The sequence below is a fragment of the Xenopus laevis genome, chromosome 3L (genome assembly GCF_017654675.1).
Source record: "Xenopus laevis strain J_2021 chromosome 3L, Xenopus_laevis_v10.1, whole genome shotgun sequence".
NCBI classification, from domain to species: Eukaryota; Metazoa; Chordata; class Amphibia; order Anura; family Pipidae; genus Xenopus; species Xenopus laevis.
This window is the reverse complement of record NC_054375.1, coordinates 55259267-55320214: the sequence shown is the minus strand read 5'-3', so window position 1 is coordinate 55320214 and position 60948 is coordinate 55259267. Positions and strand designations below refer to the sequence as shown.

General features: G+C 37.8%; 3 protein-coding genes across 5 annotated transcripts in view; 2 read left to right on the top strand and 1 right to left on the bottom strand.

Annotated features, from left to right (window-relative positions):
* Positions 1 to 3490: 3490 nt before the first annotated feature.
* LOC108710998 (oocyte-specific histone RNA stem-loop-binding protein 2-like) lies at positions 3491 to 15797 on the bottom strand. Its single transcript, XM_041586245.1, has 7 exons — positions 15695 to 15797; positions 11612 to 11746; positions 9959 to 10072; positions 8464 to 8592; positions 6556 to 6693; positions 5808 to 5907; positions 3491 to 4970 (listed from the first exon to the last, which is right to left on the bottom strand). Exons 1-7 carry the CDS (start codon positions 15700 to 15702, stop codon positions 4854 to 4856), a joined length of 741 nt encoding a protein of 246 aa, XP_041442179.1. The 5' UTR covers positions 15703 to 15797; the 3' UTR covers positions 3491 to 4853.
* A 136-nt stretch (positions 15798 to 15933) lies between these two features.
* cdc25c.L (cell division cycle 25C L homeolog) lies at positions 15934 to 34776 on the top strand. 3 transcript variants are annotated; one of them, NM_001088449.1, is given in 17 exon segments: positions 16038 to 16234; positions 18921 to 19147; positions 20792 to 20880; positions 21702 to 21747; positions 22565 to 22594; positions 24143 to 24176; positions 24648 to 24722; positions 24907 to 25005; positions 25869 to 26024; positions 26655 to 26753; positions 28465 to 28644; positions 28943 to 29044; positions 30282 to 30344; positions 31028 to 31126; positions 31349 to 31482; positions 33099 to 33210; positions 34207 to 34768. In NM_001088449.1, coding segments are annotated over 16 exon segments (1653 nt in total). In that variant the 5' UTR covers positions 16038 to 16234; positions 18921 to 18953; the 3' UTR covers positions 34348 to 34768.
* Positions 34777 to 54528: 19752 nt separating this feature from the next.
* The window catches only part of gfra3.L (GDNF family receptor alpha 3 L homeolog), a 19293-nt gene continuing 12873 nt past the window's right edge, over positions 54529 to 60948 (top strand). Inside the window, exon 1 of the mRNA XM_018252278.2 lies at positions 54529 to 55047. Within this exon, the coding sequence (XP_018107767.1) occupies positions 55008 to 55047 (40 nt within the window). The 5' untranslated portion in view covers positions 54529 to 55007. The remainder of the gene's footprint in view (positions 55048 to 60948) is intronic.

Below are 60948 nucleotides of genomic sequence, written 5' to 3'. Positions count from 1 at the left end.
TTTTATGAATTTTAGGGAGAAAATAAATATAAGGAACCTTAGGAAATTGTAGAAAAAGAAGTTGGTAAATTTCATCAGTTATGATTCCTTCCATTACTGAAGCATTCAAAAAAATGTTTAACTCATTTTTAAATTTTTGAGTAGGGTTACAGTCCAGTTCCTTATAGTGATTTTCATTCTCTAACTGTCTTAAAGCCTCCTTGTCATAATCCGATTTGTTAAGAACCACTGTTCCTCCTCCTTTATCTGCTTTAGTGATTGTCAAACCCTCGTTATTCTGTAACGATTTTAAGGCCGTTCGTTCTGCCTGTGTAAAATTAGTGTTTCGTTTTCTAGATGCCTTACTCCGTTTGTTAAACAATTTGTTTGTTTCAAACATAACAACGGCCTCAAATGAGTCTATGGCTGTATATGTACCAGGAGGCACAAAACTGCTTTTTTTGTCCAATTTATACTTTAACCGTTTGGTAAACTCATCCCCTTTATTACCGGTTTCCTTCTCACAGAAATACGCTTTTAACTTGAGTGATCTAATAAACCTGTACATATCGATTGTAAAGGAAAAAGGAGGTGCAGTACAGGTGGGCACAAAGTTTAAACCCTTATTTAGGACCGACAGCTCATTAGTATTTAGTTCGTAAGAAGAGAGGTTGAAAACTGTATTTACCTGCGGATGCGACGGCTCCCCTTGTATCTGGTTTGTGGGGTTGTTGGAAGTTTTGCCGTGCCCCCTCCTTGTTTTCTTTCTTTGTCCGTGTGGCCTGCCCCTAAAAAAGGCACCCTGGATTGCTCTGTAGTATGCTGGGATAACTGCGATGAAGCGAGCTCCGTATCCGATGACTGTGTTGACGATCTGTCTGATGAAACCGTTGATGTCGCTCGTTGCTTGCGCTGGAATCGTCTCTTCTCCCTCCAGGTATATACCTCTCCTGCCTCGTAGTCGCGGGTATCCCGCCTGAATTTCCGCAGCTTGATCTGCAGAATCTCGTGCTGTAGCTGCTCGATTCTCCTTTCTAGTTGCGGGAGTGCAGAGTCGTCTGTCGCTACTGTTTTCTCCTTGTACTCCTCCTCGAGCGCATGAATCTGTTGTTTCAACTCCTTGGTGCTGGTTTGCAGCTGTTGCACAGTTAGCGCTATTAGATCCAAACTGCAGCGGTTTAATATACCTTGCCATTTTGCGATGAACTCGCAATCGGTTCTGAATAATGCTGGCTGTAGTGTAATTCGTAGTCCCCGTGGTATCCTCAGGGCCTTTGCGTATTCCGCCAATGCAGACGAATGCAGCGCCCATGCTGTATCTCGGCGTTTTAATGTCTCCAGCTTCTGCAGGATATCCGTTTCAGTGGGGGGTAGAGAACTCGGTAAGGTTTGCGCTGAATGTAGAATTCTCTTTCTTTCTGCCTCTGTAAACCCAAAAGTTTCAGCTCTACGGTCTGTAGTGGAGGCGATGTCCGCAAATGACATGATCAGGAGGCTCTAGGTACGGGGTGCTAAGCGGGTATAGCCGGAAAAACTGACGATCAGTACAGGATTACCACGCTTGCACACCCTGGCTCTCCTCGATAAGATGACCCGGTGCACTGTGAAGGAGGCCTCGGCAACCTCAATGGTACAAACGAAGGAAGAATTCACTGGCACACGAAGGTTCTTTCAAGCAGGTACAAGCCCTTGCTAAGTTTATTTTGCAGAGGTGCAACGTTATCGGGGTGAACCCCTTTATCAAGCATACAAAACACACTGTGAGGCAACTATTTAACACCACCGTGTGACAAGTTAATTAGCATAATTAATTGAGTACAATTTAACCCTTTTAGTCCCAGGAAAAAATATAATTCCGATTGGTGTATTTTATAAGTGTCCATATAAATTGAAGACTTTTCCATTATATATTTTCAAAAAACCAATTTATCCAAAAGACAGTGAAAAAATTCTAAAGGACAGTGAAATAGAAAAAAATTTTCTCTTTGACTGTAGAAAAAAGTTCAAGAACATAATTGTCCATAACGCAAATTAGAAATGTCCAGGAAAATTGGAAGCGTCCAGAAAAAATTCAGTGCAGCAACCAAAAACAGAAAAAAAAAGAAACAAAATTCATTTTGTTACAAAGTTGTTACGTAATAGCTTAAGGCTAGATAAATAGCATAATTGATATAATGTAACAATATACAAATTCAAGTCTAGATACCCTAAGGGGTTAAACGAAGAATTCAATATGTCCTGCTTTCTACATCTTTTACAGATAACCAGCAATGAGAATATGCCACAGGGACAGATACTGTTCTCCTCTCCCCATTTGTGTAGGGTAAGATAGTACTTGAATTTGTATATTGTTACATTATATCAATTATGCTATTTATCTAGCCTTAAGCTATTACGTAACAACTTTGTAACAAAATTAATTTTGTTTCTTTTTTTTTTCTGTTTTTGGTTGCTGCACTGAATTTTTTCTGGACGCTTCCAATTTTCCTGGACATTTCTAATTTGCGTTATGGACAATTATGTTCTTGAACTTTTTTCTACAGTCAAAGAAAAATTTTTTTTCTATTTCACTGTCCTTTAGAATTTTTTCACTGTCTTTTGGATAAATTGGTTTTTTGAAAATATATAATGGAAAAGTCTTCAATTTATATCAGTGATCCCCAACCAGTAGCTCGCAAGCAACATGTTGCTCTCCAACCCCTTGGATGTTGCTCTCAGTGTCCTCAAAGCAGGTGCTTATTTTTAAATTCTAGGCTTGAAGGCAAGTTTTAATTGCATAAAAACAAAGTATAGTGCCAAGTAGAGCATCTTGTAGACTTTTCAGTCCACATAAGGGCTACCCAATAGCCAATCACAGCCCTTATTTGGCACCCCAAGGGACTTTCCCATGCTTGTGTTGCTCCCCAGCTCTTTTCATATTTGAATGTGGCTCACGGGTAAAAAAGGTTGGGGACCCCTGATTTATATGGACACTTATAAAATACACCAATCGGAATTATATTTTTTCCTGGGACTAAAAGGGTTAAATTGTACTCAATTAATTATGCTAATTAACTTGTCACACGGTGGTGTTAAATAGTTGCCTCACAGTGTGTTTTGTATGCTTGATAAAGGGGGTTCACCCCGAAACGTTGCACCTCTGCAAAATAAACTTAGCAAGGGCTTGTACCTGCTTGAAAGAACCTTCGTGTGCCAGTGAATTCTTCCTTCGTTTGTACCATTGAGGTTGCCGAGGCCTCCTTCACAGTGCACCGGGTCATCTTATCGAGGAGAGCCAGGGTGTGCAAGCGTGGTAATCCTGTACTTACCTGGGAGCAGCCCGGAAATACCATATGATCCCAGTATGTTTTGCAGTAGAATTACATCACTCACCTACAAATTAAATAAGACCATGGCATGTTTACAGCTTTAAAAGCTCCACATATCAGGCAAGAAAGATTTGCCATTTCCACTTTACATTTAACTGAATGAGAAAAACTGGTCGCTTAGCAAGGTTAGGAGAGGCATTGCCACTTGCCAGGGAAGGAGTTAAATAACTAAAAACAGTTATGTAATATTTAGTGAGGGAGACTAAGTTTAGAAAATTACACTTTTTTTTTTCTTTAACAGGAGGAGTAAATTACTCAGAGTCTCCTTCCTTTCTCCAAACTAGAGTGATATCACACAGGGGTATTTGCAGTTGTTGGTAAGGTAAGAAAACTTTATAAATATCCTCTATTCAAAGTGATTGGGAACTCTGTCCAGTCTCTGACAGGTGTGCATCGGTTGAAAAGACGAGGCCACACTCTGATAAAAGCCAAGGAACGATCTGTGGGAGCCAACTGTATCCCGCCAGTGGTATATGGCTGTGGAAGGATCTACGCCTCCAATAACCCCTCGGCCACCAGTCTTGCAGCAACTAAGGAGAAGGTTTTCATTCATGCCATCATGATATAGTATTTGGTATACTTCAGAAATTTGCAGAGTACTACTGTGTAGAAGTTTAAACTGTTCCTGGCACACAGCTATTCTGACTTTTTGCCTGCCCCACTCCTGTAACCTTTATTGCACTATAAACCTGCCCCCACCATTTCTAGTAGCACCCAGTAAAACCCAGATTGCAGCACTCGTTATAATGCAGAGCAGCATCATGCGTACTAAATGAGGCTGGCCTCTACATAAATATTAATGTAAAAATTGAATACAAAGAGCATTACAATAAAATTATTTATTTAAAAATTCATATACAAATTAAATTGCCAACACATTAAACACTAAAAACTTGATTGTGGAATTTGTGCACCTATACTAGCGATTTCTTAGTGCACACTAGTTTCCAACCAAACGACACAATTGAGTGATGGTGTAGCTCTATTAAAGCTCAGTTTTCCCCATATACTTGAAGGACAAATGTAGGATAAGCAAATTAAGACTGGTACATAGTTAGCAATCCTCAAGCCATTTGAGATATAGTGCAAATAAAGCACATTATAGTGCTAAACTCCGTTATTAGAGAGATGGGAAAAATCTCACTGTGTAAAGGAAATAATTTTAACCTAAACAAAAAAAATACAGAGACAGACATTTAGAATACCAGTTTAAAAAAAAAAAAAAAAATGCATCTGTGCCAAGGAAATCATTTCAACCCAAATGAGAGTACTGAGAGACATTTAGAAATAAAAAGTTAAGAAAATGCACCAAGCCATTTATTTTTTGGAAGGAGACAAACTACAGTAGTGAAAGGTATGCAGCCAAACTAGAAGATGACCCTGTCTTCCAGGGAGCTCCTTAAGAGCCTGTGGCTTTAATTATGAAACTAATTTTTGAATATGTTAAAGTATTGAGCACAGCAATTGAGATTCAGAAAAGATGCGTCATCTCTATAGTTGTATCATTTACAAGCCTAACCAGTGTGGATAGGTGTAGTCATTTGTGTGATCACGAAACTGCAGCCAATCAAAAGAATTTTGCATCTGGCCTTCACAGTAGTCCAAGTTGTGCAGGGTAGAGAGCTGTGGAATAAGAAAAAAAAAAAAAAACAAACTATACAAGTATACAAAAGCCATGAATATCTTGTAAATTATAATCCTTATAAACGGCGAGTTTATATAGTGAATAAAGTACCCCCTCTTGTAAAATATAAGGATATTATAAGTTACCGAGGAGTTTCATGACCATATAAAAACACGAGGCCAAAGGCCGAGTGTTTTTATACAGGTCATGGAACTCCGAGGTAACTTCTAATATCCTCATATTTTACAACTGGGGGTACTTTATTAATTATAATACACAAATTTTAGTGAGTCATGTGACAGAAATTACATCACTACTCACCGTTTATAACAGATGACATCACTACTCACCGTTTATAAGGATATAATTTACAAGATATTCACGGCTTTTGTGTATTATAAGGATATAACTCTAGACTGGTGGTGGTTAGCAGAAAATGTCACCGTCCGCAGGGTATTTCTGAAGGAACTCATCCGCCAGACTTCAGTGTTTTTACCAGGCCCTATGAATGTGCCAGCCCTGACTGGAATAGACAGAAAAAAGCCTCTTCTACAGAAATACTCGAGCCAGTGCAGTTTTTAGGCAACAGGGCATCAGGCCATTATCATCGGGGGTTGCCAAAATGCCACCCCCACCAATTATAATTTTGGTTCATCTTTAAAAAGTGTGTTTTCCCATTTTAATAGTCTGGGAAAACAGAGAGCACAAATACAGCTACTTAAAACACACAGGAACATTAGGTAATAGCAAGCTCAACTTAATGCTTATCATATGCAGAAGAATGGGTATGTAGCTACTGGTATTTAGAAGTGTGCAAACTAAAAGTTTTAATATACCTGTAAACCAAGCCAGTCGATGTCTTGCTTTTGCAATGATTTGCTATCCTGTAGCCAAGACTCCAGTAGTCTTTGCGTTGGATTAAACGAATGCTCCTCCCTGTATTGTAAAAGGGTCATTAGATTAGACTTTATGACAAGTCTGTAATACTCATGTCAAAGAAATGGGGCATAAACGGCAGACCTACCCATCAAATATTCCCCTTAAAGAGATACAGACACCAGAAATTAAACCTTTTTTGCATCCATCATAATATTGGCTTTGCATGCTACATATTTTGCTATGAAGTATTGGCCTGACTTTTCCCCATTACCTGTCTTGACTCCATGTTCATTTATGAGGGGGCTGCCATATTTGTGCAGCAGGAGTCCATTAGCATTAGAAACAGACAGGCTGAGATGGGACAAGTCAGGTTGACAAAACAGTCAGGTTTAGAAACTTCAACCAACAATTACTTACAAAAACAAACCTCTCAGCAAAAAACAAACATGACCTATAGATACCTTTTATATTTTAAAAAGTAGTTTTTTTAGTGTATCACTTTAAAGCATGGGGAACGAGTAGAGTTCTTAAACACGTTGCGTTAAGCTAAAACTAACCCAAATTTTAAAAAACTATATGCAACTTGTCTCAAAACAAAAAAGGTTGAGAGAAAACTACAATACCACATAAAACAAGACTGATTTTATATGCAAAGACATTTTAAATAAAGGTGTTGCATATAAAATTTAAAGACAAAATACTTACTGAAATGATTTTTGTGAAGGAGGATCCCAAGCATGTAAAGCACGTCTCCAAAGTTTTATTTGCGTGTCCCAGGAGCGGCGACTGTATTTCCTACATTTGTTAGGGGTTCGAGGGCGAACCCCTGGCTTTCTTTCAGTCCTGTTTAAAAAAAAAAATAAAATAAAAGGTTTACTTTAAAAAAAAAAATATCAATTAAATGAAAATCCCACTTTTTGGGCACACCATTTTCTCCCTAAATTCCTGCATTAATTGCTGGCATCTGCCAAATAGAACCCACTGCAAATTAGTGTCAACATTACGTTGCATTTGAGAAAATTAATGTGGGTGTGAATTGGGACAATTTGGTGCGTGATGCTTTTAGCAGAAGACTGCATTGGCACAAAGTTAGTTTGGACCAAGTTAGCTGCTTGTGTAGACAACTCTAGCATTAATCATCCATGCACACTAGTGATGTGCGGGCAGACCCTATACCCGTGGGTTGGGCAGGTTCGGGTCAACCTCACCACCTTCAGGGGCGGAACTACCGGGGGAGAGAGCGGCCCCTCCGGCAGTCCGCGCGCCACATTCCCGGCCAGTTCCGGGTGTACGGAGGGGGGCGGGGGGCCCGGCTGCATGTCCTGCGCCAGGGCCCGCCCTCCTCTAGTTTCGTTTCTGGCCACCTTCAAATGCAGGCATCCGACTTCGGGTTTTATAGTGTCACGTCTGCTCGCCCTGCCCCTTTTGTGAGGTCATCGGTGGGGCGGGTCTATAAAAGGACCCCCAGAAGCGGGTGCGGGAAACCCTGACCCACGCATCACTAATGCACACTATTTTGCACCTAGAATCCTATGAAGAAAAATGAGCAGTAACAAAGTTAGTGTATCATTTATTTTTAGAGTGCCAACATATTTTTTAGAGCACTGTATCAGAATTTGTGGAATGTTGTATCAAATAATGTATTATAACAGCAGACTTAGAACTATACCCCTCAAACAAGGTAGGTCTCTATAATGTAAAACCCTGCTTCGTGTAAATAAACCATTTTCATAATAATATACTTTTTAGTAGTATGTGCCATTGGGTAATCAAATAGAAAATTTCCATTTTAAAAAATAAGGGCAGCCCCATGGGATCATATGATTTACGGTGCACACACACACCAAGCAAACTATACTTGTTTGGTCGTATGAGATAATTAACAGACAGTTTTTTGCTTCCACGCTTCTGTTAGTTAAAGCTGTAGTATTTCTGGTCAGGTGATCTGAGGCAGCACACAGACCACTGCAAAATGGTGGCTCAAGGCCAAGCACAGGTACCCTAACTGGTTATCTATTCTTTCATCTGAAACTAAATCTACAGCTACAGAAAGAGCATTAAATGAACAGTAACACCAAAAAATTAGTTTTAAAGCAATGGAAATATGATGTACTGTTGCCCTGCACTGGTAAAACTGATCTGTTTGCTTCAAACACTACTATAGTTCATATAAACAAGCTGCTGTGTAGCAATGGTGCAAATAAAAAAAAAAAAAAAAAGCAGCTATATGTCGCAGGTTATTGTGGATAAACCCATTATATTCTACAGAGCTTATCTGCTGTGTAACCGGAGACTTTTCTACTTTGAATGGCTGCCCCATTGCTACACAGCAGCTTGTTTAGAACTATAGTAGTGTTTCTGAAGCAAACACAACATTTTAAAAAATTTGGTTGCATTTCTTGGAAGAACCTGGGGATATCAATGCCTGAGATTGTTATCAATGTTGTACAATTTAGTTATAGTTTATACATTACTGTAAAGTACATAAACACATGCCATGGTTACCAACTTATTTCCCATTTGTACTTTGTTTTGAACCAAAAGCCAGAAATCTATAGTTAAGCCTCCTTAACCTTCATTTTATTCACAGATCAAACACATATAAATTCTCACTTGGGCACCTGTTGTAGGTAGCATTGATAACCAACAGTGTTCTTCCCATAGTAGATTTGTTTCTGTCGTCTCTGCAGTGTGGCTTGATCCATCTCATATCTGGCTGCAGCATCATGAGATGTAGTCATTCTAGAGAAAATTTGATTTAAAAAAAAAAAAAAAAACAAAAAAAAAAAAAAAACACCCCACCAAGAACCACAAGTTAGAACCCAAAACAAGCACTTATTCCTAAACCAATGCATGTGAAAATACTCCACAAAATTACTACAACTACTTGAAATGAAGATCTTCATATTCATACTACAAGTACTGTTAAGTTACTGCTCTTGAGCAGATTTGCACAATGCTAATCAATGTTTTACTGCATTAAAGGGGTATTTCACCTTTAAGTTAACTTTTAGCATATTTATAGTTATTTTTCTTCTGACTCTTTCCAGCTTTCAAATGGGGGTCTCTGACCCCAATCAAAAGCTCCGTAAGGCTACAAATGTGCTGTTATTGATCCTTTTTATTACTCACCTTTCTATTGAGACTCTACTATTCATAGTCCAGTGTATTATTAAAATACATGCATGTTGCTAGGGGAATTTGGACACTAGCAACCAGATTGCAGAAATTGCAAACTGGAGAGCTGCTGAATAAAAAGCTGAATAACTCAAAAACCACTAATAGAGAATGAAAACCAGTTGTGAATTGTCTCAGAATATTGCTCTCTACATCTGACTAAAAGTGAACAACTCCTTTAATACTAACAGAAGTTAGGTCAACTAATTATACAACATTTTTCAGCACAGATTATTGGAACTTGAAGGTAATTCCACTGATAAATAAGGGCCGCATTCCGACTTTATCAGAAAAATACCATCTTAATGTGATCTGTCTGCAGAAAGACTTTACAGCCTGAGAAGCAGAGTAGCTCTAAAGGTGCTTTGTTCCTGTATCTGTAGGAATATGATCTGAGCCAATTAGCCAATTTCTCTATAGGTCTCAAGAAAGTCACCCAGTGTTGTAACAAAAGAACACATTTATCTATTTAAAAAGTAGGCAAAATAAGCCACTCTTTGAAAGCCTGGATATATCTCTGCTGAATTTGAACTTCATTGTTATTCCTGGGGTCTGACTGAAACCCTAGCCATATCCAGGATTTGGTATTGCCCTTTCAGTCACCATGTCTAGCAATGGTTTTTCTTCCTACAGAGGCTTAGTTCTGTTCCATTATCAATTTTATTTCTTTTTTGTAGCTCCAAATACAGATTTGTAGCCTTAAAGTAGTTGTTTTTAGATGGGTCAGTGACTACCCATTTGAAAGCTGGAAAGATTTAGAAGGCAAACAATTCCAGGTGAACAACCATTTTAACTTTTAGGCACCCCCCACCCTGGTAAAGTAACACCACAACAGTCACATTCCCTTGATTGCTCAAGCTTATGTACCATGGATTGTGCAGCTTCTGTAGGAAGGTACAAGTTTCTGTATTAGGAAAAAAAAAAAGTGAACCTGAAATCTGAGCGGTCAAATTCCTGAAGGTCGAGTTCTGTATCAACACCGACACTGACTGTATTTGCACCATACATTCTCTCAGTGCAGGATATAGATTCAGGAAGCTCAGATCTGCAGAAGAATGAATATGTCAGGATAATGCCAATATATTGAATGATATACTGCAAGTGTGCTGACCCAAAGTGCAAACACACTCAGTTCAGCACAACAAGCCAGGGTGGCTAGCATAGATCGTTCTAAAGGCGACTGCATATGTAATGTACCTCGATTCATTCCTGGACAAGTTCAGATGGCATTCTTCCTTTGAAAATAGGCCAGGAGCACTAAGAAAACGGGATCTGAATGGAACACTACTGTATACAATCTGCAAGTGATATATAAACCTAACAATTTAAGAAATATCCACCTGTTCAAGCTAAAAAAAAAAAAATCCGGTTCTAGAATGTGAATCAAATCAATATACAAAGCAATCAGTAAGGAGATTCTTACAAAATTAAAAATGTCAAACTTTTAGAATTTATTTTGTTTGTTCTATATTGACCTTTCCTAAGCAGCTTTACAATTTCAGTGTTTTTCATATTGTTTATTATTAGCTTTTTTCAGTGTACAGTTGAAGCCAAATGCGGTTTTCCAAGAATTGACTCAATTTTTCTTTGCAGTCCCACAACTTCAAGTGCAGTGTTAAAATTAAACCCAACCCATGCATACACATAGCAGCATAAGAAAAAAAAAATATCCCAAAGCTGCAGCATTCATATAATTACCCAGTATATTTTAAAGGGAAAGTTCGCCCGGAGCTCCCCCCCCCAAAGTAAAGTTTTAATATATATTTAAGAAGAAAAGAATCTGTATAGCGGAGTATTACTTAAACAGGGGGCACCACTACTGGGAATATATTGGGTAAAACATTATTTGTTCAAAATTTAAAAACACACATATTAAAAAAAAAACTGGACAATTAGGCTTGGCTTTGTATGCACCCAATCATCAGCTCCAAATCAAAGCGAGGCTTGAACTGCACACATACATGTAAAATCGCTAAACACTGCCAAACTCTCACCAAAGGCCCCCCCCCCTCCCACATAGCAGTGCAGATCTGGGGGTTGAATTTAATCTAGTTTTTCTGGATCTTCACTGGGTTACCCTCTATTGGAATGTGGTCTGTTACGTTGGTGCAGGGACAGCCATTTTCATGTTCTACCTTTGCAGCTTTAATATTTTATTAGATCAGCACCTATGCATTTGAGTTACAATATCTTTTTTATGAAACATGCAATAGATAAGGGAAAATGTTTATCCAACTGCTTGTCCACCCCTGCCTGCAGTTTCTTGGTGAGGTGGTAGTAACCCACAGCTGCCTACTGAATTTGGAGTAAATATTCGGTGGCAGGTGGAGGGATTTTTTAAAGAAATAAAATATAGGAGTTGGTCATTTTTTGTAATATGGGCCACCTATCAAAGCTGGCACCTTAAGCAAAAGGACATATACAGCAAAAAGGACCCTGTGTGCCTGCTGTACTATTTTACACAGCACAATATATAAAATAAACCTGAACTAAAGTGGTCCCAAGCTCTGCAGTTTAGTTGGTTGTCCGCAATGTGGATGTATCAGGGACACTACTCCAATCATGCAGATATTACTCCAATTACCCAAATATTTCTTCCATTGCAGTGTTGCTATTAATCAGCATCCAGGGTTCTGGGAGCAGGGTCTGTGGCATGCCATAGAGGGATACTTGGGGATGGATCACAGGAGGCACACATACTTCCAATTGGGGCACAAGCCTACAATAAAAAAAAAAAAAAAAAAAAAAAAAAAAAAAAAAAACAAGTTTACACCAAGTTAAAAGGAATTACAGAAGGCCATCTTCCATCAAGACAATTTTATACAAATAATTCTAATTTTTATAAATGTAATTTTTCTCTTCTCCCACACAAGTGAAGCCAATACACTCCAACATGCTCTTGGGTGTATCTTCACGGATAGGCACATCAGTACAGAGACATGAGAGAGCACATTGGAATTCAAAAGCTTCTCTGCCTGTGAAGAGAGAAATTCCAGACAAAACAGAGGCACAGCCCAGTGTGCCATTAGCCTCAGGAACTACACAAGCTTCTTCAACGCGATTCCGAGTGGTGTGCCAAAATGCAGGCGTCAAGTCGGATGCAATGGAAAATACGATAAGCAATAGCAATGTCAGATGGTTTTTCAGCATTCATCCGACACGACTGTCAGTTGCAGAGGCTGCGTCTGCATCAGACAGTCGTGTCAGATGAACGCTGCGACATCCAAAATTTGTATTTCTTGTTTATTAACTTGTTTTTCGTCGCATACGACTTGATGCCAAAGTTTTGGTGCACTGCGTTGGATCCTCTGGAATTGCGTTGAAGACACTTAAAAAGGTTTTTTTAGACCCTTAGTCTAAAAAAAATAAATAAATAAAACTGCATCTCCTTAACAGATACCACATCTGGCCATACATAAATTGCTAAAAAAAAAACCTGTAGGATTTTATTTATACATATATGCTAAAGAGATCAGACAACCAATATCTTTGTAGAATTGATTTCTCAGTTTTGTCAGTCTGACATGTTGGGGAAATCCCCTCTGCCCACAGTTCACTGGTCACTCGAGCTGCTGACCCAAAACCAGAAAAAAATGGCTATAGCATGTACAGCTGGTAAGCTCAGTTGAACACTAAACAGTACAGCCAGATGACACCATAGAAAGTTGAGAATTCAGTAATGTGGTTTATGTTTTGATGAGTGCATCAAAAGCAACATACTTTGCAAAAATATTTACCATGCCCTTTAAAACACATGGTACTTGAGAGATTAGTTCAGATGTAAAGTGGTAGAACTTTGCAAAAGAAGCATTTTCCACAAATACATTATGTAACAAAAGTCAGAAGGTACAAGTCTTCAGTAAGGACAGTGCAGCTTTAAACACTACAGTGCATTCCCAAACCCTACATGACTGCCTGGTAGAAGGCAATGCTGTGCAAATGGATTTGTGTAGTCTGTGCAGGAGCACTAACGGATAGATGTGCACAGTCCTCACTAGAGAGCTTCAAGAAACAGCAACATTGAAAAAAGTTAAATTGTTCTAAAGGAATATATAATGCAGTGTTGCCCTGCACTGGTAAAACTGCTGTGTTTGCTTCAGAAACACTACTATTTATATAAATAAGCTGCTGTGTAGCAAAGGCGGGGGGGGGGGAAGTACATTCAAAAGGAGAAAAGGTTTAATGTACACCAGAGATAAGCTCTGTAGCAAATAATGGTGTTATCCACTATTCAAACTGTGCCATATATCCTTTTTTTCAATTTCTGCCATTGCTACACAGCAGCTTGTTTATGAACTATAGTAGTGTTTCTGAAGCAGTATCACCAGTGCAGGGCAACAGTACATTTTATTTTAAAACACTTCATTATTTGGTGTTACTGTTCCTTTAACCTCTGTAGAAAGGTTAAATTTGCATAAAAATAGGTCTTTCAAACAAGACACGTCTGCTCGGCTTTTGACCACATTAACATTTCCAACTGCTATCATTAGGCATCTCACAGTAAGTTTGAGGTTTAAAAAAAAAGTGGTTGCAAATACAGCTATGACAATGGTGCCTGGACTGGAAGACAACTGGCAGTAGGGGGGGGGGGAAAATCACATTTATATGTGAAAGTCATTTTACCCGATAGATTTTTGGTGAGGGTATTGTTTGCTGCAATACTCCATTTAAATGCTTACCATTTTTAATTAGAAACATGCAATTAGCAGCATGCGACCAATTATCCATGCAATGCATGGGGTAAGGATGCAACCTGCACAACATATATATATATAGAGCGATAACAAGTGATAATTTACGTTTTAATTTTACTGGGCCACATTCAATGTTCCCTATAATTCCTTCTCTGGTATGTGTGCAATAAAAAATAAAAAGTGTGCAGGCCAGAAAAAAATGCAAAATTTTGCATTTTCACAAAGATCTTTCTGCACACCAAAATTGTGTGCACTGGCCTTAAGCCAGATTTGTGTTCACATGCAGAGTTTAGAGGGAACATTGCACCCAGGGGCGTAACTACAGAGGAAGCAGACCCTGCGGCTGCAGGGGGGCCCAGGAGGTATAGGGGCCCCATGAGGCCCTAATTAATGAGCAATTTCAATATATATTGGTAAAAAAGGGCAACATGTGGTTATGCTGGGGGCCATAAAATGAATTTGCTGTGGGGCCCAGTAACATCTAGTTACGCCACTGATTGCACCTATGCCTAAATGTTATCCAACCAGTTTTTCTTTTTTTTAAATGCAGGACACATTGATGCACACTATATTAATGCCTTATATCTAAATGCTGAATTACTGAGCAGGAAATTAACGAGTTTATATGGGATCTATATTAAAGCAACACCAAAAAAAAGAAATGTTTAAGTAATAATAATGTACTGCTGCTCTGCACTGGTAAAACTGTTGTGTTTGAATCAGAAACTCTACAATAGTTTATATAAACAAGGTGTAACTACGGGTGCTGTGCCAATGAGGCGAGTTGGGAAACTTGCCTCAGGCTGCAGCACCCCACTAGGTATAAGGGGCAGCAAAAATGCTGCTCCTGGAACTTTCAGCTGAATTTTATCTAGCGCAGATAGCACAATTTTGCGCTCTGCACTAGCATCCTGTATACCTCCCAACTGTCCATTTTTTGGAGGGACAGTCCCTCTTTTGACAGCTCAACCCGCAGTCCCTCATTTGTACTGGAAAGTCCCTATTTTCTCTGCACTGAACAGCCAGAAAAAGAAAGTTTCTCACTTAATTGGCTTTCAGCAGAGAGCACAGAACAGCTAACAGGTGCAAATACTTTGTTACAATTTTGAGACACAAATAAACAGTTTAGATAAGGAGAAATATTTTCAAGATTTCATAACATGCCAAATTTTGTAAAAGGAACATTGTAATTAGGGGGTGTGGCCACATAAAGGGCATGTTAAAAAAAATCACTGCACTACATACAGAAAAAGTTTTTGTCCCTCTTTTTACTTCCAAAATGTTGGGAGTCATGGCGTCCTGGACCTCTCCACAGCAAAAAGGTGAGCACATGGGGGAGGAGGGCTGCAACTGCCTCAGGCGGCTGAGCTAGGTTCTCCCCTGAACAGGGCAGCAAATCAAAGCTGAAATAGGAGAAAATGCACATGATACACAGCAGAACTTCTGTAGTATACAGTGGGATTCATCAGAACGTATCAGTTACCAACCCAGTGTCCTGCGCTTGAATGGCTGCCCCCATGTCTGGACAGCTTGTGTATATGCACTATATTGGCCATTTCTGTAGCAAACAGCAGTTTTACCAGTGCAGAGCAACAGTAGACTTTGTCATTCTTTTGAAACTAATTTTTTGGTGTTACTGATCCATTAGGAGGATTTAGACACATTGACTTACAGAACCAAGCTGAATTAAGAGATACATAACTGTTCCTAAACAATTTAGTAACTGGCCAACATTTTAAAATGAACACGCCCAACCACCAAACTCCGTATTTTCGGAGGCTCCCAGCTGCTACCAAAGTCGAACGTTATTTCATATCAAACCTATATATCTCTAAACCAAGGCAAAGTCAAGTATAAAAGGTACAGAAATTCCTTTTAACAAAAACATCGAGTATGGGCGTCAGCAAAACAAGATCTGAGATCAAGCTGACTGTATAAGGCCGCCTCCAAACAGTACATTTGCCCCCTACTACCGCTGCATGGCTCACAAAACAGCTGACTAAAGCGCTTTAAATGCCCCCTCCAGAGCAAAGTGGGCGCGTCCCGCATGTATAATTAAAAAGATTTAACAAGCCACTAAGCATAATTGGAACCCGGAAGAGCCTGGAAAGTAAACCAATCTGAAGCAGCGCGTTCCGTGACGCGCTCTTATCATCCAATTACTACAGAGTTCTGTTTCAAACAGTCTGATCTGTAGCCTATCCCAACGGAGCTCCTTCACTGCCTTTCTGGGCGCTCTTGTGAGTTGTGACCCGGATGCTCTCTTGTGATTGGTTACTAGTTTAAAGCGGAAGATTCTAATTTTTGTGTGTTCGATTTTTTTTTACGTATTTGTAACTGGTATAGTAGCAGGGTTCCGAGTGGTGAAACAAAAGAGGGTACAGCTACTGTAGGGGTAAAAGGGAAGGGTTCTGCACACTCACACATCACAACTTGTTTCACACGCACAGAGAGAGTGCTGCATGGCGATGGAAAGTCGACTTGAATAATTAAGGAACCTGCAACCCCCGAATGTGAGCAGATCTTGTTACATTTGTACTCTCTGTTTGTGTACTCTTTGTTAGTCTGTGTAGTGACTAGGCGGCGAGGCACTTAGAGGGACTTCAATAGAATTTAAGATTCATAAATAATCTGTAAATGTGCTCTTCAACATGTGTAAGTCAGTAGTGGGTTGTTTAATATTGCACGCAATATATCTGATGGGGGCAGTAGAAGTTCCAGCACATCATGTGTGTGTGTGTGTGTGTCTCAATAATTAAAGGGGTTGTTCACCTTTAAAATAACTTTTAGTAGGATGTAGAGAATTATATACTGAGAATTTTTTATTATTTGTGGTTTTTGAGTTATTTAGCTTTATATTCAGCAGCTCTCCAGTTTGCTGTTTCAGCAGTCTGCTTGCTAGGGTCCAAATTACACTAGCAACCATGCATTGATTTGAATAAGAGACTGGAATATGATCAGGAGAGGGCCTGACTACAGAGATGAGCAATGAAAATAACAATAGATATGTATCCTTACAGAGCAGTTGTTTTTAGATGGGTTCAGTGACCACCATTTGAAGGTTGGAAAGAGTCAGAAGAAGAAGAAGGCAAATATTTCAAAAAACTATCAAAAAGAAAAAATGAAGGCCAATAGATGTTGAAGTGGCTTAGAATTAGCCATTCAATAACACAAAAAGTTAATTTAAAGGAGAACTAAACCCTTAATATGAATATGGCTACAAATGACATATTTTATATATTGAACTTATTCCATCAGCCTAATGTTTAAGCTTCTCAATAGCAGCAATGATCCAGAACTTCAAACTTGTCACAGGGGGTCACCATCTTGGAAAGTGTCTGCGACACTCACATGCTCCGTGGGCTCTGAGCAGCTGTTGAGAAGCTAAGCTTAGGGGTTGTCGCAAATTATCAAGCAGAAAATGAGGTTTGTCTGTAATATAAGCTGATGCTACAGGGCTGACTATTAAATTCTGATGCTAATTGCATTGGTTTTTGTGCTGGCATGTAGTAATTATCTGTATTAATTACTAATCAGCCTTATATTGTGACATTTATATTCTTTGTTTACTGTATATTTTGAGTCAGTTGCTAGCTCTATAATATGGGGGTCAGTGAAAATTAGGGATGCATCACATCTAGGATTTAGATTTTGTTTATCTGAATGCTTCAAAATCCACTGGTTTCTGCTAAATCCCTAACCAAGCAGTCCAATGTTGCTAGACAACATAATGTGGCAATTATTTGTTCACCAGGGACCGCCATCCTCTTGTCTCCTTGACACTAAACTCCTAATCTTTATTGTAACTGTACTTTGTATTTATTTGTGTTGTATGTTGTACTTCTTTGTATTTGTTATTGCAATTCTGTTTCTTCTATTTATTGTTTTGATGTACAGTGCTTTAGTAGTGCTATACAAATAAAAATATACGTGCCTACCTTCACACATACCATTGATTTTGGTAGATTAGGTATTCGACTGAATATGGTAGAGGATTCCATATTCGTTCAAACCCAAAAATTATGGATTTGATGCATTTTAGTAGAGAACAAAGCACAAATATGGCTGAAAGGGCATATTTTTATGGGTAAAAATATCTATAACAAACACGAATTGAAAGTAGTGTTTTCAAATTAAATGGAAGCTGTCACTCTTGATATATATTTAAAGTAACTTTTTAAAGGGAAAGAAAAGCCTTGTTAGACACAAATGGTCCTCTGCAGGCTGTGTTTGTACATGCTAAAATTCTCAACACTGGTTTTTAAAATTGTTTGCAATAGCTAGCCTAAAATGTAAGCCTTCTCTTAAATCACGCCTCCTCTCAAACTTGACCGGGCATGTGCAGCAAGCCATACATTCTCACTTCTCGCATTATCAGTTTGGGTCTGCTGCAGCCTAGTGCATATTGCTGAAGTTTCCAGTCAGTGGCAGGCAACATGGTGGTCAGAAAGAGGGCTCCTCACCCTTGGTATGTGAATGCTGGGTATATTATTTAAAAATTATTATTTATAATACATTATAAATATTATTTAAAAAATGGCTGTTCTTGTGTTATTGCTTTCTAATGATTGACATTGGTCTGTTAGGCCATCCTTGCTCTTTAAAGGACCAGTAACATGAAAAAATTAAATTCTTTCAAAGTAATAAGAATATTATGCAGTGTTGCTCTGCACTAGTAAACTGCTGTGTTTGCTTCAGAAACACTACTATAGTTTATATAAATAAGCTGCTGTGTAGCCATGGGGGCAGCCCTTCAAAGGAGAAAAGGCTTGGGTTACACAGCAGATAAGCTCTGTAGAACATAATGCTATCGGTTATCCACTATCCTGTGCCATATAGTCTTTTTTTCAATTTCTGCCATTGCTACACAGCAGCTTGTTTGTATGAACTATAGTAGTGTTTCTGAAGCAAACAGATCAGTTTTACCAGTGCAGGGCAACAGTACATTATATTTTCATTACTTTAAAACACTTTCATTTTTTGGTGTTACTGTTCCTTTAAATACCCCAGTTCTGATTCCTTGCTATCACTCTAAAGGACAGTACTCAATTAGTAAAACTTTTAAGGCCATGACTGCACATGGTGTGCTCTTAAACTTTCTTTCATTGTTTCATAGAGTATATAAAAGTTAAATATGTTTATGAGCTTTGTATAAAATACATGTTTCTTTTGTACTGTAACTATTTATTCCATTTGCAGCAAATTTCCAGGTTCCAGGCAAATAGTGAAGTCATGGCAGAGAGTCACATAATGTCATCAGAAGCACCCCCAAAAACCAACACAGGCCTGAATTTCCGTACAAATTGCCGAATGGTATTAAACCTGCTTCGTGAAAAAGATTGTTCTGTTACATTTTCTCCGGAACAGCCTTTGACACCTGTGACTGACCTTGCTGTTGGATTTAGTAACCTAAGTACCTTCAGTGGGTAAATATCACTTTGGAATTCTAATGCTGCCCATGCACCTAAATTCCTTAAAATTGACATAATGAAAATGTCAGGGAAAAAATGTTGATTGGCTTAAGTCTGTATAAAGTGATTTACATTTTCACAGCATTATAACCACAGTTTTAACCATTCATGCGACACTTTTTTTTACAATTTGGAGGCATTACGACAAATCCATAAAACTATAAGATGCCTTCTGTGAATTTGTTGTGCTTACGACATACATGGGCCAATAAGCTAGAGGCTGACAAAAAGGCACACTGGCACACAAGTTGTGAATGCAGGTGAAAACCTTGCTAAGTTTTTTTTTTTTTTTTTTTTTTTTTATTACCGGAAGTGCAAGCATGCTTGACGAAGGGGCTTGTCCCGAAACGTTGCACTTCCGGTAATAAAACTTAGCAAGGTTTTCACCTGCATTCACAACTTGTGTGCCTTTTTCTCAGTATCTGTTTTGAGGTTGCCGGTTACCTCTATCACTGAGCACCAAATGGACTTGGATTTATCTGTTAAGACAGGTGTGCGGGAGCAATCACCAATTTCCATTAAGCTAGAGAGCCAGAGAAGCTTTTACCAGCTCATGTATAGCTAAAGGAACAGTAACACCACAAAATGAAAATATCATGTACTGTTGCCCTTCACTGGTAAAACAGATATGTTTGCTTCAGAAACTCTGCTATAGTTGATATAAAAAAGCTGCTGTGCAGCAGTGGTGGAAATTGAAAAAAGGCTATGGCACAGGTTAAATAGTGGATAACAGATAACACCATTATGTTCTACAGAGCTTATCAGCCATCTGCTGAGTAACTGGAGCCCTTTTCTCGTTTGAATGGCTGCACCATTGGCTACACAGTAGCTTATTTATTTTTGTGTAGGACAGTACATTATATTTTTATTACTTTAAAACACATTCATTTTTTGATGTTACTGTTCCTTTAAATGGGAACTATCGTTAAAATTAAAATTTCATATAAGCTTCGTCAAACTGAAATATGAAAATTTCTAAATATTATCAGTTAAAAATTCTGTACCGTTTCTGAAATCAAGTTTATGTTCACGTTCACATCTTCACTTGCAGCATCAGTTTCTCTTCATTCTGTCTTCTTGCAGGAGTTGGGTGTCAGATTTTCATTGATGGTTAGATCCAGTATAATTTTTAGGGTGGACTCCCTTTTCTGGTAGATTTGTCAGAGCTCACTTAAATAACCGACTCCAGCAAAATAACTGATTTTTTTCACAAATGCTGCATGTAGAGAGAAAGTATTTCCAGTGATTTTAAAAGAATGAGCGCTAATACATCTTCAAGGCAAAAAGAGCCCCCCCCCCCAAAGGCTGCATTGGACCCAACTGTCCTTCAGTATCCGACTCCCAACTCCTGCATAAAGAAAGAATGAAGAGAGATGGATGCTGAAATGGGGAGAGAGAAGTTTAACTTGATTATTTCAAAAACAGGCCAGAATTTGTAATTTCATGGCTTCCATGCACTGTTGTTTATAGCATAGTTTTGATTGTACTGGATTATGCTAGGCTGCAAAGTTCTAATTTTATAAAATTGTTCCTCTTCTCTAAATTTTTCATTCAAGCATGGTCAGTTATTTTCCTTCTCCCCCCCCCCTCACCTATTAGTGAAACTCCCAAACGCTGCCTGGACTTGTCCAACCTTGGTGATGAGACTGCACCACTGCCAACAGAGTCTCCTGATAGAATATCATCAGGTATGCATTTTTTCAGTTTCTGATGGAATCAATAGGAAAAAGTTTGCTATGTATATTAGTTTTATGGTTAAGGGCTGCTGTGACACTTTCCGTGGTTTGTAACCTTATGACTGATTTCACTGTTTTTCGGGGAGGGATGCGGGTTGTTAAGACCGTTATATTGCATTTTCAGCTTTAGAATGGAATTCTTAGTAATTCAAAAATTAGATATCCAGAATTCACAGGTATCAAAAATGTATCACAAATCGTAATTGCATCCAAAATAGCAATAAGCATAGCTTAATATTAGGAATAACTAAAAATAAAAAGAGAAGCAACTGGTAGACATTGTAGCGGGTCAGGTACCTGGGAATATCCACAAAGTGGTTAGGGTCTCTGGTAGAAATTCCCCAGACAGTCTGCTGGTACCCTTCCTGGGTTTCTGGTTCAGGCATGGGTCTTAAGCCCACCCTAGCCAGTGTAGCAATTTTTTTTTTCTTTACCTGGTAAATCGACCTCTAAATTTATTTCACTTCCAGCCCATGGTGACATCACTTCCGGTCTTGTGGGTCCCAGGTTGGGTGATGAGTAAACCCTTGCAGGTTTGGGTCTGGTAGTGGGTCTAGGAAGGTGATATAGCAGGGTGGCTGGTTTGGGTCAGGCAGTAGGTAGCAGGTCCAGGTTGGGCATAGGTCTGCCCAATCAGATCCGTGCCGGAATCTAGCAACTGATACAGGTGCACTGTTTCTAAGTACTCCAGTCATTGTTGCTGATCTTTGCAGTGAGTATTCCACTGTAACCATTCCACTGTGTTTCTTATGCAAGTAATTTTCAATTTCCAGGTAAGGTGGAGTCACCAAAGGCACAATTTGTCCAGTTTGATGGCCTGTAAGTACTCCAACACAGATGTTTTTGATGTTTTTAAATTGTGGTTAACAATAAAGGTCACATTTAAACACACAACTGTGTGATTACACAATTCATTATTCATGATAGCACCTAAATTAATTAACACTTCATAAATAATCAACTCAGATTCATTATGTGGGTAAATATGTGCTGTATCCTGTAACTACCTGGTGTAAAATAAATCCATACAGAAGTATTTTATGAGCCCTAAGCAAGTTGTTAATTTTGTGTGTGTTTATATACATACAATAGAGTGTGTGTGTGTGTGTGTGTGTAATCTGTCACAAGACTCACTAAAACTTGTGTATTATAATAAATAAAGTACCCCCTGTTGCAAAATATGAGGATATTCGAAGTTACCTCGGAGTTCCGTGACCTGTATAAAAATTATATGGTCATGAAACTCCTCGGTAACTTATAATATCCTTATAATTTACAAGAGGGGGTACTTTATTCACTATATATTGCACAATTTTATCCCAGCAGCCACAGTTGCATTGCCACATACAATCGTTCCAGTAATTATTGGCATTTATGCATCAATCTTCTGCCATTGCAATGTGCTAAATGCACCGCAGAATGTCCACCTTAGTAATATAATCACTCATATCTCCAATATGAACTGATTTGGCTGGGGGCTTTCATTGGTTAGAGACTGTTGTACAGTACTAGTAAAATCGTTCCTTCTGTTCAAAGCCAAGCTACCAATTCAGCCAACATAGAGAATTGTCTCTTTAGGGAGGCATCTAGCTACAATCCAACTACAATTTTTTTTCTTCTGTTTGACTTTTTACAGATTTACTCCTGATCTCGGGTGGAAAGCAAAGTAAGTATAAAAATGAATTCTTGCCATTGTTTTAGATTAGCAGCCTTTTTATTCCTGTTTGGCTTAAAATAATAAACTTTTTTTCATAATTGGAGGAATTGGGGCTGGTGGTGGTGAAAATAAATTTCATCAATGTGCTAAAGCAAACATTCAGGTTTTTTAAATGTCTGCTTTGTTATCCTCTCTTGATGTTGAGGACATTGAGGGGCAGATTTACCAAGGGTTGAAGTGAATTTGAGGGAATTTTCGAACTAAAAAAAATTTGAAATTCGAATTTACTTTGATTCAAAGTAAAAATTGTTGAATATTCGACCATTCGATAATCGAAGTACTGGTTCTTTAAAAAAAAAATTTCGACTTCAATACTTCGCCAAATTAAACCTGCCGAAGTGACATGTTAGCCTATGGGGACCTTCTACAACATTTTTCTAAGTCTTTACACATCGAATAAAAATCCTTCGATCGATCGCTAAAATCGTTCGACTTGAAAAATTCAATCGTTGATTGAACGATTTATTTGACCGCAGGATTGCCAAATTTGTTGAATTCGATGGTCGAATTTCGAAGTTTTTGTAACTTCGAAATTCGACCATTGATAAATCTGCCCCTGAGTGTCTAATCTTCCTTTCTGGTTGAAGTCTAGTACCAGAGATTTGCTTGAATTAATGGGTTAGTGTTGATAGTTAGACATATTTACACAAGGCTTAGTTGGGACTTTAACTTTGATATCGCAAGGAGCCACCTTTAGATGCACCATAATGGGAGGTTGTAAACTTATCACAATATATTATACCTTTAACATCCCTCTCTCACTTTTTCAAAGAGGGCATTTTAATTAAATGATATGTTGAATTACTGCATTTCATCTTCAGCCCAAATACTTATGTCATTGCTTTATCCCAAGAAACTTATTGGGTCAAATTAATTAAAAGGGTTTTTCACCTTCAAACAAGACTTTTTACAATGACTTTCTATTTTCTATGTGTCACCGTTTCTTATCTGTGTCCCTGCTGAGCAGAATCTCTGGGTTTCATTAAAGGCAGCTGTCAGAATTGATACAATAGTTGCTAATTCTCCAGAGATTCTGCTGAGAAATGTATCAACTAAGTGTATCAACTAAAGTTGCAAAATTGTAACACCTTAGAATTTGCTCCTGAGCTGCCAGACTCAAATACCAGAGACAGGGACACTCAACTTTGAAATTAGATTTTGGAGAAAAAGTAAAAAATAATGGAAAGTAATTGAAAAAAGTCTTTATTTCTGGGGAACAATCTGAAAACCACTGAACTGAAAAAAATCTTTGGAAGGTGAACAAACCCTTAAAATTATCTGCAGTGTTTCTCCACGTATTCCCACCCCAACCTACACACTCATACATAAGCTTTTGCAAAGCTCATCTTTGTCTGGAAGTAGATTATGCAGAGGAGCAATAAATCACATACCGGCTCATCCTGCTTTTTATCTGCTATGGCAACTTACTTCATCTGGAGGCTTTGTTATCAATATGAATAAGTAGATTGATACCCAACACTTCTTTCCTTTTGACAGAAAGTGTCCGAGAGGAAACATGAATTCTGTTCTGGTGAGTGGCTTGTATAGTGTAACACCTTAAACGTTAAGGAGAGAAACTTTTGTCTATGCTGTTTGTATCTCCATTTGTATCTGTTGTAATACAGACTGATGTGGAGAGTGATGTTCGTATAGTTTTTAGTTTGTTAAATTAAATAAGGCAATCTACATGCTGTTGCGTTTGACTTTGCTTTGTAAAGGTTCTGTCACTTGTCTTTTAATCATTCAAGTTTCTTCCACTTTTCATTTGCTCTTTCTGGCACAAACTGTAAATCATGCCCCCCCCACACAATTTTTTTAATGCAGTTTAGATTGCAATATATGGAACTGCATGCTTTCCTCTGAAGTAATAGTTCTAGCTTATGAATTAAATCTAAAGTCAGACGACCAGAGAGATAAATTGTACTAGTCCATTTTTCAAAAAACGCACGCATGTATTTGAAGACCCTCTTCTTAATCACCACTTTTTTTCTGTCTTACCCAGCCACGCCTTCTTTGCAGCACTCCAAGTTTTAAAAAGACCTCAGGAGGACAGAGAAGTGTGTCTAATAAAGAAAATGTGAGTTTGAAAATTTTTGGTGTGAAAGTGGTTGGAAGACGGCCTGTGGAGATCTCAATATACTGCAAATATTTAGCACGATTGCTGGAGTGTGTGCCGTCTAATTTTCAACTTTCTATGGAAGAAGTCCGGTATACTGTTAGTTTAGTGTATTTTATTTATTTTTAATGGTTGCTATTTTCAGGAGGGTGAGCTGTTTAAGAGTCCAAACTGTAAACCTGTTGCTTTGCTGCTACCACAAGAAGTAGTTGATTCACAATTTTCTCCAACACCTGAGAACAAGGTAAGTGCCATGATTCATCTTTACAGAATTTTCCATCTCAATATGTATATGAATTCAAATCCTGTAGAATAAAGCAGTAAGTTGGCACATACATTTTCTGTTAAGTTACAGCAAAATGAAAAAATGCAGCATTTTTTATTTGATAGTTGTCAATAGCCACAATATCTACTTATTAATTAATGTACATACATCACAAAGTCTTAAAGGGCAAGTCAACCCCAAAATAAAAAGTTGTCTTATACAATAAGACATATTGATACATTCATTAAAAAAATGTTTTATGATTTTTACATTCTATGTATGTGTAATGCCATTTGAAAGCAGTGTTTGTATTGTCTCTATTCTCTGCCCTGGTGGCTCAGACTGTTGATACAATGTAAGACAATGCAGCTGATTAACAGACCTGACTTTGCTGGTGAACCAAGACTTTTGCAGCATTTTTTAAAAAGTAACAACCATGAGTTGAGCAAATGCTGCTTTTAACAGAAATTGTTTTTACAAATAAATTTAAAAGCACCGGACATGTTTAATAAATGTATAATGGAAAGTTGCTTTGAATTATGTTCTTTTTATTTATGTTCTATTTATTATTTGGGGTTCTCTTGCACTTTAAGACTGACTTTGCAGCCTATGATTTTGAGTGAATTCCTGCTTGAGATGAGTTAAGTAAATATGTTGCTTTTTTATCATCTAACTTTTTGCAACGTTATTTCAACCCTCCATTTTAACAAAGCCAAGTTTATTTTTGAAGGTATTCTGTTCCTGAGCTATCCTGTTACTGCATCAAATAAATAAATCTAGCCTTTCTATGTCAGCACAAACATGTGGAAAAGGACAAAGTGCTTATAGTTGTGTCCTGGCAGGTGGATATCTCCCTAGATGAGGATTGTGAGATGAATATCTTGGGATCCCCCATAAGTGCTGATCCCCCTTGTTTGGATGGCGCACATGATGACATCAAAATGCAAAATCTTGATGGATTTGCAGATTTTTTTTCTGTTGATGAAGAGGAAATGGAGGTACATAGTGGAATTTTACTTCCAAAAATTGCAAATCTGTTTATGTTTAAAATATGGTATAAGAGCAATTATTTCCTCGGCTAAACAGGGCACACATGAAAACTGAAGCCATGTTTGGTCCATGTGAGGTAGATAATTAGATTACCAATATGCAATTCTCTTGCACAATTGTTTTTTTTTTGTTTTTTTAGCAAGAATCCATTATGAAAGATAATTATTTGTGCACTGAAAATCTAATGGTCTACCTTGCAAGGACCATGCATGGAGCAGCTTCAGTTTCCTTGTTTGTCTTATTGAGCTCAAGAAATCTCTATCTATCTTGAGAGAGGCTCTAGAGCCGATACTTTGATATAATCAATCAATATATATAATCAGTTTTTGCTTTATGGAGAGCTGTATTATATACATGTACATATCCGTGTCTTGTTCTGAAGGCTTAGTGGCTGGGAGCCTCCTTTTCACAGGAAATCTAAAGCGGCCTCACTCATGATCAAGAATTACTCTTATTTGATTACTTATTTTTTTGATTAATTACTAGAGCTACCTATTAGTGAAGTGAATGCCTTTTATTACTAAACCACTCCTGCTTTTTACTAGTAAATTCCATTTCCTTTTCCATTTTGCTTGTAGAATCCTCCTGGAGCTGTTGGTAACTTGTCCTCTAGCATGGCAATTCTTCTGTCGGGACCCCTTCTAAATCAAGACATAGAAGTCAGCAATGTAAACAATGTAAGTAATTTAAAGGTGATCTAAATTAAATTGGTATTAATATATATATATATATATATATATATATATATATATATATATATATATATATATATATATATATATATATATATATATATATATATATATATATATATATATATATATATATATCTATATATTATCCAAAATTAAAAATTAAAACTTCTTATTTATTAAATACATTAAAATGGAACCGGCCAACGTTTCGGGATGTCTCTAAGACCTTTATCAAGACCCTGTTCACAGTAATACAATCAGTGTTTAAATACCTAAAAACATGACACTCACCCCATTGTGCACGCTTACTTAATCACGTGACTAGAGAGACACCTGCACCAAAAGAGCAGAAAAAATATATAAACATTGTAACAAATATGCAGATAAAAGATAAAATGGATACAAGCTAAGGATTATTGCATAAAGTTACAAATATGGTTTGCAACATTGTATACAGACCGTTCGCGTTGATTAAGAAAACACAGATCAGAGCAGTGCTCATTTAAACCTAAGGGGGCCAAAGTATTCAATTTGCATATCCAAAATGATTCTCGTTGAAGTAATTTTTTAGACCTATCACTTCAGGGGCGGAATGTGGTCAATGGCTATATATTTAAACGTGGGAAGTCTGTGGGTTATTTCAAGAAAATGTTTTGCAACAGGTTTATTAGTTACCCCATCTCTAAATGCTGTGCTGATGGCGGAACAATGTCCATCCATACGCAGTCTCAGCATCTGGTCAGTTTTCCCCAGGTATGAGAGACCACAGGGACTATATATATATATATATATATATATATATATATATATATATATATATATTCCGTAACTCAACTGCTAGTCAAAGAGAGCTGTTGAGACAAGTTTGTCTCAACAGCTATATATATAATCCGTAACTCAACTGCTAGTCAAAGAGAGCTGTTGAGACAAGTTTGTCTAGCAGTATAAAACTGTCTGATGAGATGACCACTCTGGAAAAGTTTACTTTTTTTTTTTTTTAGTTCTAGTTTAAGAAAGAATCCTCCCGGAATATTCAGTAATGTTGCCCTGTCTGTCATTTTTTAAACATCCTGTCCTTTTTTTATTAGCTGAACACCCTATGTTGATCTGTTTTGTTTCACATTGTACATTATGTCAATACTTAAATTAAGGAGTGGTGTACTCATACCTGCTTTCTTGCGTTCAAATTAGATGGCAGCCCTTGAGAGTTTCCACTAAACTCTCAAGGGCAGCAGTTATACAAACCTGATAAACACATGGCCCACTGGCAACACCTTTTGATGCCTCTTGCAGTAATCCTTTCTAGTGTGATCTTTCCCACAGTTTTTGTTCACTCTGGGGCCTCATTATTATTATTATTTTCCTGTCTGCGTGGGCAGTTAGATCTAGAAGTTTTTATTCTGGGACAACGTGTATGTGTAAGACCGTTTGAGAAGTGTTTTTATTGCAACCCTATTGCAACACACCTAGTTACCCAATTTCCCCTAAAATCTAGAGGGACTGTTGTTTTTAGTTTTGCCTGAGTTTGGGTATTGGGTTTGAATTATGCTTTTTAAATTTCCCCTTTAGACAGATGTCACACACAGATATTCCCCAGCCCCCTCCGCCCATAGGATAATGAGCGATCAAAGTGAAAAGGAAGTTTAGCTACAGAACACGGATTGAATGCCGCTTAATTTTTTTTCTTGAGCAGATATCTTTAAACAGAAGCCGCCTTTACCGCTCACCTTCTATGCCAGAGAAACTTGACAGGCCAATGCTTAAACGGCCAGTGAGGCCACTAGACAGTGAAACGCCGGTCAGAGTGAAAAGGAGACGTAGTACCAGCAGCTCCCTTCAACCACAGGAAGAGAACTTCCAACCACAGAGGAGGGTAAGTCGTTTGTTATGGCTTGTGTTTGAACATATTTAATCTGTTAGAAATGGCAACGTGTGTGGGGAACACCATTATCTAGTTGGAAGCTATATATAAAGTTGCAAATTTGTACTTGCAAAGCTCAAACAGAGATGCAATTGTAAAATTTCTAGCATATCCTCAGTGATTGCTCTGGCAGCAATTTTTTTTATGATCGTTTCACTGCTATAAAATAGTTGAACGAAATGCTTGTCTTACATGTGGAAAGTATCTGCAGGTTATTTATTTATTATCCTATGTTATTGTGCTGTTTTAGGGTACTTCTCTTAAAAAGACGCTTTCTCTTTGTGATGTGGATATCAGTACAGTTTTGGATGAAGATTGTGGTCACAGACAGCTAATTGGAGATTTTACAAAGGTTGGTTTGTCTTGTCTTTAGTAGACTTAACTCACGCCTACAAAGTACTGTTTTAACCACCTTTACCTATTGCAGTTCCCCCACTTCTAAAACTGTTTTCCCTGCAGATCAAAAATGATAAGGCAGTATATTTCACCAGATGGTGCCATATAATAATGTGTATAACCACTCAAATATGTTCTTATAACCACAATGTATTGGGTATTCTAAGTCTGCAAAAAGACATTGCAGCCAAAAGTACACCTCAGATCTACACAACTAACCATTCTTTGTTTCCATTAAAAACATTTTCTTTTTTCATCATAACCATTGCATCGCCATCAGTGAAGTTAATTACTGTATAAAAACAAATAAAAGTGCGTAATTATCAACTTTTAGGTGATTGAGACTACTGTATATGGCCAGCTGCCACCAGAATGTTTAGATTAATTTCATCTAGCAATCTCTGGCACTAACCTATTGCTCTAAATAATTTATTCAAATTGGAGTGCCCTCTGTATGGCTCCATATTGGCAGATGCGTTCATGGGCATAAGCAAGGTCTTCCACCCATTGGCATACCCAGAATAATGTTCAAAATGCATATATCACATCACTCTGTGCAGCAATGTGTCTCTAGTGATATAGTTTGCATGAGTGGGCAAAGTGCAGCACACATCTTTGCCACAATTGATATTTAGCTCTCTGTCCCCCTAAATTTCAGCTGTAATAGTCTCTGTGTAACATGATGCTCCCTGCACTAAGTAAACAGGCTTCCATTTGCCTTCACTTAGCGATCTCACAAGTTGCATAGTTAAATCAGTTTGAAAAAGACAAAGTCCATCAAGTTCAACTCCTTCAAATGAAAATCCAGCATCCATACACACACCCCTCCCTACTTTCACATAAATTATATATACCCATATCTAAACTAAATATAGAGTTTATTATAACAATAGCCTTTGATATTATGTCAAAGGCTATTGTGATACTAAACTCTATAGTTCACCAGAGTGCTACAGGAGCTCTGGCTCTAACCATTGTACACACATTGATTTCTAGCAGACCTTCAGCAGGAAAATGTTTTTCAAAACTACCAATGTGAATTTTGCCTCCTTCATTTTTACCAGAGGATTCCTCTGGATGTGTGGCTGTAGCTCGTATTTATTAGTAAATCAGATCATCATGCTTTTCCCCTTTTTCTTAACATGTGCAGTGCCAAATCCCTAGTATACACATGTATTTATTTTGTGGTACAGGTTTATGCTTTACCCACTGTTACTGGCCGACATCAGGACCTCCGATACATCACTGGAGAGACTGTGAGTACTGCCTTCTGTCTACAACTCTCAAAAAATGAAAATAATGTTTAAATATTAGGGTCAAACTTTTAGCAAGACATTTGGTTGAGATTTCTTAAAATAAACAAAATTCAATGGGTCATTGACTATGCTCTAGTTCTGACTGATGACATTTGTAATAGCTGTAATAGGGAGTAATGTAGCCCCTGTTTTAAAATAGGGAGTAATGTACCCCCTGTTTTAAAATATAAGGATATTAGAAGCACACAGGTCATGGAACTCCAACAGAACTACTAATATGCTCCTGTTTTACAGCTGCGGGGTGCGTTAGACAAGTCTCAATGAGTCGTGACAAAGCACAGAGTATATAGATATCTTTTACATGGTATTTTAAAGATGTGAAATATAAGAAATAGAATATATAGGTAAATTAAGCAATACATTGGGTAGGGATGGTTATGACTCCCAGCGTACATGATGGCTTTGATTATTTCCCATATACAGTGAGTTATATTCCTGGTGGAGGTGAATTTCTATGTACTTGCACTAAGATTTATAAATGCACTTACATATATACTAAATAGTTACATAAACATTTCTTTTTCTAGTAAGGATTTTGGACATTGAGCATAAATGTCATGGGTTTTTTTCCCTTCTATTTGACTTTTTCTAATCCCACTGAGCACTAATGTTTCACTCTGCAGTTGGCAGCATTAATTCATGGAGACTTCAGCAGTTTAGTGGAGAAAATCTTTATAATCGATTGTCGTTATCCTTATGAATATGATGGAGGACACATAAAGGTGAGCCTGTGTACTTTTATTAAAACTGTGTTGGTGGCTGAGCATTTTAGAAAAGTTAATTCTCTGTTTTTTTTTCCTCTTCTTATTGACTCAATATTTTCTTCAAGAACCCCTGTGTGTGTGCATTTCCCTTGTAATTATTTCTTGCATCATTGTTGGCCTATGTGAGCACTCCTTTCTCTCTGCAACTGTTTATTTTTTTTTTTGTTTTGCCTTCACAAGGGTGCATTAAACCTCCACCGGCAAGAGGAGGTAACTGACTACTTCCTGAAACAACCACTGACCCCAACGATGGCACAGAAGCGGTTAATTATCATTTTTCATTGCGAGTTCTCATCTGAAAGAGGTCCAAAAATGTATGTATTCATAAAGTTTGGCTAAAAAGGGGAATTCTGCATGTTTTTAACAAATAAGCAAATAAATAGGGATATTTTATTTTAGAAATCCATTAAAGGGACATCTATTTATGTAGTAATGTCTGTCTTTTTACTGTTACTTAAACTCTATAGTTTATTAATATAATTACTTTGCCACTAGGTGACACCGAAAAAAGTTTTGGCTAAAATCCCTGAAAGGGGACATGGCTCTCAATATGTTTTAGCTTTTCTCCTGGTCTTGATAAAGTAGATTTCTATAAAGATGTTATTATTACAGGCCGGATTTAAGAAGCTTTCCAGGACACGTATGTCTAAGGCTAAGCAATGATCAGCACAAATATCTTTTATAGGGCTGATTTGGCTTTTTATTAAAAATTTCAGTCAGTTTGACTCAACCAGACAATATTATTCCATGTATAGTCCGACAATAAGAATAGAACACTAGTGGCACAGGATCATGTTCCTAAGTGGTTTCCAAATCAGCATCTTTACATGCGGGTGGTGAGAATTCTCTCATCTCCAAAATACTGCACTTTATGTTCTATGAAGAATCATGGGGAAAGCATCATTAAAATGACAATATCTGTATGGCCAATTTAAAGGGGTGGTTCACCTTTACATTAACTTTTAATAAGGTTATAGAATGGAACTTTATGAACAACTTTTCAATTGGTCTTCATTATTTATTTATTTTTATATAGTTTTTGAATTTTTGCCTTCTTCTTTTGATTCTTTCCAGCTTTGAAATTGTGGTCACCGACCCCATGTAAAAAAACAAATGCTCTGTAAGGCTACAAAGTTATTGATATTGCTACTTTTTATTCCTCATCTTTGTATTCAGGCCCTCTCCTATTCTTATCCCGGTCTCTTATTCAAATCATTGCACGGTTTTTGGGACCCTAGCAAACAGATTGCTGAAATTACAAACTGGGAAGCTGCTAAATATCTCAAAAACCACAAATAATTAAAAACAATTGCACGTTGTCTCAGAATATCTGTGCGCCATACTGAATGTTACTTTAAAAAGTAACCCCTTTAAGAGTACATTGCATCCATAAACTTGTGTATATATATATGTTTTTATTTAGAGATTGGACTCGCAGGGCATATTTTCCCACAGGTGTTTTTTCAGCAGGTGGAGAAGCACTAGAATATGGTCATCCGCTTTAGTGGGTGGGAATGGTTACAGGCAGAATTCAGCCAGGAGATGCACATCATTTTGGGCCAAATTCTAGCTGTCCCTCCTGGTGATAGATTTTTATATTCCATTGTAGCTTATGACCAGTTCCTTATGTGCCAGATTCTGGCCCTTCTCCACCTTCCAATTCAGTTCTAGTTCTTTCCTATGAATGTTACAGTCCAAAACTTCTACTAAACTCTAATACCCTACTGATTCATAAAGATAATGGGTTGTGTTTTTTTTTTTTTTTTTTTGTAAAAGAACAAGGGGTGATAAATATCAGTATTGCCTTATCAACACAATGACTGGCTTATATCATTTAACCTAAATATAATTTTTCCACTAAGTAACTGTAGTATCAAAGTAAGCCACAGCTCTCTTGTTTTCTGTTAACTCTCAATTTATTTAATTTTAGGTGTCGGTTCCTCAGGGAGGAAGACCGAGCCAGGAATGAGTACCCAAGCCTCTATTACCCAGAGCTTTATCTCCTGAAAGGTGGTTACAAGGATTTTTTTCCTGAATACAAGGTATGGGTTTTTTTGTTTGTTAGCTAGCATACCACCCAATAGCTGCTATTTAGAGAGGAAAGTCTCTGTTTGTTGATCTAAAAGTGGGTGCCAGAAGGGAGCATTGTTGAGGTGTGTCACAGAATAAACTGGTTTTGTTGGTTAAAATAGTCAGTTTTAAGGCTGAAATGGTGAGTGGTATACATTTTGTACCTTTTCCTGGCTTAAATACATGAAAATAATATTTATAGTGATACTTTCCAGTAAGCAGCTGTCAGCATTATAGCTGGCCACTTATACCAGCTGATTACCTCCCACTCAATGAGCCGTTGTGCACTTTTTTTTCCGTTTGGAGCAACTAACTGCAAGTGGGATCAGACAATGTGGCTCATTTATCAGCACTGGGCAAATTTGCCCATGGGCAGTTACCCATAGCGGTAAGGCAGCTGCAAATTGAACAATGGATGCAGCAGTTTGATTGGTTGCCATGGGTTACCCAAGGCAAATTTGCCCAGTGTTGATAAATGACCCCTAATAAATGGTATAGTAAACGTCCTGTATTTATAAAGGTGGTTGTCCAACTTTTTCAGTTCAAGCACCCCTTGAAGGTATTTGCTTCAAGGCCCCATGAAATGAGTACAGATGTAAGAAAATACTGGTGTCATAGTTTCAAGAAAATCTATACAAATACATAGTCATTTTAATTGGCCTTCAAGCTGGGGTTTCATGTGTGTCTAAGAGAGCCAATAGACAATTTCCCCAGTTCCCTCTTTACCTTCACGCGGAGCCCTCCTGGCACTGCTTCCAGCACCCTGGGAAGGAAAGGGATGGGGTGGGGGAGGGGCAGCCCCACAGCGTTGAAACCACTGGCTGGTAGAGCAATAGCATTTAGTTTGCTGTGAACTAACTGAACTGGAAAAATACCATAAAAAGAAATAAAGAATAGTTCTTCCATTTGCAGTGTTTTTCTTCCTTTCTCTTCTAATTAAAAGTGATATTTGTGTTTTCCTCGAAAAGGAACTCTGTGAACCGCAGAGCTACTGCCCAATGCACCACCAAGACTTCCGGGAGGAGCTGCTGAAATTCCGGACAAAATGTAAAACTTCGGTTGGTGATCGAAAGAGGAGGGAACAGATTGCCCGCATAATGAAGCTTTAATCTTGGGGCTCATGCCGTTGATCCATTTTCTTTTTTTTTTTTTTTTTTCAAACAAAGGATGTAAACATCTGCCAGAATTTTAATTTTCTTCTAATACTACAACCATGAAAACTGCTACTGATTGGCAAATAATTTACCTTGTTTACATCTTTGTCACTGTGAATTTTATTATTTTTACTGTGATCGCTCTAAACATAGTGTGTAAGAAAGCGAGGGATGAAAGGGTACCTGTACTGCTAAATGCTGGGAGTCCTTGTATGCATTAATCCACTAGGTGGTGCTGTTTATTTATAGATGCATTGTACATTTTATTATTGTGACTTACACTCTTATCATAGAAACATTTAATGCTAATTAAAATGGGAAGTGAGACAGTGCAATCAAACTTCAAGGAGGAACATAGTAAACCAATGGATTATTTGAAAAATATTTGGTCTCTTGTATCATTATTGAATCAACATCTAATGCAAGAAAAAAGCAGCACAGCTCCTAAACGTAAAATGTGCCACAATGGTTCCATGGGGCAATCCAGTATTTAAACCGACACCTGCTGCTGTTCAACTCTAAATGGATTGAATGGTGTAATTTTAGGCATGCTCCATCTTGTACATAAAGTATTGTGATTTATTATCGGTGATTCCAAGGATAAGGGATCTTTCCATAATTTGGATTAATACCTTAAGGCTGGTAAAACAAAAGTGCAAAAACAAAAGGATTCTTTATTAAAGCTTGGTTGCCATCAAATGCATCTGTTTTACTACAGAGAAAAAGGGATCCGTTAAATAGAAATATAATGTTTAAAAGTGGTTATCCTGTGCCAATTACGAATATATTTGATTTATGGCTTTCATCTTTATAGTACTATTTTTAAGGCTGCATTTCAAACCAATTTTGAAAAAAAATCGCACCTTTTTCAAGTTTTTTTTTTTTTTATTCTTCAGCACAAAAGGACATTCAACATGCATACTAAATGTTAACATCATAACCTTTAAGGGTAACGGCACACGGCCAGATTCGAGGAGATTAGACGCTCCAGGCGACATTGCCTCATATTCAGGGCGACAATCTCCCCGAACTACCTTTCCACCGGCTATAATGAAAAATTGCTAGCGGGATGAAACTCGCTGAGCTTTGTTTTCCAAAGTTGCCTCACAAGGAAACTTTGAGGAACTTCGGAAAACGAAGCACCCCGAGTGCCATCCAGCTGGAAATTTTTCATTATAGCTGACGGGAAGGTAGGGGAAGGCAGTTTGGTGAGATTGTCGCCCCGAAGAAGAGGAGATTTGTTGCCAGGGCGACTAATCTCCCCGAATCTGTCCCCGTGCCGTTACCCTTAGACAAATATACACAAAAAACATTGCTAGCACCAGCCACTGCTGTTGCTTTCCTAGGCTGTGCAGGGGAGCCTGTGGCTTTCCGTACTTTCCACTGTACAATGCCAGCCAATCAGTAGCTAGACATACCAGAAGGAAAATCTCCCTCTTCTCCTATGCTGGAGAAGCTCTGTAAAGCTACAAATTTTAAAGCTATTGCTACTTTTATTACTCGTCTTCAGGCTCTCTCCTATTCTTATTCCAGTCTCTTCTTCAAATCAATGCATGGTTGCTAGGGTAATTTGGACCCTAGCAAACAGATTGCTGAAATTGCTGCTGAATAAAAACTTAAATAACCAATGGTTTTTGCAACAAACAGAATATATATTTGAAAATTCCTAACGTGACTTTTTAATCTGAGAAATAGACTAGAACAGGGATCAGCTGTGCTCTAATGTACACAATGGCCTTGGATGTTCTGTACTCGTCTTTACATTCAGGCCCTCTCCTATTCATATTCCAGTCTCTTATTCAATACAATGCATGGTTCTATGGTAATTTGGACCCTAGCAACCAGATTGCTGAAATTGCAGCTGGAGACCTGCTGAATAAAAACCTAAATCTTGAGTTTTTAATCTGAGAAATAGACTAGAACTGGAATCAGCTGTGCTCTAATGTACACAATGGCCATGCATGTTCTGTGATTAACAGGTCTCAGGAGAATAACAAGCGCGCAAAGCACCGTGGGAACTGGCGGAGAGAGATAGTTTCTGCTACATTATAAGGCTCATGTATGCATGCAAGTGAAGTGCGCAATTAAGCACTAGTATGGTGCAAGCTTCTGTAAGCACCCTTACAGTCCTTAACGTCTCTTGCACACAATTCACAGCTGAACTATACAGAGTTGCAAATACCTTTTATTGTATGGCAACTATTTGCACTGCTGCCTCCATTTTTGCATGACTGCAACTGCGGTTTTGGCCATAAATGATTTCTTCTGTAAAATCTGTAGTCCGGCAAAGGACAACAACTTTAAAATCTTTTAAACATTTTGTTCTATATTGGGAAGTTGGAGCAGGCACTCAATGAAGGCAAACTTCCACCAGGCAATTAATTCAAAGTGAAGAGAGTTTATTGTGTCCACAGCCTTATGTGTTTCGCGTAAGGCGGTGGACACAATAAACTCTCTTCACTTTGAATTAATCGCCTGGTGGAGGTTTGCCTTCATTGAGTGCCTGCTCCAAAAGGTTTTTCAGTTTGTCCGCTCCCTGTGCTGAGGGCTCAGGGCGGTGCACCTGGGCCTCTTCTTTTTTTTTGGTGAGTTATCACTATATTTGGAGACCCTAATATTTCAGATTTATCATCTATATTGGGATGACTTTTGGTTTGATTAGTTGGGTAGGCTTTAGGCATAGCCTATAATAAAATATATTGCCTTTTTAAAGGAATAGTAACACCAAAAAATTTAAGCATTTTAACATATAATATACTGTTGGCATTGGTAAAAATATGTGTGTTTGCGTCAGAAAGACTACTATGGTTTATATAAATAAGCTGCTGCATAGCCATGAGGTCAGCCATTCAAGCTGGAAAGAAGGAGAACAGGCACAGGTTATATAGCACATAACAGATAAGCTCTGTCCAATACAGTAATGTGTTATCTGTTATGTAACCTGTTTCTTTTTTTCCAGCTTGAATGACTGCCCCCATGACTACACAGCAGCTTGTTTATATCCACTATCGTAGATATAGATTTACAAAGATATGTGTTAAATTGCACCAGAGCAGTTGCCAATAGTTAGTGATCAGTTTATCTTTGAGGAAATGGAAAAAAAAAACTCGGGTTACTCCACTTATGCAATTCAGCGTCTATGGTAAAATTACTTATGTTAACCCCCCCCCCTCCCCAGTTGCTTTTGCCTTTTTTCACTTCAAATAGTGTAACTTTTAGATCCCTACATAACAGGAATATTGAATTATTTTGTTCGAACACTAGGTGGCACTGAAGTACTCTGGTTTGTGCTTTTTCTTTCTCTTTAACATTTACATATGTAACTTGAGATACAAAAAAAAAGTGCTCATCTATTAAGCAGATGGTTTATTCTCCACCATGGGGCCCTTTCTCATGAGGACTGTAATGTTGAATTAATGAAGCACTTTTTTCATTTTGTACCTCAAGCCCTTCTGGAGTGCACCAGCACAGAGTTTACTGGTTGAATTGCACATAGAAAACCACCACACAGGATTGCAGCTGTAAAAGCCTATGTGTAAGATGCCCGGTTGGAAATGTTTGACCTTGCTAGGATTGTAATGTGACATTTACAGAGCATTTCACCTTAAAATGAACTTGTAGTGATAACCTAACATTTTATGGTCCACTATCTAGTTTTTTCTTAGGACCCATAGAACAAATAATATTTTTCTCCATTCTCCATTCTGTAATGGGTAAAATGCAGTTAGAACAAGGCAGGAGCCATGTATAGGAACAACAGCAGGTGGACTATGAATAGGCTGGAAATGTGCCTGTGTATACATTCAGCCCTTTATAGATAGAGCTGATATAAATGGGCTGATAAGGGAAATGAAATATGAGTCTGTGTATGCAGAGCAAAGCACTCGCTATTGCCATACATGTTTGCTTCTGTTTATCTTTTATTTACCTAATTTGATTGTGAAGAAATTGATAGGCTGCCCTTGTAATTAAGTTAGCTGTAATCCTTGGGGCACTATATTACTGCAGGTGCTTGTACCAGAAACTCCAAATCCTAGGGACTATCAGATGACTCAATACTGCAGGTACAAAGCAGTAATACTTGACATGAGAAAAATAGATCCCTCTGGCTTTTTCTCTATGGCTTCATCAGAGCACAAAAAACAACTGGGTATAATAGAGTACATTTTACCATAGGTTTTGTGCATCACTCTGGGCTTATATTATTAGGCTTTGTACAATGTAACAAGTGGCAACCTTTAATGAAAGCCAAAAGAGATTCAGGAACAAACAAGGTGGCAGTTTAAGAGAGATACTTTGTAAACAGTTCACCTAACAGTTCTCAGATTTAGCACAGATGTCTCAATCTGTCATAAATCTGCCTGCATTTATACAATTGCAATCTGGAAGTTCATTCCAGCAACAGAAAACTGGAGAGAAATGAACAATAGAGCTAATGTTTTATCATTCTAAATCCTTCATATAACGAAACCCTAGTAGAAATGCCATATTTTATATACTGAACTTATTTAACTAGCCTAAAGGTTCAGCATCTCTATATTAGTAATGATTCAGGGCAGAGACACACGTGGGGATTTAGTTGCCCCTGGCGACAAATCACCTCTTCTTCGGGCGACTAATCTCCCCGAACTGCCTTTCCGCCGGCTGGAATCTAAGGGTAGGACAACACGGCTGATTTTGATGTGATCCAAGTTGGATGTGACAGAAACAAGTTAAGTAATATAAAGTTGGATAGTGTCACAATAGTAATTTGACGCGACTGGACTGACGGATGCAAATGCAGCGTTTGCATCCGACATTACCGTCGGATTACCGTTGTGACACTATCCGTCTTTATATTACTTACCTTGTTCCTGTCACATCCGACTTGACGCAAGCATTTTGTCACCCAGCGTCGGATCGCATCAAAGTCGGCCCTGTAGTCCTACCCTTATTTGCCAGCGGGATGGCACTCCGATCGATTTGCTTTCCGAAGTCAACCGAAGAGGCAACTTTGGGTGACTTCGGAAAATGAAGCGATCCAAGTATAATCCCGCCAGCTATTTACATTATAACCAGTTATGGTTGGGTGCGGGTCAGACTGGGAAAGTACACTCCTCTATTCCTGAAGATTCCCTGTCTTTTAACCAGAGGCGAGCACAGAAGTAACATACAGAGCAAGAAGATGAGGGTCCAGGTTGGGCACAGGTCCTGCAATGGCAACATTTTGCAGGTTTGGGCACATGCTTTGCAGTTTAGGTTTAGGTGTGGGTTACATTTTTGCTGACCTGCAAATCACTAGTTTGTGGGTTTTATGCAAAGGCTTATGTTGTCTGCTAATGCGTTGTACAGAAAAATCAAAGAAGCCTGCCATGCAAATGATTGAAGGAACTGCAACTTCAGATGAGAGTAAACAAAATAGCTTTCAAATACAGTAAATAAGGTGAATTTGAATTATTTATATGCAATATATAGGATGATGAAGGTATAGAGGAGTCCTGTATCTGGTTTTGCTATAGTCAGTAAACAGTGCGTAGCTGAATACAAAACAAAATTTGTGAATCTGATGTACATACAACCACAAAGCATTTAAATATATAACAACTAAAATCTATGCAATTCAGACAGAGCCTACATTTGTCAACTGTGCAATGTTTCTTGGGACACAGGACACAACCAGGCAGATAAAATGGAATTAATTAGCTCAAGTGCTTTTGTGTGCTCAAACACGTGTCACATGCACAAAAAAACACCCATGTGTAAGAGCCCTTATGCACAGACAGTTAAAATGAAGGTAAGGACAGTTCAATGAATGTGATTAGTGTTACAGCTACTTAATTAATTACTGCTTGTACATGCAGGTATTATCATCCTAGTATGTCACGAGAAAGGGGTGGTTCACTTTCAAATGAACTTTTAATATGTTATACTTTCTATTGGCCTTCAATTTTTCTTTTTTATAGTTTTTTAATTATTTGCCTTTTTCTTCTTTCCAGCTTTCAAACGAGGGCCACTGACTCCATCTAAAAACAAATCCTCTGTAAGGCTACACATTTATAGTTATTTCTACTTTTTATTATTCATCTTTCTAATCAGACCCTCTCCTATTCATATTCCAGTCTCTTATTAAATTTAATGCAGGGGTTCTAGGGTAATTTGGACCTGGCAACTAGATTGCTCAAACTGTAAACTGTAGAGATATTGAATACAAAGCAAAATCGTTCAAAAAAACACGAAGAATAAAACATGAAAACCATTTCCAAATTGTCCCAGAATATCACTCTCTACATCATACTAAAATGTAATTTAAAGGTGAACAACCCCTTTAAAGTATGGAACAGTTATACATCCTTGACATAGTTGGTTGACATAAGGTATATTGACAATCTGGCTTGATCTTGCCAAGACTCCTATTGTAGTATCATAAAGAATAGAAAAGCATCAGGATAATTACATGAATTTAAATTTCAAATTTTTTCTTTGTTAACTGGGGATAATTTGAGATGCACGTTGCTGTGGACATTTTCATGTTTGACCCAAACCATTGTATTCTCTTTGTGTCTCAGTCAAGGCCATTCATCAGAGCGCTACTGCTGAGATTTAAAGGTCACCATTTAACATGGGATGCTAACAAATGCTATACTGTATTTCTTCCAACAAAAAACACCACTGTAGTAACACTGGCCATTGATATATGAATTGGATAGCATTGCTCTTCCGCTTCAATCGTTTTGCACTAACTCTTTGATGCTCTTTTCCCCTTGGGCATCTTGAATGACAGATTTCATCAAGAGAGTCACAAATAAAAGGCTTTTATGTTAGAGATCATTTTCAAAAGATGTTCATTGTGCCCTGCTGCAAGGTGCCAAGACCTCCTGAATATTTCTGACCTACACAAGATACAGGAACAAATTTGTGGCAGCTTCATTACGTATCTTTAGGCAAATTGCATATCCATTTGTAGCAAATGAGTTTGCCTACGGCTATGCCCTTCTCCCTTGTGTTTATTAGAGTGTCATATTGGCAAGCTAAAACAAAACAGAGCTTTCCCTATCTCCTTGAATTTGTAATTAAATCGTAATTCAATTAAGGCCATCTACTTTGGAGATCTAAAAAGTGCAATGAGTAGTGTTTTAAGAAAGGATTATACCTCCCTAAAAGGGACAACATACACTTCAGTACAACACCAGCCAATAAATAGAGTGTATGTAAAAAAAAAAAAAAGGCCAGTAATCCGCACAAAAAAGGATTTTCTGTATATTTAAATAAATTACACAAAAGCCATAATTTAAGCTTTAAAATATATGTCACCATCGATAAATTGTGATGATGTAATGTAATTTGTCATATGACTCCTGAAAACTTGTTTATTATAAGAAAAAATATACTGTACCCCTTGATGCAGGACTTGGGTGTCAGAATGACCGTTAGATCCAATTTATATTTTAAGGGGGGCACCCTTTTCTAGAAGATATATAAGAACTCGCTCAAGTAACCAAACCCCTATCAAACAAAATGTAACAAAATAACTGACTTTGGCACAAATCATGCATGTAGGTAAACAAGATTTCTGGTGATTTTAAAAGAGTGATCTCTAATACATCTTCTAGGCAAAAGGAGCCCCCCTAAAAGATATATTGGCTGTAACTGTCATTTAATATCAGACTCCCAACTCCTGTATGAAGAGATGAAGAGAGAATAAAGAAAGACAAACACTGGGAGGGAGATACTGAGAGTAACCTGATTATTCAGAATGATTTATAAAATCTCTTATTTCTGTATAATGGAGCTTATGTTAAATTTTCATTTTCGCAATAGTTCCCCTTTAAATCATGCTGCCAATATATATAATTTATATGCTGGGCCAAAATGTTATAACTTCCTGGTGTTTACGTAGGGTTGCCATCTGTCCGGTTTTGACCCAGACAGCCCGGTTATTTGAAGGGCTGCCAAATTAGGAAAACTGGCAGGATTCCCTATTATTGACACGGCGATCAGCCAATTGCCGATCGTCACGTCATAGCCCCACCCCCCTGTGTGGCCCCGCCCCACCCCCTCCACATAGCAGTCCCCCTCCGTGTCATAGGCCGCCCCCTGGTGTCCATCGCACTTAAAGGTGGCAACCCTTTGTTTATTCATTGCGCTAAACATGGCAGAACACGGAAAAACGCTTTTATTTTACATGTGGACCCATCTGCTTGGTTGCTGACAGCAATTATGGGAGGAGAGGGCATTTAATTACATTATTATTCCTGTGTACTAAATACCTTATCTGTAAATTGAACTACATTCAGCAATTAAGGGAAGAGAGTGGGTGAGACAGTGAGTTAAAAGGAAAATATACCCCGTCAAGCCTTGTGGCATGAGCTCATTCAGTTGGACTTATGTTAGAAAAGGTGTATACACACCATCTAATCTTAAAAAATAATTATAAGTGTTTTTATACACACACGTCCGATTGTGTTTTCTTCTCTGGTGGAAAAAATTGATTTGGTCCATTTCTGTTGAGTCATCAGTGTGAATTGACAGGACTGAAATCTGCTTGTCGGTATGCACACAAGCATTTTATGGCTGAAAATTGTTCCTTGTGCACACTGAAAGGCAAATTTTGTCAATGTGCACAAATGCAGGGCACAGATAGGCCAAATCAGGAAAAAATCCCACATATGCCATAGCATAGGCTTAAGACCCATAACCTTTATTTCTAAGTACAGACTTTTCTTTTAGCAGGGGTGAAAACCAGATCCAACTGATAAAAGTAACTTCCATCTGCAGAGAGTTGCTCTTCCTCATTTGTTTTGAAGTAAAAACATAGTGGAAATCAATATTTTAATTTGTAGAAAAGGTGAGGAATTCTTGTGGTTCTTCAGTTACGACTCCAATCGTATTACTAAGTGCAATGTACCAAATCGGAGCTTTCATCTGCTGCTCCTTCAGGCTACAGAGCGACTGTGTATCTCTGTGCACACGCAAGCTATTTGTCTTCTGCCCATCAGCAAGTCAAGCACATAGGAAACACACAAAAAATTCTTCACAAGAAATGCCCTTTCAATTTGGAAAGGAAACTGCTGCAAATTAAAAAGGAAATCATTAGCACCATTAAGCAATCCCCAAAAGCATCCAGCTTTTATCTTTTTATATGGTTTAGTGATTATTATACTTATCTGTTCAATATTATTGCTGTGATTTCCCCTTTGCAAATAAAGGCCCATCATTTAATCCTGGAAGTAACGGATTGAACCAATACTAATATTTGCTATTGTTCTAATGTGTTTAAAGGGGCCAGTTCATTACTACAATATTCATTCAGTTCATTACTACAATACAAACATAGTACTTAGCTATGGAGGGCATGGTGTAGCAAAATATCTCTCAAATGTTGCTTCCAGAAGATTGATATCTGTATCTGTTAAGCGCCAAGTAGACTCCTTGTTCCTCCTACATGGTGATGCTGCTGCTCCTTCTTCATATAGCAACCAATCAGCAGATAGCATTTACTGGTCATGTTTTTCTGACTGGTAGTTATGGGTTACTAGACATTGTACAACCTTCGTGCTGTGGTACACAGGTTAAAAAAATGGAAAAGAAAATGAGCTTGGTGGTATATTTGTTAATATGGCTCTGGATAAGGTTGATGAGTCCAGTATCAGTCTCTTGATCAAAACAGTAAGTACCTAACCCCTAATAGATAAAGTCAATATAGAGAGAGCATTTGGATTACTCACCATTCACCCCATTTTAAGGGATTGTCTACACAATTGCATAGTTAACACACTGCTAGTCCCGAATTCAGGCAGAGGAGCCACTATCTTGACAATTTGTTTACTCTTGGGCCAAGCAGCTCAGACATAATAGAAACATTCTGATCCATGCTCAGAAAACCAGGGGAACTTGCATATACCGACAATGCTAATGAACCTACTACAAGTCTATTATTCCTGAGTATACAAATAGTCAGCTAAGAACACTCTAAAATCATACATGTAGGTTAATTGGTTCCCAATTAAATGGGTTATTGGGAACTTAGATTGTAAGCTCCACTGGGACAGGAACATGATGTATAATCTCTGTAAAGTGCTGCAGAATGGGGAAGACAAGGGAGAGAAAAGGGAGTGCAAGGCGATAATGCTAAGCAGTTAACCCCCCCATGTCACCCACTATGACATTACGCATTTTGACAGGATGGTTCCTTACCTTAGCACTGCACAGCAATCTGATTGACATTTGGAGAACTTAGCAAGCTTGCACAGATGCCAAAGGCATCTCCTATAGCCAAATGTCTAGGTTAATCCATTTCAGGCTTCTTCATGTGTGAAAGTCTGCTGACTTCCAAAGGACCCACTCAGGACAGGGAATACATTATAGTTTTAAGGAAGTTATATTCTGCTACAGTATATTACAATTCCTTCCAACAGAATAGCTTATATATAGTTACATGTGCCTACTTAATAAACAAATGAGCTGCAACATTCTAGAGTCATACTTTTAAAAACACGTATCCAGATTCCAGAAAACGGTGTTACAAATCAGTAGACCTCAGCTTTATACAGGTATGGGATCCATTATCCAAAAACCTGTTATCCAGGAGGTACCAAACAAGAGGGCCATCTGCCATATACTCCAGATTGATCAAATTATTTAATTTTTTAAAACTGATTTCTGTTTTCTTTGTAATAATAAAACAGTACCATGTTCTTGATCCCAACTAAGATATAATTAATCTTTATTGGAGGCAAAGAATCATATTGGGTTTATATAAATTATTTTTTAGTAGACTTAAGGTATGGAGATTCAAATATGGAAAGAACATGTCCCATACCTGTTCTTAATTTCTCACTTGTAATGCTCTAGTCATGGGAAGGATTTACTCAAAAAAGTGTGATCTCATTCCCTTTCAGTCAGAGTTATGTATGTCATTTTATAGGTTTAAGTGCCCCTATACCCTTGTGTTTCTTTGTTTTATGTGCACACAATAGGTATCAAAATAGAGAAATGCACATTGCATTCACAAAAGGCATTTTAAAGGGGCTGTTCACCTTTCAATTAACTTGGGGAGGCACATTCATCAAAGGTCGAATTTTGAATTCATGTGATTTTTTAAAAACTACCATAAACTCCCATGAACTTGAAATTTGTCCAATCGAAATTTACTAAAAGAATTTCCTACACTCGGGTGAATAGGATCAACCTGAAAACTTGAATCTAATTCGAATCAAATTTATAATTTGAGTATTTTATCCGAAAAAAACTCGAATGCAAACAACTCAAAATTGATCCCAAGACGTCTCCCATTGACTAAAACAGCAATTTGGCAAGTTTTAGGTGTTGAATAGTCAAATTTGAGGGCCAGTGTATGATAAAGCCCCAAATATCGAATTTGAATTTTTTAAAAAACTCTAATCAAATTTGAACAATTCCCTAGTTGAATTTGACAGTTTGGGCCATAAAAAAAACTTGAAAATTCGAATTCCAAATTCAAATTTTCAGTTCAACCCTTGATAAATCTTCCTCTATGTATGATGTAGAGAGTGATATTCTAAGACAATTTGCAATTGGTTTTCATTTTTTTTATTTGTGGTTTTTGAGTTATTTAGCTTTTTATTCAGCTGCTCTCTAGTTTGTAGTTTCAGCAATCTGGTTTCTAGGCAATTACCCTAGCAACCATGCATTGTTTTGAATGAGAGACTGGAATATGAACAGGAGAGGCCTGAATAGAAAGATGAGTAATAAAAAGTAGCAATAACAATACATTTGTAGCTTTACAGAACATTTGTTTTTTTAGATGGGGTCAGTGACCCCCATTTGAAAGAGTCAGAAGAAGAAGGCAAATAATTAAAAAAACTATAGAAATTAAATAATGAAGACCAATTGAAAAGTTGTTAAGAATTGGCCATTCTATAACATACTAAAAGTAAACTTAAAGTAAACCACCCCTTTAATGGGTTTGCTATTTATTTTAATGGGCACTGCTTAAAATGTTCTTGCCCTCTTTTGCAAATACCCTGCAAAACAGGAATGACAATTTCACTTGTGACACGATAAGTACATATGTTTTTTTCAGAAGAAAATATCATAGAAAATACATTTCTCAAAAGCTGAATCATATACTGGAATGAATTCACTGCTTTCTATACAGAGTGCACTGACCTTAGAGCGAGGAGACGCCTACTCACTTCCCACTCTGCCCACTCTGCTCAATCAATGGCCCTCACTAGCATGAGGATCAGAGTACAAGTTGTTGGAGAAACAAGAATCTATTTCATCTTAAAAACAAAATGAAAAAGACAATACAAAGCGGCTTGTTGTACTATATAGAAGCAAAATCACCAACCATTTTTTTAAATTACAGCTCACCTTTAAGGGCCTCTATACCCACAGTTATGCCTCAGGCATACTTAAAGTGCCAGCTGTCCTGAAATAAAAAAAAAAATATATATATATATAATATATATATATATATATATATATATATATATATATATATATATATATATATATATATATATATATGAGAAACCAAAAAAAAGCGCGCTCCAGCTCACCGATCTTCCCTTTGACCAGGTGCTCAGTCAACAGTGTCCCCACTGTAAGTACATCAAGAACTCCACAGGCAGACAGCACTTCTGGATATGTTTATTGGAAAAAACTGCTGTAAACCGCCTAATGCGTTTCGGGATTGTATCCCTTAATCATAGGCCCTATATAGGGTGATACATATGTTTTAAATACAACTTTTTTACATATTCAAAGACCCTTGGTGCTGGTTTTTCTTGATTGGATTATATATATATATGACCAGCTCTATGTTGTAGCTCCCACCCTTCCCAGCTATAGTCAGGTGATCCCACTGGTGTCTAATAAAAGGGCAGCCAAGTATGGAGGTTTACTTTGAAAGCAGCAAGTTAAGTTGCAGGTAATACCTAGTCCCTTTGTAAAATGTATAATGAAGCAATAGAATTCTTAATGAATCAGATAAAATTGAGCATAGGACTGGCCAGATATGGGATGACTTTGACGTAGTTGGCCAGCTTAAATATATTGCAATATATGGACAAACAATCCCTGTTTTGTTTAAAGGGTAAGGCATTTTTTAGTAGCAGTATGCACAAAATGTCGCTGTCTTAAATATATTGATAATGGGTTGAGTGCAGAGGACTCTTGTATTTGACTATATATATATATATATATATATATATATATATATATATATATATATATATATATATATATATCCATTAATTTCATAATTCTTCTTTTAAAAGTATAGCTGCTCTTTAAGAGTGAATGCCATATACATGCCCTTGGGAAAAACTCAACCACAAAAAAAAATCCTAAAATAAAACAAGATATATATATATATATATATATATATATATATATATATATATATATATATATATATATATATATACAGTATACAGCGTCAGACGGGGGGGGTCCAGGTTTGTACGGGGCCAGGCCACAGAGGCCACATTACAGTGGGTTCAGAAGCTCTTGGGACATGTAGGAGATTTGCTATCTCTTTAAATCTCACATGCTCCAATTCCTGTGCCCCAGATCCAAAGAGATAAGACTTGCGTTTGTATGTGCTCATATGAAGGGGGAGGCGGGCAGGGGGAAATTAGGACGAAGAGGGGTCCTAGCCTAGGGGCACCATATGTATAAATCTGACTCTAAGTGGGGCTGCCACCCCACATACCCCGGCCCCCGTTCCAGCTGTGAGGTCCACCAAGTGCCACAACCCCCCTCTGTCCCCCTATCCCCCAGCACATACCTTGTTGCATGCCTTGTTTTCTTTTTTATTCAGGTAACAGTGAGAGTGGGTCTAGTCCATGAGGACTGGGAACCAATATATATATATATATCTATATATATAGATATATATCTATATATATATATATATATATATATATATATATATATATATATATATATATATATATAGATAGATAGATAGATATAGATATATAGATATATATATATGAGGACTCTTGTATTTGTCTATATGTATTTTGTGGTCACAACCTCATTGCTACCCAGCCTAATGGTTTTAAAAATTAGTGGTGAGCACAACTTTCCCTTGTTTGTGTATATATATATATATATATATATATATATATATATATAAAAACAGGGGGGTTGTGGGAGCACTCTAAAGGCTTTAAAGTATATATATAAGTATAATAAATGCTATTTTATGATCATAACTTTGTAACGGACATTGATTACAGGTAATGCTAAAATGCACATAAAATATAAAACAAGTTAGGGACCGCCATTCGGGGTTTACCTTGACGTGGTATGGTGGCTTATCAATTTTATGATCATAACTTTGTAACAAAATAACCCCTGTTTTGGGTACATATGCAATAGCATTTATTATACTTATATATATATATATATACTTTAAAGCCTTTAGAGTGCTCCCACAACCCCCCTGTTTTTATATATATATATATATATATATATATATATATATATATATATATATATATATATATATATTTCTTTATATCAATGTACTTGTGTGATAGTGCGGCATATTTTTATGTTTTTGAGATCTTCTGTGTTTCCAGGGTACAAGTGACTAGATTACACAGAAATCTTGTCAAACCAGACTGAAAACTGCATTACCAGAAACAAGAAGAAGACATAAAAACACCTTGATGGCATTGTTTATGGAGTGGAAGACATAAAATATCTCCCAATAATACAGACTTTAGTGCTGAAGTATAGGGGTGTGTACTGGAGTGAAATTTTTTCGAGTAATGCATGCTATTGCAGCAACAATGCAAATCTTGTAAAATAACTCAAATACTGTAAATACAAATATGTTTTAGCATCACCCTTTCCTAGCTCCTGTTTACTTTATTAGTTGCAGAGAAGCAGAAGTGAATCTTGGCTCCAGGGGGGACCATAACCAATATATAGTCAGCCACCTTTTACTCCCTGCTGTCCTTGTTATGTGTGGAAGTCCATGCAATTAGACAATATATATTGACAGTATATAACAACAACAGCACAGTATATTAAGCAATATGGGATATGTAATATTCACCAGGTGCAGTAACCTATTACAACCAATTGGCAGGAAGAATTTACTGGTCACCTGTTTGAAGGCAAACATCTTATGGGTTGCTATGGTTTACTGCAAACGTAGAGCTATTTCTTACATATGAGGCTCTGAGTATTGTCAAAGAGTCTTTTGAAGAGTACTTGTAGATCAGCAGAAGGGCATGTGTTGGTCATACATGGACATATGTTTGCTCTATGAAAATGGTGACTTCATTTAGATACCAGCTGTCTGGTCTGTCTATAATATTTTACAACATTTACCTCATTCAGGCAAATATGAACTTGTTTAATATTACTACATAAGCTGTTTTGAGACTGCAACAGGCTGAAAAGTAAATCAGTTTTCAAACCGTATGTGTGTGTGTGTGTGTGAGACTCGATCATCAAGTCTCTCAATCTGTCATGTTCTAAAATAGCTATTTACTCCCAAAGCATGAACAAACATATGCATAAACCACGCCATAAGTGTTGGAATACATTAAGGGTCTCAATGATTTGATAGTTTTCATACATTTTATTCAAAGCTTTCCAGGTGACAGTTTTGTAGATGTGCCATACTTGTGATGTTTTCTATTGTCTGCAATAGGAGATGCTTTATAGCAATACATATACTTTGTCATCACTACCCTTCCGAACAGAAATTGCAGCAACACATCACCATACATAACAAGAATTTTGCTGGTGGACAAAAGTCTGAAATCCTTTATCACATGATCTGTGACTGGCAGTTTCCATAGGATTGTAGCAGAGATACACTGGTGGAGAATATGCCAAGTCTGTCCTAGCACGGTTACTACCTTTTCAAATTCTTTTTATTGAGTTTGCAATAAAATATAAATAGTTTACATATCTTTTTGACAATCACAAATGTATGGCTATGCAGAATCATGTATATGGAATTCAAAAAGATTTTTTTTACAATATAAACCATACACATTAGAACAAGAAAATTTTAAAACAAATACAAATATAAATAGACCTTTACTTTCCATATAGCTCAAGCTTTTCAAAATAAAATTTAAGACTCAATCAAGAAGATTTAAATAAAGAAAACAATACATTTAGTGAAAGGGCTTAGTCTTTAAATAATAAAACTAGTTTTCAGTCATCTTTCCCCATTAGTTTATGAATGAATTTTCTTTTATCATCATCAAGAGTTGTAATATAAAAAGACCATCTAGTTCAATCCTATTCCTGTGAGATAAGTCATCAACTCTATATCTAATGACCTCTTGAATACATAAATTATATAAATATGAAAGTACATCTTTCAAATCTGAGAATCATCCCTAAAACGGTTACTACCTAGAGTAGGTGGTAGTGCCTTTCAAACTATTTACCCAAAAGTTAAATTGTATTTCCAATTTCTACTAAAAACTGTTTCAGAATTGCTGTTGGTTATTGTTGTTATCTGTTTATATATATCCTTGTTTGGCACAAATTTACTGCCAAGCCAGAGTCTACAAACTGTGGGTTGTGATCCAGAGGGGGAGACAGTGGCTGTCCCAAATTTCTTGGCTACTGAACATTGTTATGTGAATAGCCTTTATGCTAGTGATTGACTGGTGCTACTGTCTCTATTCCTCTGTAAACTTTTCCATCCAAAACAACAGAAGACAAACCACGAAGTTGAGCATTTCCCATATATATTAACTGAACTAAGCAGCTTGGTCTCCCTTCAGTTGTCACACAGATGAGAGGCTCAGTGCATTCCTTGTCACTCTGCTTGTGACAGAATCATGTGAATGTTAGAGTGAAGGGCTGGGGAGGAGGAGGGGATGTGTTTTTTTGGGAGGTTACTAATAAGTTGCGTTTTCCAGAAGAGCTTTAGCTCTCCTTTTAGGGAGGCTTTTGGCACCCATAGCTTTCATTATACTTGGCCTATTGTGCCATGATTTAAAGGAATAGTTCAGTGTAAAAATAAAAACTGGGTAAATAGATAGACTGTGCAAAATAAAAACTATTTCTAATATAGTTAGTTAGCCAAATATGTAATGTATAAAGACTGGAGTAACTGGATGTCTAACAGAACACAACTTCCTGCTTTGCAGCTCTCTTGGTTCCACTGATTGGTTACCAGGCAGTAGCCAATCACTGACTTTGGGGGGTGGGGGGCACATGGGCCATAACTGTTTGCTTTTGAATCTGAGCTGAATGCCGAGGATCAATTGCAAACTCACTGAACAGTTATGTCCCATGTGGCCCTCCTTCAATAACAATCAACGGTTAACAGAGTATAATAGGATTAGAGGGCCTTCTCGCAAGAGTTTACAAACTAAGGGCTTTAGCACAAGGGCAGATTCGGGGAGACAATCTCCCCGAGGCGATTAGTCGTCTGTAGGGTTGCCACCTTTTCTAGAAAAAAATACCGGCCTTCCTATATATTTATCTTTTTTCCCTATTAACAACATTGGGATCAACCATAATTTTTACCGGCCAGGCCGGTAAAATACCGGCTAGGTGGCAACCCTAGTCGCCTGGTGACTAATCGACTCTTCATCGGGGCAACAATCTCCCCAAACTGCATTCTCCCTGCCTTCCGTCTGCTAAAATGAAAAATCGCCTGCGGCAATGCACTCGCGGTGATTCGATTTCTGAAGTTCCCCCGAAGTTGCCTCAAGAGGAAACTTCGGGTGACTTCGGAAATCGAAGTGCCGTGACTAAATCTCCCCGAATCTGCCCGTGTGCTAAAGTCCTTAGGGAGCGTTTTGAAGGAAGGAGAGAGTCTGACAGCTTGAGGAAGAGAGCTCCAGGGAAAAGCAGAAGCTAGAGAGAAGTCTTGTAGACAAGAATGGGCTGAAATTATGAAAAGAGAAGAGAGGTGAAAGTCAGAAGCAGAGCGAAGGTTTCATGAAAGAGTGTATTTTGAGACCAGATATGAAATATAGGGAGGGGCTTCATTGTTAAGGGCCTTGAATGTGAGTGTTAGTAATTTGAATTTGATTCTAGAGGAGATTGGGAGTCAATGAAGGGATATCCATATGGGAGCAGCTGATGTTGAATGGTAAGATACTGTAGATGAATGAGTCTAGCAGCAGCATTTAGAATACATTGGAGTTGTGAAAGGCGACTTGTTGGAATACCTGCAAGGAGTAGGTTGCAGTAGTCAAGGCAGGAGATGATAAGAAACTGGATAAGTGTTTTGGCTGTATCTGAACAGCCGTATTTGGGCAATGTTGCGCAGCTGAATAAAGCTGGCCATAAATGCAAAGATCCGATCGTACGAATCATCGTACGATCGGACTTTCCCATCTCCCGACCCGCCACTAACCATTCAGATCAAAGTCTTACCAGTCAGATTAGTAAAAGAACAGATCAGCAATGTTCTGCCCCTGACAGCAATCGTATGATATCTATGTCCAACCAAAACTAGTACAGTCTCCCACTGAAAATCGTACGATCGGCAATACACTCAGAGATATTATCGGCAGCCGACAGAAATTTTCTAACCTGTCCGATCGACCAAACGACCGATCTCCGCCGGACGAAAAATGTCGGGACTCTCCACACACGTTCCGAAAATCGTACGAATCCTCGATTCGTACGATCAGATCTTTGCGTCTATGGGCAGCTTAAGACAAGATTTTGCGGGTGTTTGGATATGTGGTAAAAGAGACAAATGAGAGATAATTCCTAGGCAGTGTGCCTGTGTGGTCAAGTGAAAGGTGGATGTTGTTAACTGTGAATAAGATGTGAAGGACAGGGGAGGATCTTGGAGGAAATATAATGAGTTCTGTTTTAGAAAGATTCAGTTTCAGGTGGTGCTGTGACAGGAGGTAATGATAAATGTCACTATTAAATCATTAACTGGATCTACTTTAAATGACCTTGGGAAATTCAACTGAATTGGATTTTTTTAAGGGTATAATGAGGTATTCAAAAATTAGCTGTTAATTAATTAATTCCTAGGAAACCTTGAGGGGAACATTTGTCATTTGGGAAAAGTAAGTATGAATGTAAGAGATATGTTGTTGCTTTCTAAATAGTCTAAATATAGATAACACTTCATGATAAAATGCAGTTGAATGACTGAATGTATTCTGGAGCCTTATATCTTTTTTTAAAAACAAACAAACAAACAAACAAACAAACAAACAAACTATATGACTGTTGGATAGCTGTATCACCAGATATATATTTGTATTTCATGATAGTCAACATGGTTGACCTGGCTGTTCTAGGATCCCTGAATGTGACCCTGTCTGTCAATGATAAATATATGGTAAATGTATAATATAAATACTATATGGTATATAGTCGACAAGGATGAAAAAAAAACACATGCATCAGGTTTTATCTTTGAACATGGGAGTCAGGACCATAAATTACTTCAGCACATTCAGTGAAAATACTACTCCTTTAGATAATTTACTCAAAACAGCAACCAGTAGGGTAGCTTTTATTCAAATAAATAAGCGTAAAAAATACACCCTGTGCATAATAACTTAGTTATTTGATTCAGTAAGCAGTTTTAGGAAAATAAAGAAGTGAAGTATATTTTTCCTTTAAGTAACTGAATTTAACCCCTGAGACAACTGAAGGTTGGAAGGTGCTCATGAGAAAAAAGGTAACTCAAATAATGCCATCCAAATAAGCTAATTACTGTTTCTGTGGAGTTTCTGTGGAGTCCAGACAGCGCCATCAAACACTTTAAAAAGGATTGATGAGAGGCTGAAATGGTGTGTGAGGCAGGTTATTCAGTGAGCTGAACGCTCCGCTACTGTGCTGCCTTTTTTTCTGCATTCAGCCACTCCATAGAGCTCACAAAAGAAACCACTAGTTGGGTAAAACAAACAATTAGAGAAGATATCGCAATCTGTACTAATTCACAGGCTCCTTAACTGGCCACAACCTACATATTTCATAATTTTTGTCTGACAGATTCCTAGAAATGCAGACTATGTCAGATGCTGCACATTTTTTCTTATTCTCAATTTCTGTTAATTCTGAATGAAGCCCTTGCCTCTCATGTGCTGATGGTTCAGATAAAAAGAGACTCCTGTCAGTGAAAGGACATTAGTGCAAGCAGCTCTGTGTGTGTGTGAGTGTGTGTGGGTGGGCGGAGGCAGGACACAGACTGGGAGGGAAAATAAATGAAAGCTCCAGAAAACCAGAGACATCCCCATCACAAAGTGCACAGCTCCATTGCCACAATGACTCTCAGAATGAACAGGGCACCTTAGTATCTAACACAATTATATTAGGGGCTGCTGAGACTGAAGCAAGCTGTATGCAACTGCAAAGAATACTAGGCTTCCATGGGCAATGAAATCTGGGACTTTGTGTAGAGGCTGAAGGAGTCGTGGGCATTGGAGTGCCAGTGTAACTCAAACTTGATTTTTGGATTGTTCAAAATCTGCTCTGTCCTGGCAAAGCTGGAAGTGTCTAAACTGTATTATCTGTACTTACTGGACTGTACACCCCTGACAGAACCTACAAACCCTTTGGTGTGATGAGAAGATTCCCTGAGTGATTGGTGAAGGTCTGCTAGCGGCTGCCAACCACCCAACCTGGAGCTGTGGATGAGGTGACTGGAGGAGGCTTGCTTGTTCCTGACCAACATGAAGTCTTTGGGGATCATCTTGCTCATTGCAGGGACTGGTAAATGTCTATTTTAAACAATTAACTGGAATATGCCTTGGACAAAGTCCACTAAAAAGAAAGCTAGACACATATTTGGGTTAGTGAGGAACAGTAAAAGAATTTAAACCTGCCTAGCCCAACAGTCTCTATTCTGAGTTGTCTTAATTGGTGAATTGTGGTCTGGAAAAGTTTTAAGCATTGCTTATTTTAGGATCTGATCCAGGGACTCAGACCACCTGCTTTGCAGGGAGAGTCTCCCATATGAACAGGCGGATCAGTCAAGGACTGGCACTTTGACAGTTCCACCTGTGCTATGGGGATTATAACCTGCACTGCTGTCAGACTTTCCCAGCACCAGGCAGGCATCTACTGATCAATCTGGTAGTCTCAGTTCTCAGCAGTTGGCAAAAAAAAGTCTTATGCAAAGTAGAATATATTTCTCAGTAATGTATCATTTACATTTAAATGCCACTCAGTCTCTGCTATTAGCAGCTGTGACCAAGATGACTAAGATTTGTTGTAGGTGCTGCCAATCAAAATACCAATTGTGCTAAATAGCACTGATACAATGTTAACTTTTTATTTTTTTCCAAATTACCTTTGTGACCAAAACCTTGGTTTATATATCTTGTTTTAATGACCTTTTTTGCTATTTTAGTATTCAGGGGGGGTCATGGTAACCCACCCGTAACAGCTTATGTATAATGTTTGTGAAGGAAACTGCACCATTCTTATACAATTCTTATAAAATTTATTTTTTATTACTGCAAGAAGTTCTGCAGCAGCTTAGTTTGCCTTAACTGTGCACGCTACTTGATTTGCTTTCCTGCCAAGAAAACACTTGGTATAATATAGTTGAATACTATTAATTTAACTTTCAGCCCATAATCTAATTTTTTTGTGATCATGCTTGTGGGTCCTGTTTTAGACAGTGCCAGACAGTGAAGCTTTTTTATCCAATGAATGAATCTGTGGCAAGTAATTGCAACCTATAGATCTACAATTCCAACCATCCCACAGACAACCAACCAAAGGCTTATAAGGATGTTAATAGTTGTAGTTTAACTTTATCTAAAGGGTAACAGGCTGCCCATCCCTGTTCTATAGTGATCCAATCATCTCATTACATTTAAATGTACAGAATGAGCTCATGCAATATCACCCTGTATTCTTCTGGTTCAGTAAAAGGTAAATTCATCTATTAACAGACAGTTTGGTTAATTACATTTGGCACCAGGAAATGTGATAATATACTGCCAATATTCCCAATGAGGCATATTGTCCTTTCGTTGCTTACAGAAGCCAGGATATAGTCCCATAGGTATTGTTTCCTTTTATTGCCAGTAGATAATATGGAAGCTGTAGCGTGGAACTAAAATACCCCGCTGGGAATATACCTTCTCCAGATACTGTGTTATTCTGTTTTGTCAAGTAACACATGTTAGACACTGCGAAGGGGGATGATAGGATGCCCTGGAGAATAGCAAAATAGACTCTACAGTATAGCAGCATACTGCTACCAGTAAATATAAATATACAAGTATAGTATAGTATAGAGCTTAGTGCAGTTCCCCAGAATACTTTGATCGCTAGAATGTTAGGCAGATAAGAGTTATCCAATATGAAGTTTATGGCCATCCCTCTAGCAGTGGATGGAGGTGTATACTGGTTCACTATTACTATTTTCACTAATTGTTTGACTTTACTGAGTTCGTAACAATGCTCTATAGAGTGGCTGAATGCAGCACAATAGCAAACAAAGTAGTGGAGCATTCAGCCAAGTGAATAACCTGCCTTCCACACACATTTCAGCCCCTCATCAATCTTTTTTAGTTTGATTGTGCTGTCTGGATTCTTGCACATTATAGAAAGTTAACTGGTTTTTGTATGGTTTATTTGGGGACATCTGTTGTTATGAGCACCCTCCAGACTAAAAAAGCTATGCCAAGTTGAGGTTTCAGGTGTCTAAATTAAAGATGCACCAAATCCACTATTTTAGGAATCGGCCTAATATTTTGAGAAAGATTTGGGTGAATACCGTACCGAATCCAACCCCTAATTTGCATATGTAAATTAAGGAAATGAGGGGGGAAAAAGAACCATGGATGCAATGCTTGGCTAAACAAATTTGACTTTCTTGTTTGTGTGATCAAAAGTCATGTGATTTTTTGGATTCGGCTCAGCCAGGCAGTTGGATTCTGCCGAATTCTGCAAAATCTTGGCTGAATCCCGAACCAAATCCTGGATTCAGTGCATCCCTAATCTAAAAGCTTAATAGGGTATTACTGAAATAGAGAATATACACCATTTTGTGGTCTTGCAAATGTTTAGTAAAGAATATTGCCTAGAAGGTTATTATTGCAAGGCAACTTTGTATCTGGATTTTTGTGTTTATTGAAATGAAAGGTAGCTACCATAGTGATTTACCTGCCAAGTGAATATGACATTGTATCCGCAGACTTTTTACTCATATCTCTATGAGCTGCCTTATGTAATAAATGTTATCCATAGATTCTCTCCAAGACAAAGGAGAACCCTTGACCTGCTCATAAAGTCAAGCCAAAAACGATTTCTAAATCCATTACTGAATTACTGACCCACAATCAATTGCAGGGCTATCCAACCTTAGAACTGGAGGTGAACCAGGTCCACCAAGGGATTTTATAGCCTCCAAATGGCCCCAAATTCTCTGTATCCAACAGATCCAGGGACAGTAGCTTTGGCACCTAAGACAAGGGTTGCAATCTGTATCATCACCTACCCATACACCACACCTTTACTTGCTGTATGGCACTATTAGTGGTAGAACACCCCAACTTACACAAGAAGTGACATGAGAGACAATGAGCTGTTATTCATAGATTATGGTATTTGAACAATCAACTATAATTAATAGTTTATGAAATTGCTCCCCACATTAACAAAATGGTTGTACTCTAGGCAAATACCTCTGGTGCTTGCATCTCGCCAGAGAATATTTCCTGAATTGGCTTTTTTAATCCCATCCTGAAGATTACCTTGGACAGCATTTGTGAAAGACCCTTTCAGTTGATTGTGTTGTGTTTCTGAATTACACTTGTAGAAAATCTCACCTGAAAATGATTGAACTAAAATATAGGAGGCCAATAGACATCAAACCTGTGGAAAGTCACAATTCTGTGGTGTTCTATTAAAAAGGAACCTGGGCATCAAGCCCACCAATCTTAGCATTTATCAAGAGTTATTCATGACCTATTCATGAATTTGGGACCTTACAACTTTACACCATTAGTCACTGAGATCTTTGAAGGTCAGGCCAGGTCAGCCATGCTGAAATACATGAAAAGTATAGTAGTACTGGGTTCAACTGTCCCACCACCTGCAGGTGTGGCAATTTTCTCAAAGAAATAATCAGCACATTTGGCTTAGTATGAAAAATAAAATTAGCAGCACAAGAATGAATGTAACCAGCTGGTCAGTGTTCTGTAACAACAATAGACTGAGACCATTTCTTCATATAACCTAAGTTGTGGGGAGATGCTGAGCCCATAAGCAACTATGAAGATCCTTTGCCTGGATATTTGGCAGAAATGTCAGTTGTAACGATTTTGTTGCTTTTATTAAACTGTATTTATGGAATAGATTATAGATGGTAGAGGTGGCATCCCCATTTATTAAAAAGCAGGTAGAGGCTGATGGGAATGCCAGAGTCTCATGCAAAGAGCACATTATTCTGTTTTTCTCTTTTAAATCTCTGTTCCAATAAATGCTTGTTTTTCAATTAAAACATACCATCTGCATTTAAGTATTTCTATAGATATAATTAAAAATGTCTGTGCTTATGTTTACAATGTACTTACTGTACATTGTGGATTAAAAATAGAAATCCTAGGTTTGCAATGCATACATGCACTATGACCCTGTTAGAGAAAATATCAAAAATCTATCTATCTATCTATCATCTATCTATCTATCTATCTATCTATCTATCTATCATCTATCTATCTATCTATCTATCTATCTATCTATCTATCATCTATCTATCTATCTATCTATCTATCTATCTATCTATCTATCTATCTATCATCTATCTATCATCTATCTCTGGGGTCCCCAACTGCCAGTACTGGGCTGCGGACAGTCTTGAACTGAACGCCGAGTATAGGGGACAATTAACTTGGTGTGCCAAATTAGATGCCAGCGCTCCAGAATTTGACGCTCACCCCTCCCGACCCCCCGGCCCCGCCGACCCCCTCCGGCCCCGGCCAGGTCATCTGCTTTTCCATCCATGTGTATGCCTGTCTATGAACAGATCTCTTAACTTTTATGGTGATTATAAAATCACAAGATATTCAGGAATGTTACTTAGTTGGATATCATCCCAGAATGAGCAGAGAGCTGTGTCAGTGCCAGTGTCCACCCAGAAATTTCTGTAAATCCCCCGCCCCTTGTTTTCAGATCTGAGAACCGCAAGTTCCATAGAAAGGTTGTTTCCATTCCCAAAAATTGGGGGGGGACTAACAATGTTGTTTGCCCCATAATTCATGCCAGTGGGACCATAGTGATCAAAACACACCATGTGCCTTTGCCTTTGTTAATTTGTGCATCCCCTTTGTGGCACAAGTAAATCTTATAAATTGCACTGCGTCATTTAAAGAACTGCGTTTTGGTTTTTCTTTTAAAGTATACGTAACTGATATGAAATCTACAAAAGAAATCTAAATTTCCATTTTATCCCGTTTAGGATAATGTGCCCTTTAGATGACTGGGTCATCCTTTTAGTAATGCAGTTCTTTATTCCATGTTACAAGTATTGATTTAGCAGTGCTACATACATTGCTTAAGCACACACCAGCCACTCCCACCCATTTAACATTTCCATGTCCTTGACCTCCTGCCTACCAAAAGAAGCAACAGAGGAGCATGGTAATTACTTACCTCATCTCACTATGAGGTCATTTGAACAGATTTAACTTGCATAATAAAAATGTTATTCTGTAGTACGGCTCCTCATTTATTCTGTAGATTATACAGTTCTGTCATTGGCACCAGAAAAATGTAGGTCCATGTAACATCTTCATGAGCCTTTAAAAGTAAGTAACTGACCAGGATTAAAGAGCTGCTATACTCATATTACCCTACAGAACTTTGCTTAGTACAAGGGAATATCTATGATGGTATAATTTTATAGTATCTCACTGAATAGGTTATTCTAAAACTCAGGGAGCTGCCCCTGCTATTAAGCATTTAATTTGCAGCCCCATCTAGCTTCCCATTCTCCCACTGGCATCACACAACCCCAGGGTCGGACTAGGCCGGTGGGACACTGCGAAAAAAACCTGCTGGGCCCCACTGACCCAGACCTGCTCCCCTCCTAAAATTTTATGTGCTGCTCCCTGACCTCCACCCAGCCCCAATTGAGACAGTGAGAAGAGGAATTAAGGTACAAGTAGGGGGAATTGAGATTAAACCAATAAAATAAATTCCAAATACCACCAAGTCTTCACTCGGGGAGGCTCACTGGCTAGCAAGATGTCTATTCTTGGAGTAAACGCTTTCTAGTGCAGCTCCTCTGAGACTCTTTAAAAGGTGCCTGAAAACCTTTTCCCTTGATTAGAAACAATATTGAATTGCACTCACTGACAGTCTTCTTTTAGTTCAGTGATTTGCAACTCCCAGTGCTCTTGAAGTTTTCTTCAGGTTTACGAATGGACTCAGCGGAATACAAGAAATACTCTATTACTTTAATTTTATCATTGTTTTTACAGTATATAGCCAGCATCATTTACAGAGCTGCGATGTTGGAATGAAAGGAGCAAATAGCTGGTGGGTGGCTTTAAATTTGGGTAGCAGCATCAATAAGTTATATGGAACATTTTCAGCCTTAGAGGTTCATTTACACTGCAGGATTTGATCCAATAGGTTTAACTCATTCATTTT

What these genes read in the sequence shown, in the direction of transcription:
- LOC108710998 (XM_041586245.1), bottom strand. An exon ending in GCAATGGAAGAAATATTTGG is followed by an intron (nt 10,073 to 11,611) that starts GTAATTGGAGTA and finishes ATTCTTCTGCAG; the next exon opens with ATCTGAGCTTCCTGAATCTA. An exon ending in TACCTACAACAGGTGCCCAA is followed by an intron (nt 6,694 to 8,463) that starts GTGAGAATTTAT and finishes TTTTTTAAACAG; the next exon opens with GACTGAAAGAAAGCCAGGGG.
- cdc25c.L (XM_018250796.1), top strand. Translation starts at nt 18,954, where the DNA reads ATGGCAGAGAGTCACATAATGTCATCAGAAGCACCCCCAAAAACCAAC. An exon ending in GAAACATGAATTCTGTTCTG is followed by an intron (nt 24,177 to 24,647) that starts GTGAGTGGCTTG and finishes TGTCTTACCCAG; the next exon opens with CCACGCCTTCTTTGCAGCAC. An exon ending in GATACATCACTGGAGAGACT is followed by an intron (nt 30,345 to 31,027) that starts GTGAGTACTGCC and finishes TTCACTCTGCAG; the next exon opens with TTGGCAGCATTAATTCATGG.